The sequence below is a fragment of the Calidris pugnax genome, unplaced genomic scaffold, assembly GCF_001431845.1.
Source record: "Calidris pugnax isolate Ruff unplaced genomic scaffold, ASM143184v1 scaffold177, whole genome shotgun sequence".
Taxonomy (NCBI): Eukaryota; Metazoa; Chordata; class Aves; order Charadriiformes; family Scolopacidae; genus Calidris; species Calidris pugnax.
In genome coordinates this window covers 1,999,049-2,053,621 of record NW_015090909.1, presented here as the reverse complement: position 1 = coordinate 2,053,621, position 54,573 = coordinate 1,999,049, and the positions used below count along the sequence as shown (strand labels likewise).

General features: G+C 38.0%; 1 protein-coding gene across 2 annotated transcripts; it reads right to left on the bottom strand.

Moving 5' to 3' along the window:
* Positions 1 to 8,665: 8,665 nt before the first annotated feature.
* QSER1 (glutamine and serine rich 1) lies at positions 8,666 to 38,098 on the bottom strand. 2 transcript variants are annotated; one of them, XM_014949271.1, is made up of 12 exons: positions 37,990 to 38,098; positions 36,535 to 36,699; positions 29,480 to 33,181; positions 25,978 to 26,273; positions 24,413 to 24,529; positions 23,665 to 23,798; positions 21,180 to 21,391; positions 19,457 to 19,594; positions 18,019 to 18,116; positions 14,256 to 14,408; positions 13,421 to 13,516; positions 8,666 to 12,814 (listed from the first exon to the last, which is right to left on the bottom strand). In XM_014949271.1, exons 2-12 carry the CDS (start codon positions 36,671 to 36,673, stop codon positions 12,674 to 12,676), a joined length of 5,226 nt encoding a protein of 1,741 aa, XP_014804757.1. In that variant the 5' UTR covers positions 36,674 to 36,699; positions 37,990 to 38,098; the 3' UTR covers positions 8,666 to 12,673. The 2 variants fall into 2 exon arrangements, with proteins under 2 accessions (XP_014804757.1, XP_014804758.1); XM_014949272.1 differs by having other exon boundaries at positions 25,978 to 26,270.
* Positions 38,099 to 54,573: the final 16,475 nt, after the last annotated feature.

The following is a 54,573-nucleotide window of genomic DNA, read 5'->3' as shown; positions in this document are numbered from 1 at the left end:
CTTACAAAAATCAAACCCACCATCTCTATTTTTTAAGTTAACCTGAGAACAGACCTCATACGTGACCATGGATGAACAATTCAACCAACATTCTTGCTTGTTACTGGGACATATGGCTTTAACAACCACATCTGGTTGAAATTTCCCTATGATGTCTTATATGAGCTGTTTATTATAGCAGTAGGCATTTTTTCTTTATTGGAATGAAATAATAAATAAGCTTTCAGGGTAATAAAAATTTTTCCCTGCTGTCTGCAGGAAACAGCAGAGAGATCCAACATAATTCTCTACTAAGTAGGAAATATTTTGATGATTCTCACTCAACGATAGTGTATTAGGACAACATATTGAATTGAATTATTAGGACAAAATTGAATCGTTATTTTTTGACTGATTTCAATAAACGATAGTGTATTAGGACAACATATTGAATTATTAGGACAAAACTGAATCGTTATTTTTGGACTGATTTCAATAGGAGCAGACACAAAGGCAAACTGGCCTCCACGATACGCAAACTCAGTCCACATTAAAACCCAAATAATACAGGTATCACAAGTGACACAAAAGTTCATGTTGAGTTCTCAGATTATTGAACTGTTGGTGGTAGTTTTGCAAAACACACTCCTCTGTGAAACTGTAGCCTGTTCTACGAGTTCTATTCCAGCAGGTGTAAAGAGCAGGATGTCTGCTACCCACTGCAGTTCAAGTTAGCCTTCTTTTATCCGTATCTGTCACACGTGAAGGTAGGGCACTCTTCAGTTTGTTCATCGTATACAAATGAATAAACAATGGACTTCATTTTAGGCTGTGAAATATTGGTACAGGGAACTAGAAACCACAAACTTACGGCACACAAACATTTCTTCATGTTTCACTGACAAAAGCAGTAAAGTACTCAATAATGGAGTTCTAAGAGTGGAAGCTCTTGTTAAATTTTTCAGATAAGGAAGTCTTAAGTCTCTGGGCTTAATCTATTCAAACTGTAACAAAATGCTAGCCTTTGAAAGTTCATATTGTTGTTCAACAGTAGGAAGTGACAAACAGAGATTTCTTTCTTGGTGGAAGATGTTAAAAAAAAAAGGTAGTTCTGAGTCACAGGTGTCTGTTTTGACAGCTGCCTTTAAGAACCTAATAAAAAATATATAATGCATGGGTCAATGGGAATTTCCATGATACCTTTTAATAATTTATTCCCTACCTCTGGAATAGTTTGGTGCTAGACTTTTTTGATGCATTGCCAAAATACTTTAACTGCAAATCAGTAAATGTGTGAATTCATTTTTAAAAATAATTTATTTTTGCATGGTTGTTGAAACACAGTGACGCAGTCAATAATGCTGCAATGGTTCAACATAATCTTGAGAGAATTTACAACTGCAAACATTTTCCAATAGGAGGTGTACCAATCAGTTAACGAGAACATTAGACCTTCCATCTGAGAACAATTTGTCAAAATACTGCTTGCAGGGAACAGAGCGAGCCACGGCTAATGCACCGTGAGCTGCTAATAAGATTTTTATTCTTGCATTTTATTTCTAAGTGATAAACACTCTACCCTGGATCTCTGCCTTTCCCTCCACGTTTCCCTGTGGTGACCACAACCACAACACACCAGTTTCTCCATGGGCATGGGCATGTGGACTGTTGAACAGTATCTGGTATCAAAGGATGTTGAAAAATGCTATACAACTTTTAGTATTTCTTACAATAACATTATTATAAAACGCTTTCCTAAAGCACAGACATACTTTCACATAATTATTAATATACACACAATTAATTTATTTATACTTTTATACAGCAATCTCGTGTGGCCATTACAGTTGTTCTTAGCTGGTTTAATTCCTTAGACTGCAGGGGAAAGAGCTCAGGATGAGATTGCAAGACACCATATTCACCTTCCACAGTGTTTTCCCCGAATTAACCTCCACGAAGTTGAGCACAGGAGGCGTAAGAAAAATGCCAATTACAAAGACATAATTAACATAATTCATTCAGCAAAAAGACTTAGGACCAAGTGGCACTCCTACATGCACACGGAACAGTAACCTTGCTCCAAAAGCAGTTCTACTGAAAAATACAGGACAGATATTACTGGAGGTAAATGTATCAAAACCTGGTTCTGCAAGGTGTGCAGGGCTGCAGGGGAGATTATAAACAGCACCGATGAAGGAAGTCTGATGACACACAAAGCTTTACTGTTGGCTCCCTATCTAATAACGTGATGTGCAGTCACGCAGAAATCAGCTTTGCGACATAGTTATGGTGACTAAAATGTCTTTTTAACAAATTATGCAGCTTTGAAACTCTTATAAAGAACTTTTATAGCAAGGAACAGCAAAAGAAAAATATCTATTTTGATCCATTTCTAGGTGATCTAGAATGCTCCCACCAACTACAGCAGGATGGAGAGAATGGCCCTACTTCTTGGAAGAATTTACAAACTTAAGTTTTCAAGAATTTCTGTGAGTCTCCTGTAAGAACTGTAGGGTTTAATTAGAAGCATACAGCAGAAAGAGTATTTAAATTCAACAACCACAATTTCAGGCAAGTCTGCTGCTCAGGATCTGATTCACTTACTCATGCCAATTAAGTGTTTGCTTGAGGACAAAGACGATGATAAAGGATAACGTGGGCTGTTACCCACATTCAGGTCTCCTCTGATTATGGGGAGAGAGAAGGCAAAATGGAAACTTGTATCATAACAAAGTGAGAAACTGATGAATACCTTTATGTAAAGTGCTGTCTAGCTTTTTTCATAATGAACTTGGAAGCTGGACAGCCAACCAGTATTTGAATGCGAGAGCACCCGTAGTTTCCAGTTATTCTGGGCACAAATGAAGGGGATATAATTGAACACAAGACCTTAAAAAGTAAAAAAAAAAAAACAAAAACAAAAAAAACACCAAAGAAAAAAACCCCAATCGACCAAAAAAAACCCCCAAAACCAAAAAAAACCCCTGTGTGATGAAGCCTTTAAATATCATTACCAAAAAGACAAAAGTTGGAGGATGTGTTGCTTATAAAGATGGAGGCATATTAATTGAAAAGATGGGGTGCTGCTCTTTTCTCTACCGTAGATCAATGCTTGGTCAAGGGACTGAAAAATGATACGTGTTCCTGAAAGAAACAAAGGAAAAAAGCTGCTTCAATTTCAATTTTTTTTAGAAAAACTCAAAGGAGTCCAAACCTAGAAAATAAAATGTTCTAAACGCAAGAAATGTTTAATGTTCCAATTATTCTTCACATTTTAAGTGCTGATATAGGAAATAAAAATATTGATTTGTGACTCTATTTCATAGTCAATTTTCAGTGATTCTTACAGAATACTACTATCCAATTTCTTACTTTCAAAAGAATTTAGATCCCACTTTTCTAAAGGATTTAACAGACTCTCCATTCCAAATGCCAATTTTACATCTCAAACACATCAGACTACAGAAGGCTATCCTTTCATACCAAACTTTTTTTTTTTAAAAGATTTCAAATGCCTTCCCATAACAACATATGCTTTAAAGATTAAGTGTATGTCAACACAGCTTACATTTACATATACATACAATCTTATTGCTGTACTTGCAAGGGTCTATTGAACCCAATCTTTATGGCTGTTTCTGAAAAAGCATAGCAATTAATAATTACCATAAAAATTCAGAAAAATATTCCAGTTATTTAGAACAGTTACTCTTTTGTTTTTTCCCCACTTAAATGTCAACAATGCCTGTATTCATTGCAGTGCTGAAGTTGATGAAAAGAGAACATTTTAAACAGTAGCCCTTAAAATGTTGCTCCATTCCATTCACAAAGGATGAGACAAATGACATTTTGACATACAGTTCACTGTCACATAAAGATACTCACGTAAGGGAAAATCAACAGCTTCAGTCACAGAAATTACTATTTTTTAACTCACAGTTAAAACATTATCAATTCCCCTCTACTTCATTGCGTGAAGTTACAAAGTCCCGTATGTGTTTAACATGGAAACTGTCCTACAAAAATCAGAGAACTTTCTCTTCCACCTTTATTAATCTCAGATTTAAGAAAACGAGCAGCTGTTCAGACGCTATTGGATTGCAAAAGGCTTTCTGACACGCTAGACAGACATGAAGGAAGCTGAGAGGACTCCCACGGTGAATCTGCCTTATCACTAAGAAACGTGTTCTGCTATTTGTACTGAAGAGCAGGGGAGGTTTGCTCAGGGCTGGACTCCGTGGGCTAGAGAGGACTGACACTCTCCCTCATGACACCGAGCAGACTATTCCCAAATTTGCTCTGGTCAGTCTTAATTTCCCATCTTGCTCGGGCAAGACTACGATTGACTCCCCAAGGGCAAACTTCAGTATTTTCTACTGACGTGAAATCCATGAGGATTCCACCCTTGCATTTTTGAAGAGACTGGAACAAGTTCCCAGGACAGAAGCTTCTGGCCGACTGACTGAATGGACAAAGGGTGCATTGTTGAGGAGAGCAATCCTTCCATTCCTGGGCTGGAATACCAGTCTGTCGGCGGGACCAAGGCAAGCAGGGCAATGGCAAGTGAAGGGCAGGAGGACACGTGCCGAGCCTGTGCTGGTGCACAATGACCTCTGGTGGGACATCCCACACTCCGAGCAGGAATCCACGCACAGGGGCTGCAAAGGGAGCCAGGGACAGAATTCCTTGAGATGCCTTACCGTAAGGAAGTGTACAGGGGGCAAAGACTATTAGTGATGTCACCAAAAACACAGGGACGAGCCTCTGCTTCTCAGTCTTAATAAATATGAGAAAATTTTGTCTTAACTGGATTTTTTTAACCTTTCTTCTTGTGGACGTTTTCTGGGACTTTCAAGAATTATTATATATCAGAGATGGATCACAGCAGGCCTAACCGTGCGTGGGACAGCATGGTCCCAGCAACACTGTTTGGATAAAGGCTCCTCACAGAACAGTACAGACTCACCAGTCATCTACACACCAGAAACCTGTTCAACCAGAATGAGCAAGTACAATCAGACACAAATAATTGAAAGTTACCATCTCCCCAGCTGGGAATTAGCATTTCTCAGGTGAGCTGCAGTAACCGACCCAATGTGAACTCCTGTATATTGCAACACAAATTCACTGACTTGTGTTACTACTGAAAGTGGCTTTAGATAAGTTCACAGAGAATTAGGGGAGCAGCTCTCACCGGTTTATACATTGTGGAGAGCCTGTGGAGCTCCAGCTGAAGCATGGTGAGGTAGTAACTTGCAGTGGTCTATCAGGGACAAGTTTCATGTCTCTGCTCCCAAAGTAAGCAGCCACCAGTGGCACCAGCTTAATGGGACAGAAGGAGCTGATAGATAGAAGGGGAAAAAGTGAGAACTCTAAATGGATTTGCCAAGCATAACTGAATCCCTGATTTTGACCATTTGTTTTGACTTTGTTAGAAAACAGCCACATACCAATTATATTTACACTGAGTGTAAGGCTCGTGTTCCAGAGCAGAGGGTCAGGCTTATTATTTATGGATTCTACAAGCAGGAAACTGTAACTCACCTTTTATACAACTGTACAATGTGCTGGGGCCACCAAACTCAGTTATGCTGTGTTTTGCCAAGCCCACAGTTTAGGATAAGAAAACAGCCCTGGAAGCACCCTGCAGAGAGCCCTGCTACCCCAACTGAAACTGGAAGAGAACTTGCACAGTTCACATCAAAAAGAAAAGAACAATGCCTGGCCAAGCACTTCTTACTACCTTTTTCTTTTTTTTTTCACCAGCTGGTTCCAGAATTGCGACACTCCAATTCTCTCAGAACACGCAAGCTTTCTCTTCCACTCCTTCAGTGCAAAGTCCATCGACTGGTCAAACCACCTCTCTGGCTGTTTAAACAAAGTTGCTGGACCTTGCAGTGAAGCAAATAAAAAGCATTCACTTACTCTTTTCTGTCACCAAAGCTGTAGGGATAGTAATTTCTATGTGCTGACCAACCACAAATCTCCGGGAGAAACCACCAAAGCTGCTTTACTTACAGAACAGACCTTATTCTCCTAGAGCTTTGAACGAGTTACCAATTTGACCTAATCACATGATAAAACAACGGTGCTTCAGCTTTTATTCAATATCGTACCATTTACCTCCTGTTGCTGCAGAAAAACCGTGACACACAAATAATACACAGACAAATCACACTAGTGGCCAAGACAGAAGGGAGAGGATGATAAACAATGTCACTTTACTCAAAATGTCTTGCTGTCACAAGCCCTGAAAACCTTAGAAGGCTACAGCACATACTGTCAATGATACGCTTTAAGATCCAGTAATACATGTGAAATAAAGAGAGACTTAATTTAATCATAATTTGAACAAAAAACACCTATGAAAAGATAGTAACTGGAGCCAAGAGTGGCTGCTACCATCCATGACTGTTATCATACGCACAGGATCAGATACATAATTAAAATTCTCCTGTGTCTAAACATCCCAGCACGACTAGAAGAAAATAAATACTCTGATTTTGAAACTGTTATACAAACTATATGATTAATAGTTAGCTGCCCAGTATCTTCCATGAGGACTCAGTTATAATATTTTAAAGCTAATATATTAACTGTATACTGGATGGAAATGTTAGTTTACTGTTAGCGTTTCTCACATTTTCATATTACTCCCATTCTCACTAATGTGCACTTACTTAATGCCCCTCTTCTAATGGCTGTTTCAGTCTTATGTTTACCATACATCAAGGTAGAAGACCTGACTGGATTGACTAAATTAGCAACTTATTGCCAAAAAGATCCCCTTAGCTATGTCAGTGTCCCAATTTGCACAGGCCTGTAGCATTTTTTGCTTTTACTTGGAATGATCGTAATTCAAATACTCTACGCAGAGAGAAATCCATTCATACTATGACACAGTTTAAAAATAAGCAGATTTTTTAACCCTTCACGTGGACATCTGAAGAAAGGCGAGTGCCAAACTTTTAATGATAAACCTGCGTTTGCGAAGATAAAATTGAGATTCTTGTCTCAAGTGACCACAATACAAACACTTCTTGGAAGGGCTGTTGCTCTCCTCATACTTGTTGGAGCACGGACAATACAAGACAACCCCAGTAGGAACCATAGTTCATCAATAATACACACGCTCAAAAATGGATTATAGTAGGATGCACTGAAAACCCACTGCTTGTCTGCAGAGATATACTGGCATCGATCCCCATTTCTTACAGCAAAACAAAAGGCAGAATTAGACTGAAGTCCTCCCACAGCTGACTCATGTTTCCTCCAATTTCCCACCGCTCTTCTCCCTCAGATTCCTCCTCTATGAACCATCTTATACAGAGGAGCCCTCCCGCCTTATTCCATACCTGATTTTCCTACAAGGAAAGGCTTAACTGCTTCTTCAGTCTGGCTCACGGGCACTGCTGTTATTGCTACTTCCCTCTACCCTTTGTGCATCAGGTAATTAAAAAAAAAACCTAAAACAACAACAAAACCCAACCAAAACTAAACACACACACACAAAAGAAACAGCCCAGCGGAACTTTTAAAAGCAGAGATCTATGACATACCTGGGAAAAATGTCAAACTTTTGCAGGCCTGTACTCTTTGTCATTTTCCCTGACTCACTTTTTATTTTCCTCCTTTATAAATAGCTTGGTCTTGGTATTTATTGCTGTGTTCTTATAAGAGATCAAATTAAATGAATTTTAAGACCATTTTCTGTTCTTTAGTTTCTGGAAATGAAACAAAGATTTGTTAGGGTTTCTATAGGGGAGGCAAATACCTAATGTAGAAGAAGTTATTTATATTGCCTAAGATACTTACCAACAAACTGCTGATAGTAGGAGCTGTTGTTCTCCTTTAAAAAGCTGCATACATTCAGCTTCTTGCCTTTTTTCTTTTTTTTTTTTTTTTTTTAAAACCCCAACTTAATAAATTACAACCTGTATCTGGAATGCAGTATCTAAAGCTTCAGCCTCCACACTGCAATGGGACATTCTCTGTGCCTGTCTTCCTCCCAAAGCCTATTTTGGAGAAAACAACAGTCAAATCCATGGGCAAATGTCTCATTTTATACTCATCCTGGTTTGGGAAGCAGCTCTTAGACACAAGACCATTAAAAAATAAGTAAGAATTCCAACCCTTCCGATTCACTTTTTTCTGCAAGTGACTTGCAGAAGGCCTAACCTGCATCTTATGGCCAACATCCACATCACGGGACTTCTGCCCTCTGTGTGTGAGAATTTGTAAGAATATCTAGAGTAATTCATTATAACTGGGAAAAAAAAAAAAAGACTAAAACCCTTTCCAGCACCACTTCTTCCCATAGGTACACAGAGATGATGTCCTAGCTTAGCAAGAATGAGAACTGAAGAGAATAGCATAGCTAAAAAGTGTCTAAATCACAACAGTAGTCACTCTTACTTCAGTTATCTGGCTTCTCACTTATCACATCGAGATCAGATGTGGCAGATACATAGTGAAAACTCATTCAGAACATTTAGAATCCATAAATGTAAAAAAACAGATAAACCAGACATGCACAATCCATGGAATATAATGAAAGAAAACCCCCTAGAACTGTGTTTCTTCATACTGACATCAGAAAATCTAGTTTAAATTGCCAATTTTTTCTTCAACAATCTAGCTTTTCAAGACTTAATATTTTAATAATAAATGACTAAGCATTATGAAGTTTTTGTTTAAAAAGTGTTTTCACTTTAATGGGTTTAGTTAATAACATCATGAATGGTACAAAACCGTCCTTTTTCACATTTCCATACATTGTATTTACGGACCACCTGAAAATCTGGACTAAGAATGCATAAAGTGTCTCTTAATTAGCCCTAGCTTCATTTTTGCCATATGTAGAGGAGATATGCAGAAAAACATGCATCTGTTAACAATGACATGTTAATATTAGCTTGAACAGTAAGATATGGCAGAAGGTGCATTGTGTAATGCACAGAGACGTAACAGGGTAAGGGAGACCAAATGTCAAGTGTTGGCAACAAAACAAGAAATGGTTGATGACACACTGACATTTTGCGACCATAGTTTTAGCTTTTCTGTTTTAAATAGTAGTAAATATTTAAATAATATTTAAAATATATTTCCCTATGGAAATCATTTACTTGGAAGACAGTCTGTAAGATTTGACTTTTTAAAAAGTAGCATATCATTTCAACAATATATGAATACAATACGCGTCACAGAACTTCAAAGACCCTAAAGTCCTTAGCCATTTGCAGAAACAGTTTTTCAACCCAAATTTGTCTCTGATTTTTTGCTAGCAAAACTTTGGAAGTAGCATCTCAAAGAAAACCTGCCTTGAAGAGAAATACTGTATTTCAATAAAAAGAAACCTGATGTAAATGGGGACGCCATACTAAAGGAAAAAAAATAGTGGAATTAAAACCCAAATAATTCATCATGCAATTGTTTTAATTTCTGGTTTGCTAATTCATAGTCTAAGGAGGATTTTGCTCCTTCTTAGTGCATCTTCTCTTGCAGTCAAATGAGTGCTCAATTTCCACTGTCAGATGTTAAGGGATGAAGACCTCACTGTTAGTTCAAGAAAAAAAAAAAAGAAAAAAGATTGAGGTGTGGGTGCAGAATCAATTATCTAAAATGCAACAAAACAAAGCAAAGTATTTGTGCAAAAAAGTAACTTGTACATTGACTTTTTTCTAAGTTTGCTTCAGTATAAAAAAACCTCTTCAGTCCCACTAACAAAGCTTTATTTTGATTTATGATCCTCCAACACACTTGAGAGTTCCATGTTTTATGTATTCTAATTTGGTAAATTAATAATCCAGCCACCATTTTTGCAGCCCAAAACCAAGACGGAAGCTCCATTATATTAATCTTTAATAGTCTGGGGCAGTTATTTTTATTCAGGCCAGGTTTTCCCTGTCTTCTACAGGCACAGTGCTTGTTTAACTGGCCTTGGGAATAAACCAGCCAAAAAATAAGGCAGGTCACCTTCTATGGCAGTGCAGAGCATCCTGGCCAGTTGTTTGTTGTTTGGGTTTTTTTAAATAGTTGTTGCTAAAATTACCTTATTTTTAAATAGGGACAAGCTACTCCAAAAGCCTCTCATTTCTTTTTTCAGCTTCTAAGGACTTGGATTAAACCAAGTAACTTCCCAAAGCTACTTCTAGACTCAAAAATCTAGAGTAAGCATACAGTAGCAGTATAGCAATAACTTAGAAAGCACAGAGACCTCTCTCAATTAGTTGCTTCATAGTCATATTAGGAAGGAACACGAGACACACAGAGTCTGACGAGTTCTTTACTATACCATCAAGGAGCCAACTTTATTGTTCCTTCAGTCTGCATCCTAATAATTTTTAAAAGTACAGATTAGGAATTCCCAAACTGTGCTGCACACATCACCGTAATGCGACCACAGAACTCTGCCTGGGCACGTAAACACCCCTCGTGAACCTACACACACTGCCAACCACCCCCACCAGCAAGGGAATACACTAAGTAGACTTGGGAAGGCCCCACTACCCTTTAAAGAGTATACCAGGCACATTTCTACTGTATCTCCAGTGTGCATATTTAAATTAAAATAATCTTAGCTGATCGCTGCCGATGCTGGTAACTTTGTTTAGTTTCACCATATAAACTCCAGCTCCTACCAGATTCAACACAGTACGACTGAAACAGCAACAGCAACTCTTCAACCCTGTGCCTGCCCTTCCTTTCACTCTGAAAATCCATAAGCTTGATGATTGCTCCAAAATCTGCACGTTCTTCCTAAACTGAAACCCATCTTGCTCTCCATGATCATAGTAGACGTAGCAGTAGCACAATGCATCTATCGACACGATAAGTGACCTCCCTTTTTAAAGCAAAACTGCTCTGAAGAGGCTTTAAAAAAAAGGCAAGGACACGTATCCCCTTCTGTTCACTGTAGTCTGCATACCAATTAATTGCAACGGAGAATTATTGCTCTTAAAAGATGAAAAGCTTTGGAAATATGGTAAACATCCTACAAGGTTCTACAACTAATCAGCTACAATTCTGTACATACTTTAATATTCAAACATCTATTCGATTAGTCAAGATCAAATAATTTCATTTTCACATCTATTCATTAAACTCTTTATAGTTCTACAGTCTAATGAATATTTAACAACTAAATAGGATCAAAACAGGGAATGGGAAAAAGGGTCAAATGGCGATGAACATTATTTCATTTGGCCAATGAATAGTGAACCCTGCTTTCTTGGCTGAAATTAAGGCACTAAGTGGCAGTGAAAGGATAAAGGAATGAATTTTTTTTTTTCTGCATTATCTGAAAAAAGACCAACATGACTACTTTTTTAGGACGCCAGTAGAGTACATATCCACTCTGAATGACTCGGTAAGGCATTCCGTTGGCAAATTTAAGGAAAATGTTCTCCTGATTAGAGCCCATTACATTCATTGTCTGAGTGTGACTAGTGGCACTACTAACTGGTAACAAACTGGAGGGGAAAAAAAGCTACAAAGATGTCTGAAGACTTGAAAGGCACCAAAAAGAGAACAGCTCTGCAACTGCCAGTTCTACAAACAATTATGTAAGCTGTGTTTAACACTGCATATAGTCTATTCAATCATCAATCTTTGTTGACGAAGATAAAGTGTAGTAGCTCTTCATTTAAACTCTCAGTTAATCAAGTGCTAGTTTAGTAAGAAATTTATTTTCACGTATCAGAAAATAATTGCAGTGTCTAACACAACTACACTTAAAGCAAAACTAGTCTAGTATGCATTATTCTGGTTAACACTGAAGCAAACCTGTATAAACAAAAGGGTTACCTCGAGATACATAGTTTACAATATGAAATCAACATATAAATGAATAGGATTTACTGAAAACAATGGAAAGTGTATTACAAAGATACATGAAACAATTTTAACCACAATATTTTCTCTGTGAAAAATACAACTATTAGTGAGATAAAATGTACAATTGAATTTTTTTTTCCAAAAGAAAAAAAAAAACACAGTATAAAGGAAAATATTTTTTTTTCTTCAAAACAGGGAAAATAGTTAAGGTCATTGTCTTTCATTACAATATAATTTGACACAAAAAGCAGTCATAGGATTGCACCAACTCCATGTTCAGTCTCCTGAACATGACAATAGTAAAAGGAGTCCATAAAGCATAATGACATTTCTGGATTTTATGATGGCAACATACGTATGCAGAAGCTGATGTCACTCCGGCTCTGTTCACAAAATGTACAAATTCTAAATTTGGTGGCCAGACATGTAAAAATTAGTTCACCCCAACGCTGACTTTCCTGTTGCTTAGTCAGGGATGGAAAAATCTGTAGTATTTTATGTGTTGCTATCTTTTTAGCAATAAAGAAAAAAGTATGTGTAGTGCATGCTTTATCACTTGTCAAAAACATTTCTGAAAATAAAGCTAAGTTATCCAATAGTTTACAAAATAGAAAATAATTCTTCAGGTTAAAAATGTGGTTAGGTTTACATTTAGTTCCATCTCCAAAGGACTGATTTCCTTGGCAGCATCACTTTTCCTTAGCAAGAGCCAAGGCACAAAGTTCCATAAAGAGAAATAAAAATGGCTACGAACAAGAACGCAGTCTGGCATTGTAAAAGAAATCAGAGCCTCTCTCCGAGCCTTCTGTTCCATCAGGTTAGTGCTGTAGAAAAATGTGAGATTTGGGATACGTTTCTGTTATGAGCATTTCTGCTGAACACGATTCAAAAGTTCACCAAACTTTTCAAAAAGATCTTCCACCCATTTTATATTTTTCATGCACAGCTGCACAATCTCTTCCTGTCCTAGATCTGCACTCTTCTTCTGAACAGAAGAAATCTATTTAAAAAAGAGAAGGGGGGGAAAGAAAGAGAAAGATGCATACATATACACATTAGGCTGTCAGCATTTCAGAATTTTCATTTTTATAATATTCTGCGTTTAAGTAAGACCCTTCTTTGGAAGAAAACCTTTATGCTTAAAAACAAGGAAAAGTGCCCCCCCAAATACATTTCTTAGCACCAGAGCCACAGCTCAACTCTCATATTTCTGCTACCTGGAATATTTCCACCAAGGATTTGCAGAAAAAAATAAAGGAGCAGGCATTCTAAGACAAAAAGTAGCTCCTAGATTTGAGGAATTACACACACTGATAACATTTATTTAGTTAATTTTGGAACAGTGAAGAATGTTTGCCTATCCTGAGGGAAACTGATTTCCCACAGATCTTGTAAGCCTCAGCTCCGAATGTTCTGGGCAGCAGTGTCCTTTAGAGGCAACACACGTGCTCAGCATGGCCTTTTGTTTGACATAGAGAATTAATTAAAATAGGAGGCCACAATCCATACTCATTTACCAAGGAGAACAGTCCCTCTAGTTGGACTCAATTTCATCAATAAATTTTCTCAAGGAATGTAGAAGTATTTCAAAGAGAATAATGCTTACCTCTTCTTTACATGTTAGATATATGTGATATTTGTAATGATGGAGTGAGTGATACAAAGAATACAAATGTATTTTTTCTGGATCTACTGTAAACTCCTGCAGAAAGAACAGTTATTTTAGGTAAGTTCATGTGATTTTCCAAGACAGAGATATGATAGACATTTTATTCTAGAAACATATTCTTTTCCAACAATTCAGAAATGGAATACTTCATTCAAATAATTGCTTTGACATATTTTAGCACACTATAATTTATACGACAACATAATTATCTCCTATCTCCACTTCCCATCCTGCATTATTTTATCAAAACCAGGTTTAAGAATGCTCTCAATCCTCCTGAATGCACTGCGAGTCTAAAAGAGGCAAGACACCCCCATTCTCAAAAACTAATGCAAGAATTACCTAAGCTTAACTGTTTTTCTACCAGATCAATGGGTATCAGTGTGAAAAAGCACAGTTTGTGCTTAATAAAAGCTGACCTATACTTATCTAATGTCGCTTTGGAAAAGAACATGAGGGGGGTTATATTTACAGGTCATTTGTCCAGCCAGTATTTAGTGCTGGGAGGTAAGCCTATGTGAGCCAGTACCCAAAAAAACCTAGTCAGAGTGTTCACTCAGAATACTACAGAAATTAACCATGTGTACATCTCAAGCTTTACAATCTCACTTTTTAATGCCTTTTTTTTTTTTAAATTTAAGATACACAGCTTCATTCTGTCATTGATGTAATGAAATCTACTGAAAAACCCAATGCATGAAGCAGTATTGTATATAAACATGGTTACATTAGAACTCAGATGGTGGCGGCAATAAACCCTCTGAACACTCACCTGTGCTAATTTAGTGGTTGATTTAGAGGCCCTCAGTGTTTTCTTGTTGTAAGCTTTACCATTCATTTTGATCTTAGACACAGACGTTCCTCCACTTTTTGCCTTAGAATCCCGAGTGATCACTGTCAGTTCAGGAAAGTTTTCCAAAGCGTTCTTTAAACAGAGCATATAAAGAGAAAGGATTATGAAAAATTCAAGAACGGCCAGCCACCCAGCCTGCTGATAAATCGGCCATTTTTCTTTGAAAGGTTAGAGTGCAGCCCATTATAAAACAATTTATTCTTCCACAAAGACCTGATAAAAGGTCTTTATCAGATCAAGCAACCACATACAGTTTGAAAAGAATGACCACCAGTTCTTGACTGCTATAATTTTTCAAGAAAAGATTCTTCTATTGTATCTCAGATTATCATCTGTGATTGTTTCATTAGAAAGCAAAGAAAGGCTCCACTAGGCAATTTTTACCTTTTAAAATGCTTCCCATTCCATTTCTACCCAAGAACCTCTGTTGGGTAAGTACTTAATGCCTAGTTAGGAACTGGAAGAGGGACTGGATGCCTAAATATATTCATAGGTTTTGTCCTAGCTTTTGCAAAATACAAATTAGTTGCATCTTACCATATCTGTCAGGCAGAAAAGCTTATGCAGAGTGAAGTACATGGCTGGTTCAAAAAAGCACAAGTTTATAAGAGAAATTAACTCATGGGAGTGAACTGCATTTCTACCAGTTCAGTTCAACATTATTTGCATGAGTAAACTGGAATCCAACTTCGTTGTACAAATGCAGCATTACAGTAGCAGCTGCTTTGAAACAGTTCTGCTATGCTAATGATCTGATCCTGACAAAAAAATATTTTGAGTTAAATGCACATGTATTTCTTTGTATTATACTCCAGTATGGGGTGAGGGGGGGGGGGAATCAGGCACACAGAAAAATGAATCAATGGTGCACTAAAGCTTAAGGACCTAATTTGGACTGTTGTGTTAAAATATGAAGTTGACTAAATTTTTGTATTTTCTTTTAACATGAAATACTAGAATTCAACAACCTCCCCTGCCTATAATTTCTTAGTACTTTATATGCATCAGCTATTTTTCCCCTTACAAAAAAGAAGCCTCTCAGTATAAAGTTATTAAAGGTACTGCACAGAGAGCTGCACAGTGGTAGCAGTAACCTCGACTGGCTAACCTGGCCGTATACAATATTCATTGCAATGCTTTCAAACTGGAACAAGTTCAGCAGGTTTAAATTATTTAGTTTTTCTATCCACTGCAACAGCCTTCCTGAAGGTTTAACTTTGAGTATCAAGGGGCTTTGGCAACTTCTGCCTTCCTCTGAAGTATTTTTATTAACCAGAACAGTTTACGTGGCCGGACCACTGACCTAAAACAGACAAATCTGAATTGGAATGAAGAAGAAAATACTAGCAATTTCTGCAAATTTGAGAGCACAAAACATAAAACTGTGATAATTAATTATCCAAATTAATTCTACTCAATTCAGCTGAGACACTCATTTACCAAACTTCAAGTAAAGCAACAGTAATATTTTCTAATTTTGTTTATAAAAAAACTGTAACCCAAAGGATGTGATAAACTGTTAGATATATAAAGACTGTTTCAGGCAAAACTACTGAACTCTGACTTGGTGCTGACTTCCATGTCTGATTTGGTTTTTAATACAGTGCTAAAACATCCCATATTGATTCTATCCAGTGGGAAAAAAAAATACCTTAAATTCATCCATGCTTATCAACACAGAATAGTATAAATATTCAAACTGAATGACACTCATGAAAGCTAATGATATTTTTCACTTACTGCTTGCTTCAGTGCCCCATTCAGCTCTAATATCTGAACTAGTCATTTGATCAAAGCTGGAACAGAAGCAGGCTTTCCTGTATTAATCATCGGATTAACCTGAATCTTAGAGAGTATCAAACACATTTTCCTAACAAACACAAACACTTATGATGACAAACAGCCGTTTCATTTTTATCTGAAATATTGACCCAAGGATAGCACTAGTTGACACCTTCGTACCAGAAGGCAAACATAAAAGGGCTTTTATCTCACAGTTTACATCACAAGCAGATCCCTTCTTTATGTTTGTAACTCCATTAATTTCTTGCAGATCATACTATGAAATACAGGCTTTAGTTAACTTTAGAGATAGGATACATAATCTAAGTGAACAGACAGCAAAGCTATTGTATTAGTTATGAACTCCAACAGATAGCAGATGTAATTACATGTTAGTATTACAAAATATTATATTAGTGTTTTTCCCTTAAACTGGGGGGGGGTAAAAAGTAAGCTACCTCTCACATTGTGTGTATGTGAACGTAACCAGAATTCTACAAATTCATACAGAATCATAGAATCATCTGGGTTGGAAGAGACCTTCAAGGTCATCTAGTCCGACCTCCCCAGAGTCCTACCTTAAGATGGCCTATCTTCTCTGCAAAACTCTTACCATGAAGAAAACCAGAAATGGAGGGTTAATACACGCTACCTCTCTGAGTCTCTGTGTGCAGTCTGCAAGCACACAGCCCTCCCCAGGCCTTCCTGCCATAAGGAGGAAGCCACAAGAAATTCTGCTCAAGCAGGTACAAATTGTACAGCTGTCAGGAAAACAGTGTAACTAACAATAAAAAAGTCCAAGAATTATGTGAATTAAAGCTTCACTGGTTAATAATGTTCTCATCCCTGAAACAAAGTCACTTAGTGTCCCACAAGACGTACCAGGAATGCACTGTGGGGAAAAATGATCTTTTAAAGATTTCATGATGAAAAAGCAGAACTGTCAAGTCTGCCATCACGTCCCTCCTCACCTAGCTTTCAGAAATAAGCACACAGCTGTACAGAGGTAACTAATTCTCCATGTATCTCTGTACTGTGGACATAAGGGGACAGGAGAAAGACAGGCAAAAGAGCAAACTTGGTCTGATGGTGTTTAAAGACAGGTCTCCTTTACTGTTGCTTGTCTCAATACTGTTACAGGATGAAATAATCAGTCTGATTACAGATAATTGACAGCTAAGGGTGAAAATAACCCTAACTCACATTACCACACTTTCAAAATCTGTATTGCTGCTTGGAAGGTGGGAACAGTAAAAACTGCAGTGATTATCCCCCTGTTTACCTTCTCTATACCAAGATGGTATGGCTGCTCTCTCCCCTGTCCACATCCAGACCTGTTTTTCATTACTGTGTCAAAGCTGCTGTAATAACGGGCTTGTTATCCACACTTTTCCCAACCATCCATACTGAAGATGCACGAAAGAGCGCACAGAAGAGTTGTTCTTGAGTCCCTCTGTCCTGGTTTTAAACTATTCTGATCACGTTCTTTACTTCAAAGAAGTTCAGACACCTGCTCCACAGCATAGCTATTTCATGTAGAAGTTTATTAAGGCTTTTAGGCAATACAATCACAAGGTTTTTAGGCAATACAATCACTTAAGTTCTAGAATGACAGCAAACAGGTTTTCTTCTTAAAAGCTTAAAAGAAAAAATGCTTGAAAATGAACCAGAAAGCATGGGGAGTAAAACTAGAACTTTACCTTTGCAGTATAAACTCCTCCATCACAAAATGTTCTCCAAATGCCACATATAAGCATTGAATTTATAGCATCTCTTTCAAATCCATATTCACTTCTGTTACAAATTTGACTTCTGGGTTTTAAGTTGTGCCTGCATGGTATGCATCAAATGGCTTATTTATAATATTACTTTAAAAATCCTAGAATTTAGAGCAGAATACCTTGAAAGTATGATCCAAGCGTAATTTGGAAAGCAGCCTTTTCCTATTGTCGTTCAGCATACCATCAATTTTTCTCATGTGAGGCAAAAGTAGCTCATCTAAAAGACACATAAAAAACCCACAGCAGCTGATTATTAAGAGACACATAGTAATGAGATAGATACCTATTAAATCTATACCTCTTCCCATTAACATAAAACATGAAAGTAAAAAATAATCCAATTTGCACATAAACTAACTTCAAATGTGAGAAGAAAAAAAAAATATCTCTTTTTTTGGATCAGCCTGCTAAACTGGTCTACATATCATGCAGTTTAATTACTGATTGCAATCCTGCTCCTTCTCTGACTTTCCTTTGTTGAAAATAAAAAATTAAGATAGAGCAATATAGAACATAAATCTTAAGAGACAACATCAAACCATTTCCTAGATAATCCTCTTTTGTGCAATACAACTGGCAGTTTTATGAAGACAAGTATGTGTTTTTGACATTTGCCATTCCATATTACAAGAGATGACTTTGTTGCCATTTATAACAAAAGGAATTGAGGAAAGTGCTTACCGATAAAAGTTATCTGCTAAACCACTGTAAATTGCACAATATACATTTGAAAATAGGCACGTGGCCATGAACAAAAATTTACAGCTCAGTATGGAGACTTCTATTTATGAAGTCAATTTCTTTGCTTTTAGTGTGACCACTGACAGAATGCATGGGTATGAAACCCTAAGGTAAGTGTGCATTGATGGACAAACCAAGAAAGGACAGTCTAGAAAATATGTTTTTTAATATAAGCAAACAAAATATAAGATAACAATAACAATAATAACAACAGCCTGCAACTAAATAATACATGAAACGATTGCTTTTGGGGGACCTTTGTCTTTATACTTGAGTGTTTTGCTAAATTTTGAGAAACAGAACAGTTTTGACTTATATCCTGGAGTCCACTCTAGTAAATAAGTCCAGGCACTTTCTCCTCAAAGAAGAAGTAGAATACAATTGTCTTTGGTCAGAATTTTAAGATTTCAGAGCTCGAAATGCAGAATTTTTAATATTAGCAAGAATCAGAACTACTTATAAATGTATTTCTTCATAAGAAAGTAAACGGTCTCAAAACACTGTAATTGGAAAGAAATGTTTGCTAAGATTTTAAGAGATAGTAACGGCGGGAACAAAGAGCTCACTTCTGACAGTCACAGCACAAGCCTAATAAAACAAATCAGACTTCAGAATCAAATCAGAAGATTATTCAAAAAGATACTGCAAGTAGACATATAAATATACTCACACACATGTAAGTAATTTACGTAAAGTGCTCTTCAGATGTGGGTATGTAAAAAAAGTTTGTTTTTTTTTTAAAAAAAAAAACATTTGCTTTACTGATTAATAATCTTAAAATCTAATAATAACACACAAATGTTAAACATACTGTACCATTGCTCTTTTCCAAGGCTTGCATTGTGTCTGGATCCAAGGCAATGCTAACCAGCAACTCCATGTAGCTCTTAAAAGTCTCTTTCATAGCTCTTGTATTCAAAAAGCGAGTAACAAGGGGAGCTGGAGGTACAAGCTCTGAAAATCAATCAGAATATAGTGGTGATTTCTTTTCCCCTCACTATCCTGCAAATATTTGTGCGTTTTTTTAAAACTATAGCCTGTCTCTCTTAAAACACAAGTGACCTCTACTGGTATCCCAAGAGATTAAAAGTATACAATCGGGAATCATACTCGAACTACTTATATGCCAAAATCAGGTACAAACGGTACAATTTTTTCTAGAAACACAGCTACTTGTAACTATCAGCATTTAGATTATTGTATTTTCGGGATTTTAAACATTTTTCTATTATTGTACATGAAAGTCTAGAGAAAAGGGATAATGAGTAACTTCAGCCAAGCAGTGTCCTAACTGCAGGTTTCCCGTCCATGCAAGTACCTCCTAAAACCACAAACCTCAAAATCATCCAACAGAAAAACATTCAAAAGCATCCATGTCACTTAGGAGCCTGTGTATCAATCCCACCTAACTGTGCATCTCACAAAAAACACGTAGACCACATTTTGCCAGCAAAGCAAGCTAGGCTTATTTATATTTGTTCTGAGGAAGCTTTTATTTTCTCACAAACAGCAATTTTAAGCATGCACATGGAGTAGTCACCAGTATTAGCAAGCATTCCATAGACTCCATATATGATACCACTGTTTTGCAGTAATTTAGCTAGCAAGGCTGTTAAACTTTCTCAGAAATCCACATTTCTATGGGTGACTATCACCACCAGGTTACTTCTAATTTTCTTGTACATATAAAATGGTTATTCAGGTAAATTTGCTTGAAAAATGTTATTTGAAGGTACTGCCTTCAGCAGAGGCACTGCTCCAGTCCTCCAACCACAGCTTGTCTACAGTTAAAGTCACCACGGCCAACATGTTTTGGAAATAAAGCAATACAAAGCATGGGGACTACACAGTTTAACTTCAAACATATAGGAAATAAGGAAAAAACTGCAAAACACTTTACATCTGCTACCACAGGTAATTTCTATCAACACAGTAGACTTCAAAAATTCCTTTCTATTCCGGAGAATTTCTGCTAATGTCATATCTCAAGACATTCCAAGACTCCATGAATGTCTTAAGAGCAAATCTGCTCAGCAGGCTGCATTTGAAGAGCTGGCATTCAGACAAGCAGTGAAGCAGCCAAGAAGTCAACTGCTTTTTCTCCTTGGGTTTTGAAAAAACAACAGGAACATCTAATTCTGCCCACAACTGCATGCAGACAGGCATTGCAGGAATGTTATTTTAGACATGACACAGGGTCATAATGGAAAATTGAAGAATCCAATTTTTGAGACGTATTTGAAAATCGAATCAGCTCCTTCTCCTGCAATTTTACCCGCCTTAAAAAGCAAGTAGTAAAAATGTATTTATCGAATTGATTAACTACATTTGCGGTAACTTCAGTTGCACACATTCGCTCACACACAAACATGAAGTAAAAAGTTTTAAGAAATCAATTTTGTGTGGGACTGACAGATTTTATTTTTTTTCCCCTGAGGCTAGTAACGAACAATTTGCAAAATCAAGTAACATATTTTTATAATACTATTTTCAGTTAAGTTCAAATAGGCCTAAGTGCTAACAATAGCATCCTGCTCACCATCCTCATCGCTCTGGGCCTCAGGTGAAGAATCAGACTGGGAAGATGAAAACTCTTCTTTCCACTTTTTCCTTTTCTTTGGTGGTGGTTCAGCCTTTACCTTTGGCTGTTTCGCTTTGGGTTTCACAGAAGAGACTTTTGTTGCTGTTGGTTTTGGCGTCGGTGGATCAGGGGTTTTGTTGTTGCTACTACTAGGTTTGCAGTGAATAGTCCTGCAATATTACGAAGATGATCTTTATGAAAATAATTACCACAAAAGTTTTGGCATTAATAAAATGGCTAATCTTATTTAACGAGAAAATATTCCTCAAAGATTATATATATTTATTACATTGTTACATATAACTAGGAATTAGGTCATACACACTATAGTACTATATTTTTGATATAATGCTTAATAATTATTCTCAACTGCCAATGATTAAATAGTATTCCAATTTTATAACTAGATTGACAGGCACAGAAAGTTCAAATTGCCTGATGTCAATTTATGAGCTAAAGGAAAGTTGATTCTTTAATGGAAAAAAAAAAAAAATCAGATTTGACAGACTTAAGAAATACTAGTACTCAATGAAATTCACTGACAAAGTGAATTTGGGATATTGTATCCATAAAGAGATGGGACAGAATATCATCTGGGTAAAAATGCAGGAAATACATGGTCTTGAGGAATGGAATAAGAAACCAGACAACTCCTCTCCTTTCACTGTCCCACTCAAAACTGGAAAGCAAACAGGAAATTTAATATCATAAATGCAAAGTTATATACTTTAAGACTAATAATGCTCTACAGTTTTGAGAACATGGCAGGGAATACAATTCTGGGAAGTACCAGGCAAGACTTTTTTTTGTCCAAATGGGAAAGCAGTGAAACGTACAATAGAAACATTGTCAGTATCTTCTGGAACACTGAGAATAATTCCAGTCATCTGTCAGAGATGAAGATTTCAAACCAAAATGGATGGAGACAATAGATATTAGGGTGAGTGGAGGAATGGAAAGCCTGCCTTAGACGAGGAAGTTGAAAGACCTTGATTAATCCAGCTTAGTGAAATGAAGACAGAGGTGGAATCTGACTGCTCTCCAGAAGTACATCATGCAGTAAAAACACCAGGGAAAGACAGAAATAAAAGCCAAAAAAAGTACTGAGAAGAACATATGGATACAAGCTAATCACGATCATGCTTTGGCTAAAAGACAGGATTGTTTCAGAGCACTGGAGGAACAGGTTCTGGAACAGTCCTCTGTAGCCCAAGAAAAAGAGAGCATCAAAATGCTAGCCAGCTTTATAGTTTTAATTAGATCGTGATTATTTTATAAAATTGATTATGTGATGGCATTGCTTGATTTGAGAGCAAACTAGACTTAAAAACTCAGTTACTTCTTGAAGAACACTGAAATATTTTTCATTCTGGTTCACTACCATCTGATAAAGAAAACATATCTGCATTAAATTACACTTACTGAAAACCCATACAGAGAGAAAAAAACCTTCAGATATCATCTGAAGTTGTGAGAAGATAAAATAAGCTGATCATTAAAGCATGACAGAGTTTGCACAATACGGAATCTGCAATCCTTTCCAAAAGCACAATAGCAAAACCATTAGCAAGTGATTAACAGTGAAAACCTTATCAGAAGGAAGGTGACAGGAAATCTCAGAGACAGCCAAAGTATCTGTGTGAGAGATGCTTATGGTCATAACATTTTGCAGGACTAGCAGTTTGTTTACTACAATAATCAAAACCATCCCATGTTTTACCTGCGTTCTTTACATGGCTCTCCAGAGTGACAGATTTGTGTGGGTTTTATTTAGCCTTGCTGGTGGTTTAAAGGCACTACTACTGGAATTATTGATTTCAAAGCATGGAGAGAGGTTACATAGGATGACTTAAAGGTACAAAGCTTTTTGGGGTGAAGTGAGGGGGGTAGGTCAGGTGCAATAAGAGAAGTAAAACATCCTCAGTGTGCAAGGACATACAAAAGAAGGAAAAACATCCTTGCAACAACCAACTTCAACAATCAGCTTTTGTTTTTTAAATTAACTTTCCAGGATTAAGAAGAAAGCACAGTACTTCTAGTATACTGGGACAGGACGGTCATTAAAGCAATCTGGAAAAACATAACTCATTTGGCAAAGTCCACAGGTTAGGAGAAAACAACACACAAAAAATTTAAAATCATTACACCCGTAGGCTTCTGTCCTTAGGTGGAGTAACAGGGCAAAAGATGACAGAAAGAAATAGCGTGTGGAGCCCTAACAACTCTAACATGAAGGATTCTGCAATCCACAGATTCAAGGTAGGGGAGTCTTGATATGGCAGGAATTTATATCCCATTTCTTAAAGCAAAACACACAGTTCTCAGCGTCCAACTTAAGGCCAACTTAACATAAGCTTGAGTTATAATTTTTGTTTATTAAAATAGGTGTGTTCTTAATATGAAAACAATATGGCAAAACGAGAAACAAATTGAAATAAAATACCTTGCTGACTGTACAGGCTTGCTTCGTGGTTTTTTTGAACATACTCTGACATATTCCTTTTTGTTTGCATTTTCAATGAACTTCACATACACTCGTTTGTATTTTGTTTTTGCATCGCCGAAATACCCAAGATACTAAAAAAAATAATAAATAATTACACAAGTGTTTCTGTTAAGTAAAAATATTCAGTTTAATAATTTAAAAAAAATTAAATACTAAAGAAAAAAAGTAGGTTTAAAAACAACCTGCTTACATACAAATATTATAAGTATGTAGGATGGTTCATCTAAGAAAAATTCTTCAATGGATTTCCACATACTATTAAAAATAAGAAAATAAGGCAAGAGGTACTTTGGGCTTCATTTTTTCCCTTTATTTAATCCTCCCCATGTGTTATCTCAAAAGAATTATCTGCCTGGCAAAGGGCTGTCTGATGAAATTGTGTTCTATCTGTAACCTGCCCGTTGTACAAAGCAGTTGGTTCACAAGCCCGTTTCCACTAACTTTATTCTGGGTGAAAACTTGTTCCTTTACACAGCCTGAGTGATATCAAAGAACCCATGCTGGAAAGCCAAGAATCTGCCCGTGAATATATTTAGAGAGAATTTTAGAGTAGGAGGAAATCCAAGGATTCCCCCAAGGATGCTTGCTAAGAATGCATGTCAGAATCACATTTTATTTTGTTTCCTAGACTTCCATTAAGGAAATCAGTTCCCATGAGGCTTCAGAAAGAATTTTTAAGACTCACACTGTTAGTAGCAGCAAACTCTCTCTGTCCATCTCGCACTTCAGGAACAAACTTTTGCAATAAAGCCTTCTGTACTTTCCAAATAGCTGGAGGCTCTTTCCCTGTTTGCAAAGCAACCTGTAAGAATATAAAATTATTTGCTAAAAACGGTGCTTATTTTTCTCCCAGGAGTATGTTTGTGCATCATACTTTTTGAGCAAGTTACCCAGAAATAAAACGGAAATAAGTTATTCAAAATTCCAAACCCTTAGTCATTACACGTCATTTGCATCAAGACAGTATGACATGAATGACAATAAGTATAATGCAATCTATAAATTTTACTTTCACAGTGATGAAACCAGCTTTGCCTATGGTGTAATGTCTTAACCATGCAACTGGGCCACAGAACTTTATTTTCTAAAACAGTATAACATTTTCCCATTTTTATTCTTCTGCTCTGTGAAATATTTTTTAAAACAAAAACACAAGAATCACAATAAGAAGCAAAAAGCTTGCAGGTCCCTAGAGATTCTGTAGCAGAAGCCCAGGTACATTACAACATGATATTTGCACGAATGTGAAAAGAGATAGTTCAGTGTGAACCAGATTTTACACTTTCAATTCAACTTAACGATAAAAGAGTTTGAGTTTATACCCCTCTTAATGTAAACTATGTTAAAAAAATTGTAATTATTAACTCTAAGGAGAATTCTCTATAAATCCTACATGCAAACTAATTCTTCAAAAACTCTCTCTTTGGAAAACATAACATCAAGTACTGGCTCCTTTTTCATGACTGTTTAAATAACTAAAGAAATAAACACCACAAAGTTTGAAGTTATCTCATAACAAAAAAATCAGTTTTGTAAGTCACAAGGGAATATTTTAAAACTGGTAACACTGGTCTTATGTTACAAAGCTACATAAATTCATTTGAAACTTAAGCTCAAGAGGATGAACACATAGACAAGTAATCAAAAGTATTAGAAATTAATGGTAAGAATACTGCTGGCTATGATAGCAAAAAAGGGAAGGCAAACATGCAGAAGAACTTAAAAAGAAGTAAACAAAACTAAAACAAAACAAGAAATCAAAACCAAAGCACATTCCTGTAAACTCATGTGAAGAGCTGTCCTCGTTGCTTACCAAGTCAGTTCTTATTGGAATAGCAAGCAGAACCCCTTCCAAAAAAAAGACAATTCCACAATCTTTTGCAAAAGTCCAAAAGTAATTTCCTCAATACCTCACACTTGAAAGCCTACTACTATCTTTAAAAAAAGGAGAAAAAATTCTGCCTTTTAATATTAAAAAAAGGTAATTCCAAGTTCTAATAGAGGTTACCTGCACGTAGATTTACATTACTATGTATGTAGCATAAAATGGATTATGTACATACAAAACATATTCATGACCTGCACTAGAAAGACACCTTCAAGGCATCTTGGCAGCATTCAGGGAATATTAGAATAGAAACAGAAAACTGATCTACAGCCTTTCCCTTTTTGGTAGTTTGTTGAGGCTAAATTCATATGCAGGAGTTTTTGTGATTTTTTTCCACCCTCCCCAGCAAGTATTCAAATTACCTTTAGTGTCTCTATATCTTCAATCTTCACTACAAATTCATCACGTTCTCTGTACATGCCCTCTCCTCCACTGTCCGTGTTCTCCTCATCAGTACATCCTTCTATTGCAACAGTTGCCTGTATTTTTGCCAGTTGTTCTGAAGTCACAGCATCCTGTTGAGTTACTTTTAAGGCGTCAGCTGGATTCATTTTCTCCTGCACGTTGACCACAGGAGCAGTTGTCTGTGGAGATTCCTGCTTTATTACAGCAGTAGTGGCAGCAGCAGCAGCAGTAACAACTGCCATTTTGTCAGCTTCTGAAGAAAAAACCCAAATTTTACTTAAACAAATTACCAAGAATTAGCAACGTAAAATGGGAGCTAGATTTACTTTTTTTTCTTTCCTGTTACAAAATAAACACATCCATTCTAGAAAAAACACCTATTCCAGGAGTTAAAACAGAAGCATTACCTTGGCCACAGCTAAACCTTAAACAAAACCAAAATATTGTAGCTAGTATGTCTCTGTTTGTATTAAACTGCTGCACATATTAGGATCTAGAAATTACGAAGGTGAATGCTTTAGAAAACAATTTGATAGTTACAGACATAATCAACAGGAAATACTGTTGCACTTTGTGTGAATAAGCAACTATGACTGTAAAGGTAATAGGTAAAGTCTTTTTAAACTGGATTAAGGAAAGGGAAATACACATGAAATATGAAAATATTTGCTGTATGACTTTTGGGCATTTATAAATTATATCCTGTAATAACATAACTGGAATTTCCAGATTAAAACTTTGGCAATATCCTAATAATTTTTAATATTAGCAGAGGTGAACATGAGAACTGATTATTGAAACAAAGAAGGGAAAGAACATTCTTCTCCTCAATGTCCCAGAGCCAAAGGAAACTGCCACCTTTCAAAATTACTGTTCTTTCCCAACCGAAAAAAAAAATTAGAATCCTTTTTAGGTATTACTTTATACTCTCATACATATTAGGTTTAACACTTATTTACTATCTAAACAAAATCAAGTTATATTAGTAATTATGCTATAGCTAATATCACTTAGGAAACTAACTTCAAACTGGAGAAGATACGCATTTTACAGTTTTGTTACAATCACTGTTATTTGTTGTTTTTTACTTCTTGTTATTTGTTGACCTTTTAACTTGAAAAAAATAGAAAAAAGATAACTTGACATATTTTAACAAAATTATCCAAAACAAATTATTTAAATATTAAATTAATGTGTTGATACGAAAGCTATATGCCAGATACATGACAACTCATTAAATGAATTCAGCAAAATTGCTAAGCTATGAAATATGTTCTTCTGGCTATATCATATCCCATTATTGCAAATATGTTGTATTTCTTTGTTCCGTGAAAGCTATGACAGATGTACACATGGCATTATTAGTTCCCCACGTACATTTACACATTCTTCAGAACAGCAGGTAACTGTACACACATTACTTAATACTACCAACAAAAGACTGTGTTTTAGTATTTGTCTTTCCATACTTATGCACAAAAACAGACAGAAGAAGGAATTACTAGAAAAATATGCAAAATAACAGCAAGTAGGAAAGAAGTCATCTACCTCTAAGCATACTAAGCATCTCGTATGATGTGCACAAGTAGGAAAGAAGTCATCTACCTCTAAGCTCCTCGTATGATGTACCGCCTCATATACAACAGAACAGAAAGGTGAATTCAAGGAGTCATTGGTATAAATGTTTCAACCTTAGTAATATTAAAGAAGATACAATAATACTGTAAAATACATCACTGCAAATAAAACCTTAATGGAAATGCCCCTATATTAAAAAACTTCTGAAATATTTCTGTAGGAAGTTGTGCACAGAACGTGGCTTACTAAAGCCCAAAAACTTCAGCAAGAGGCTCAAACATGGCATTGTCCACATTTTGGCTTTCTGGGGGAAAAAAGGGTCACTGCTTTCTGGTTTAAAATACGTATTCAACTGAAAGAAACATGAGGAACTTCACCTTCTGTAAAAGACTTTCCAAATGCGTGAACTCAACAGAATTTAATAGAAATATCCACAGAAAAAAACAGAACAGTAATTAGGATGAGGTATTGTTTAGTATATCATGTATTCTATAACCTTTTTCTGGTATTTTAGGTCTGATTATTACAATTAAAGTTCAATTGTGCTATGTATTTTTCAGTAAATCATGTCACCTCTAAAGAAAAATATTCTCCCTCCCTCCTTCAATCTAAAAAGAAAAAAAATTATCTATTTTGTTAAGAACCAGCCTATAGTTCATGGGTCCTGAGAGAGTTTAAGAAATGTTTCATTTTCTCCCTGTGATTATTTTGGAAGGCAATCCTATTTCTCTTGAATTAGTACAGTTTTGTGATTGGCTGGAGAGGTTTTAATTGCTTACCAGAGAAAGCAAACTTTACTGAAAAGGTCCATCTAGGCAACAATATTGCTGTACAGTGAAAATACTTCAAAACAAAGCAGCAGCAGTTAAAAGCTATGAACACCGACATAAACCAAGGGAAAATTAAAAGTATGTGGAAAACTAATTGCTGCTCAGTGATGGGTGGTTGCTGCTTGCCCCTCCCTGCCCAAAACAATTCTGTTCCTTTGTTAACAGTGTATCAACATGAAGCTACAACACATACAAGCCATTACTCTTGGCTAACATGGCTGAAATCAAAGGCAAATGACTCCCATCTTGCCCAAGACCAGCCAAACCTGTGCACTGTTTAACAGTGAAAAAATTGTTTTCATTGACACATTCTGTGCAACTATCATTACAGAACGTGCACATTTAATTCCCCCTACGTTAACAGTGTATCAACATGAAGCTACAACACATACAAGCCATTACTCTTGGCTAACATGGCTGAAATCAAAGGCAAATGACTCCCATCTTGCCCAAGACCAGCCAAACCTGTGCACTGTTTAACAGTGAAAAAATTGTTTTCATAAACACATTCTGTGCAACTATCATCACAGAACGTGCACGTTTAACTCCACCTAGGAAGAACTTAACCTCTGTTGATGGCAATTATTAATATGTTCTCTTAATAAAATTTAAAAAAAAAAAAAAAAAAAAAAAGCTTTAAAACCTCTGACACGTCAAATCTTTTTAAAAAAAAAAAAAAAAAAAGCTTTACAACCTCTGACATAATGGTTTGTTGAGGTTTCCAGATGAAAAACACATTTAGCATTCTAAGCCAGAGAAGAGAGAACAGACACATTACTCCAATTCTGGGCTAAAATAACTTTTCAGCATTAGAAGAGTCCTAAGTAAGTAGCATGAAAAAGTTTATCTACATATTTTCCAACTGCGGAAAGCACTAGTTTCATTCATAGTCAACACACCTTTTGAAGAGAACTCTTAATTATGGCTGTGATTAAAACCAAAACCAATCAAAGCCTTTACCTGAACCGAAGACAGCTAAACCTATTTTTTATCTTTTTCCATCAGCTACACAAATCTCCTTCAACATATGCACTTGTAGTAACTGCTTTACCTGATTTGTTCTTTCTGTCAGATGTATCATCCAGGGCGGACAATGCAGTGGAGATGCTCTTCTGAAGATCATGGTTACCCCCCACAGAATCATCTTCATCAGAAGAAAACGAAGGCAACGTTTCTAAATTTTTCTTGAGTTCTTCATCAACTTTTTTGGTTGGACTTTCTCCACTAACCTCAGCAGCTACAGGTGCTGGTGCTGCTGCTGGCTGAGGCTTTGCAGAGGGCTGGAGGCAAGGGGCACGAACTATTTGGGTAACCGGTCGCCTAGTCCTGTTTGGCATCCGCACAGCCGGAGCTGAGAACTGTTGCCTAGGCCCAGACTTTAAAAAGTCTAAAAAAGATGCGATAAATCCTGTTTTGACTTCAGGTTGCTTTTCTTCAACTTCTTTAATTTTTTGCCTCATTCTTTCCTGATGCTGGTAAGTATCGTAACAACTTTCAGAAACAGGAGAAGAGTATGTCAAACATGAGTCATTTCCTCTTGAATTTTGTCGTTTACACTGCCCACTTCTTTTAACCTGTTTCTGAATTGCACTGTCATCTTCTGCAGCATTTTTGTTTTGGCTTTTTCCTTTGCTTTTTTTCTTCTGAGGGTTCCCTTGAGTTAAATCTTGGCATTCTTCTTCAGTCCTACTAATGGTTCCATCTCCACTTTGGGGCACAGACAGTGGCTGCAATGGACCCTTTGACTGGTTACCTGCTACTGTACCATCATCACCACCCATATTAAAATCATTCTCTGAAGCAGCACTTTCTTCACTTAGACTCTTACCGCTTGAAACAAACTCTGTGTCTCTTGCATTCAGTGTACCATCAGCAGCAACATCATTATCTTCTTCAGATTCATGACTAATGCTAGATTGTTTCTTAACTGGAACAGAACCTTGCTCTTGCTCCTCTTGACTAGGGCCAAGGGTGGGAGAGGTTATTCTCGTTGGTACATTTTGATCAGGTGTTTCAATGTGTTGTTGATCAAGGTTCACAGTTTTTGACTGTATTGTTGACACCGGTGTAAGATTTATAGTAATTTGGCCTCCATTCAGAGAAATATTACTTATGCTTGCTGGCTTTCCAACTACTGTAGGTGAGGCACTGAAACCAGAAGACACGTGTCTTACATCCATCGATCGGAACTGTGTTTTAGACTCCTCATTGTTTTCAACAGGCTGGATTTCCTCTTCGTTAGAAGCTGATTTGGCAAAGTCAGATGGTGCCACTCCACAGGCTGCTGCTGCTAAGATGTCATCTACGTTGGATAATATATTCCTTTCATCACTGAGAAGTATAGATTCTGGGAAACATATTGAACTAAGAGAAACAAACTGATTTTTTGAATCGTGTTGATTTGTCTGAGTAAAATGATCTTTTGTCAAATGTTGCTGTAGTGGCTTTGAGGGCTCAGAAATGTCCATCTTCATTACTTCTGAATTCTGAGTATGAAGCTGTTGCTGAGAATGACCCCCATTGCTTTGAATGATATGACCATCCATCTGGAGGAACGGATGTGTTACCTGTTGAGGACTCTGTATTCTTTGCACTTGCGGTGATGCTTTTGCTTGTCCCAAACCTGACTGCAGTATTGACTGATGAAGAATCTGCAAGTCGCAGGCCGACTCCAGAAGTACCTGTGCACTGGGCAAACACAGCTGATGACCATGTCTTAAAGCATGAGGTTGAACCTGCGATGGTGTACTAATGACTTGGCCTTGCTGTTCTTGAGCTTTACTTTCATGTACCTTATGCATAAGAGGATGTTGCTGGTTTAGTTCTTTAGCACTCACAGTTACTTGCGTCGTTTGCATTAAATTAGCTGTCTTTTTTATATCATGGCTTAGGCTAGTGATATGGCCGATATGTTGGGAAAGCTGTTCCACAGAATTGACCATTCTTTCATCTTTTTTTGTTCCTTGAAGAGTAAGTCCAACAACTTGATCTTCAAGACGAGAGTTACTTCTGATTACGCTTTGAGAGTATCTGTCATCTGCTTTTGAGACCCTGTAGGAGGCATCCTGAGCGTTGATCTCCTCATCGGTTAGCCTTTGAGTGGAAGATTCAAGAGTAGCTTGCTGTTGCAACGCCTGCATATCCTGCATCGACAATTCCTCCTCTTGTTTTGAGGAGGCATACAAATTGGAGTCAGACTTCCTTTTCACATACGACTTTGTTTCCGAGGGAGGCCTGTTGTTCTGCAGTGTCTGTGAATGAGCTGGTGATGCAAAAGGAGGAGACTGGACAGATGGCAAAAACTTTTGAGACTGCGGGGAGGAGGATTCTTGTGACTGAGAGTTCTGAGAAGAATGTAAAGAAATATAGCTCTGATTAGGACTCGAGGCTGGAAGAGTTTGTATCCGAGGAGAGGCATTAAAGGAAAGAGAAGGCGATGTTAATGGTAAAGACTGCCCTGAAGAATAGCTTTCTGAAGGACTAACAGCTGATAGAACTTGTGATTGAGATGAAAAACTAACTTGGGATTGGCTAACTGGAGATAAACCCTGAGAGTGACTAGAAGAATAGCTCTGAGATTGGCTGACTGAAGAATGTTCCCTCGTTTGCCCAGAGTAGTTCTCATTTGGAACCGAAGTCAATACCTGTTCCTCTGAGGAGTAACTTAAACTTTGACTATCAGAAGTAATAGTTTGCGATTGCCCAGAAAAAGTCAACGTTTTATACAGGGAGGGCAGCTTCTCAACCTTGCTGGAAGAGAAATCCTGTGAGTGACTGACAGGCGCCACGTTCTGAGCCTGGGACGAAACGTAGTTTTGGGATTGGCTGACCGACAAGAGGCTGGGGAGCTGTGCTGTAGAATAGATCTGTGCTTGGCCTGTAATGACAGAACTCTGGTTTTGTGCAGTTTTGGCATAGCTTTGTGTCTGCACAGTGGGAGCTACACTTTGAGGTTTGGGGGTCTTTGTTGACCTTGGAGGCTGCTTCACGGAGCAGTTTTTCACTTTTGCTGTAGAAGCAGATGGAAAACCAGGTGATGGAATTGCAGATGTGTACGACTGAGCGAGTTCCACTGTGACTTGAGAAGTCTTCTGCTGTGGTCCTCCATTGCTCACCTGAGTAACATCTCCAACCGGGCTGCAGGATAATGCTGAGTGCCTAGATGTATCCTGAAAATTAACTCCACTTGTACTCGTTAAATAGCTGTGTAAGGAATGCTGTGAAACAGTCAGTTGAGCCTGAACAGACTGAGTACTTGAAGGCCGCTGATGGTGTTTAATAACACTACATTCTCGCTGAAGTGCTCGATCGATAGAAGCGGTGGAACCAGTGAAGACAGATGTGCTATATGCCTGAGAAACCTGCTGAGCTCCTCCAAGGGTTGAAGGCAACAAACTAAACTGAGGTTGCAAAAGATGGGGTGCAGATTCTTGAGCAGAACGGTACGTTGATGACTGAGGTGGTATACTGGTACTTAAAACAGAACTGCCCAGACGTTCAAACGTCAAAGCAGTTGGAACAGTGCTTTGTGATGTTTTAATCTGTAGCAAAGGATCATGGGTACTTAAGAGACCGTTTGACGTAGCGCTGAAAGTAGTATCTTGAAGGGTAAGAGAAGGGGTAGTAGCAAAGTTTCTACTGCTGAAAGTGTTGGGATGCTGATATGCTGATAAAGCAGATGTTGGTGGAAATGTTCCAGAGGTTGGCAAAGCTCCAGTAACAAACAGTTCTGTGGCTGTTGAGGAATGCATACCTGGAAAAAACAAAAATAAAACAAGAAAGGAAAAAGAGAACAAGGGAGCTTTACAAGTCACAATACTCTGCATTTCTATAATTAATTTAAATTTAAGATCTTACAGCATTTACAAATACAACCTTCTTTAGAAGCACCACCACCCTTTTCAACAAAAACATAAAAAGGGAGGCACTTATCGTGGGTAATTTTCAAACTGGAAGTGCAGGTTTTTTTAAGAATTCCAAATTCTATATCTAAGTGAATTGCATAGGGAAAAAACTCATATCCTTAAGATATAAACTGTGGATAAAAAAATTGTACAATATTAGTTCTGTTTTGAAACTGAAGGTTCGTTATTGACTTTTTTATCAGTTTAAAAATAAGTTCATAGTAAAGGACAACTGATCAAAAGTCCAGGACACCTTTAATATACAGTAAAAAGGCAAAATTACACCATAGTGATTGTAATACATATACAGTTAAAGTAGCAATCCAATCTCCTGCATTTACCCTCACCAATACTTTTATAACTCACTTTATGTGAAACACTTCACAGCTGAACACTGAAATAGCTAATGGCCTATGCACTTTGTAATATGTTTTTAAAAGGAGGGCTTTGACTTTTAATACAAAGAATAAATGATTTGTATGCTTTCTAAAGTAAAATACTGGAGTCCCAAATACCCATAGACAGCACTACCTGCAGAGTGAAACAGCAACTCTCCAACTGAAAGGTATAATATTACTTATTTGCATCCAGATACTGGTATGACATCCTGGCTTAAACAAGATTTCTCAACAGAATATACCACTCCAACTGAAACAGGAGTGTGAAATTCCCTTGCAAGCTTTGGAGCTTACAGCAGTGATCCATATCATTCAGTGCTTTTCACCTTGTAACTTGTAGGTGCTGGTGACCTTTGTGTATTACTTCTAAAGTAGGAAGGAAAGTGAAACAAGCAAGTTTATTCTCAGAGAGGCTTAAATTTCTTGTAAAGGAACCTGCAAAGGAATCAATTTCCACTGGGAAATCTATAAGGGTATACAAATCAGAAAAAATTAAAATGACTGGTACAATTTGACCTTTTTCAGTTCTTGTCTGATAGTTGAACAGCTTAAGAATAAACAAAAAAACCCTCTCAGTAAATAAAGCTTGTTTTGAGACAAATACTTTAGTTTAAAAAAAAAATCCATTTTCTTTTTAAAATATATGAATCCTCTTAAACTGATTGCAACTTAATCACACAATTGCTTTGGAAGTTTCAGATGGAGCTGCAAAAGAAAGTCTTTGTTTCTCCCTTTCAGTTCAAGACAAACTGATATGAAGAGACGTGATACTGAGGGAATGCCAAGGTATTTTTCTGGAGTCAACAATAAGGTCTTTCTGAGTAAGAAAGCATAAGCAGTGTTTTAATGCTTTGGGTTTTTTCCTATTCTAAAAATCTGTAACATCATGTACAACTGGGTTCTCTTTTACTGATCCCTACCACTAACACAGAGGTAGGGGCATCCAGAAGCATCAAAGGAGGGCAAGAATTTATACCTATTTTAACTGCAGGTGTTCTTTTCTCATCTAATACGTGTTTTTCCCTTCTCTTCCATAAATTAAAGCCCTTCCTACTACACAGCTAATTTCTGAAATCAGACAAGAGCCACTCACAGAAGCACTACTGTGGCAGAACTGCTGTGGTTTATATTTTACTTTTGTAGAGGAGCAGACAAAAGGTATGGCAAAGGTAGTAAAAGTTGTGCACACTGACAGCCCTCACTACCCTAAGAAATTGGACCACTGAGAATACATCCCACTTATCAAAGGAAGACTTGGTAGGACAATATAACAAACACACTGCTCCTCTCCCCCGCCCCCTTTCCCAGTCAGCATTTGCATGGTTTAGAGAAACACCCAAAATATAAAAAAACCTTCTAAAGAAAATTCACCCTGAAGAGCAAAGGGCACTTGTTTTCCCTCATCAAAAAAGTCTGTAGAAGACAAAGCTCTCTAAAGACACTTGGGAGGATTGCGGGACACAGAAAAGCAGCAAAAGTATTAAAGGACAACAGAAAGCTCAGAGAACTGGTAATATTGAAAATGGGCTTACTGATGAGTTCTTAGTAATGAGTACTGAGAAGTCTCTCAATCACTGGTATCAACATCAAACCCGACCCACAGCATGTCTCCCCATTCTTCACAATTCACTGTTAGGCAGGCTGCAATGGAGAAAATGCTAGGACGAAGAGAAAAAAAGATTTCTTCCCAGCTGACAATCTGATGTGAGGATGGGTCAATCACAACTCTAAACACCACTGATTTATATTAAGATTTTTAACAGACTAGCAGTGTTTGTCTTCATCTGTGCTCCCACACATCTGCTTTTGTCCATGGTGTATAAAAAGCCACATTCTCTCCTAAACTTTTTGAGTAGCTCTTCACAGAATGCAGCTGCACCTCATACTTAACACACCAAATGCAAACTGTCAACAAAAGGACTGTTCACCTCTTCCTACCTTACGCCTCCTCCCCAAAATCAGAACCAGTGATCATACAGCTGCACAGATCATCTTGCTGATACAGTGGAAAAAACAATCCCACCAAAGGAAGAAAAAAAACCAAACCAACAAACCACCCAAACGTTTTCTGTCAGATCAGTGAATAGATCTGATTCACTGCACAGCTGCATAATCACCACAAATGATTTAGCACAACTTGAAGCTACCCTCGGATGCAGCAGCAACACTTCTCTTGGTGTGGCTGTCTACAGCAAGCTCAAAATATGCAAAGTTTCCCACTCTGCACAGACGGCTTGACAGATGGAGGAGGTTTATAGAAGGCAGTCAGTCTGCCAAAAAAGACAGCATGTTTGTTTATTTGTAAATAGATCACTTATTTTTATGTGACATGCACCTCAGACCCTCTTTTTGAGAACACCTTGCTCATTACTTTTCTGTACGAAGGGGCTAAAGTTATCTATAGACTTTTAGTAGAAATATCACAGAAGAAGAACTATGACAAGGAACAGAGTTTGAGAATGAAAGATCTGCTAGGGCATACAGGTAATCTACCTGAATATGCTTATGGTGTTAGTAAGACTAATTCCACACAAATTTGGAGAATAAATTTGACTCATTGGACAAAATCATATCCTATACATCTAAATTCCTTCTAAACAATTAGAACTTCTGCTTATTTAATTCTTCTCTAATACAATTCTTCTGCTAATGTAATTTCATTGATTTTGAGATTTTTAAATACTGAGACAGAAAAGAGGTAGAAGATACGTAGCCTTTTCAGCTGACAGGATATTTTTGTTTCAAATTCTCTCAAACATTCAATATAATCATGACAAAATTTTATTTTAAGATAAATTTTTCACCTGTCTGCCAGGAAGGAGCCCTGAATTGTGGTAAAAGGGTAGATCCTGAAGAGACTGCTTGAGCGGTACGAGACTCAATAGCAGAGAGAAAATTCATAACTGAAGAAGTTTCCTTAGTGTTGCTACCAGCACTGTGCATACAGGTATCAAATATTCCTGAAAGACCTAGATGAGGATGGGGGGAAATGAAACAAAACAAACAGACAATTCAGATGAACTTGTAAGAAGCTCAATCAAATCACAAGGATATACATTCACAGTTAACTAAAAATAACCTATGAAACATTAGTGATATTATTAAAGTACATTGATTTTTTCAGTGTTTAACTGTTTTAGTGTTGCAACTGTAAATTGGAACTTGAGTACACATTTTAAAATCTATTATTAAATTTATGTTAAACATGATGCTTACAAACAATATTTAAGTCAACTAATAAAATTCTCCCTTCATCTGAAGACTCGCTGTTCCACTCTTTACATGAACATTTATAATCCCTTCTTAAATGGGCTCAACTTCTCTGTATCAATCTTTTTCCACTTTGGGCAGCTTGTAGCAGTTTGGACTTTTCTGTAGGACTAGCACAAGAAAAGCTGTTTTGGCTGCATTCCCCGTTTCAACAAACACCCGCGTGCGTTCCCTGTTGCTCACACCTTTCAGTGGCTGAGGGAATGGGAATAGATGGGAACACTGGAGACATCCAGAGTTTTGAGTAACTGAGATTATGGCAAGACTGCAGGGTCTGCACCCTGAAATGTTCTCTGCAGCTCTGACCCTCCATCAGCCTGATTGAGGACCTGGCCATGAGACTGTAGATTCCAGCCAGCACATGAGCTCAAGTATTTTTCCTCAGAAACTGAGTTGCAAAGCAAGCATGAAGAGGTCATGCCCTGTCTTCTTCTGACATGGAAACAGGATAGCATCAGAATCACAGACAGATCCTGATGCAGATGTAACATCGCCAAACTCACTACTATATTTAAAATAATTTTTAACTTCCCCTAGCACTATGTCTTATTTTGCACATGTAAGTACCAGCAACAGGGTGTTCCAACTTGCATTAGTTTTTCTATTGGCTTTAGTCTAAAAGAATTGGCACGATTTCTGCAGCTGGCATTGAGGCATACCTAATGTTTGGCCCTTATGCATAGGCCAAACCTTGAAAAGCTGTATTTTAAAGAATAAATGCAGTTTCCTTAAGAACCAACAATAAGTTACTGAGCATAACCCCCCCTTATATTTTCCTTTTGACTTAAAACATTTTGATAAAAGCTAACAACTGCCTGTTAGCTTTCTACTACAAACTCAGCTTTTCTAATATGACAAGCTCCCTCTGAATTCATTATTATTCATGAATTATTCATTATAGAATTCATCAACTTGAATCTAAAATATGTAATAGTTTGGGGGTTTTTCTTTAGCTATTTAAGCTGTAATCTCACGACATGAACAGTTACCAGTAGGATGGTGTGTAGTAGAGTATCCAGAAAGCTGATGAGAAGCTGTGTATGTCTGTCTGTGAAGAAGATCTGTTTCTGAATGCGATGAATGTCCTCCTCCATAGCTTAAACTAAGGAAGAAATTAAACATTATTAACAAAAACATACAGCTATAGATACAAAGTACAACTATGAAATCTCAACCATAAGCTAAAAAGTTGGAGAAATATAAGAGAACATAAGCCCAAGATCTGACAGATGCGGTTGTGCTAGGAAATCACTAAAAATGTTAAGCAGACAAAAAAGTACTACAAAACCCAATGAGCCAAAGAGCAGGGGGGAACCTTACAAAAATCAAAGTTCATCATGAAAAAGTCTACAAAGGACTGGGTCAGAAAGACAGAGGTCTTCCTAGTTCAACTGTAAGAAATACTGGATGGACGCTTTTTGTAATGATTTACTGATGGGAAGTCTGCAAAGCAGATGACTACAAATACATGCCCGATTTAACAATTCAATTTCTGATTCCATTAAAACTTACAGGACCACATTTCATACTGGCATGATTAGGAAGCTGTGGGAAGCAATGGGGTTTTTTTAAGATTTTGCTAATTTTGGTACGATTCTAACAAAATTGACAGTGAGAGCACTAGCAAGTCATAAATCTCAGCCATCAGACGTCCTAGCACTAAATAGAAGCTAATGATCCAGAGTTTTTTATTTAATGTTTTGAAATGAATCATCTAAATTAACATGGTGTTTTAATCGGGCTTAATAGAAACTGAAAATAGACAGTGTCTGGGCCCATGCAAAAGCAATAATGCATAAAATAAAGAAATAAGATCTAAACATCAAGCAACATTGGGAATCTGCCCAAAGCGATAGTGATTTCCAACTTAAAAGGCAGAAAGAGGAGGAAGCAAAACAAAATCCCAAAGCTTTCAAACTTCCACAGATTCAGCTCTGTACAGCACCTGTCAATGTCAAATGAAAAAAAACAAAAGCCAGCATGACCGAGGAACCATTTATCTTCTTCTCTTCTTGCCTTTTGGATGTTAAGTTTATAGGTAGCTGCTACTTACTCCAACACACATGTGAGACTGCTTTAAGCTCAAAATTCAATTGTAAACAGATGCCAAAAAACCCGAAACGACGAAACCCACAGCCCTCCCTGCTGACTGTGTAAGGGAGACCTCCGTTACCCTCCTTCATCTCCTGGGATGAGGGGGCAGTCACTGCACAAGGGAAAAACTGAACACTTGATGCCAGCAATCATGACATCATGGGAAACTTTTACAGAAGTCACCAAATAATATAAACCATTGGCAACACTACTGGATTTGCTTCGTTTTCATTAAGACAAGAGGAGGCAGTGGAGATCTGATGAGCCTGGCAGAGCACTGTGAGCTCCACACATGATGAACCAGCAAGAGCCTGTCTTTAAGGGACACATTTTAACTTCTGTGCCCGAGAGGCACTAACGGGATATATTTTCCATTTCAGCTGCTTATAACATAGCACCAGCAGTGCTATAGGTTATAGCACAGCAATGCTCCTATAGTCAGCACAGACTAAGGCACAAGCCTAAAGATGACCTAAAATCCTTTGAAAAAGCAAAGAACCTCAGCTACTGCTTTTCACAGTTGCACTCACTGTCTAGCACTTTAATACTGTCCACAGCACTAATTACCTTTTAAAGACTCGCCAAACCACAATTCGGAGTCAGCACATCGACGTGCTTATGTGGGAGAGGATAGACCTTTGTGCAGTTCAACACTATGAATCAGCAACTGATTTCTATTACAAATCTAACGATTTGCATCATCACTACGGACAATTGGCAGCCTAACTGCATGACACTGTAGGTCATTTTTTGATTTACAGCATTAAAAAAAAAAGTAATAGTTCCAGACAAAAAAATTACAATAGCATTCTGCACATAAAACATTATGCATGTAATAAAGCAAATTTAAACACACATATTTTTACAAGACAAATTTTTAAGTTTAGTGGTTTGGTTTTTTTGAACAAATTGGTATTGCTATAAAAAAACACACCACCTTAGGACACATAATGTTTTCTTCATAGTTTTTAAAAATAAAAGTGTGCTACATGAGAAAGTATGTTTCTAACCAAGTCATTAGCAAGATCTTCATTGACACAAATGCTGATCCTGTGAAAACTTTTCATGTGTTTTGAGGAGAGACCTTATTGCTCTCTACAACTACCTGAAGGGAGGTTGCAGAGAGGCAGGGGGCAGTCTCTTCTCCCAAATCACAGGTGACAGGACTAGAGGAAACAGCCTCAAGTTGTACCAGAGGAGGGTCAGGTTGGATATTAGGAAAAATTTCTTCACTGAGAGGGTTATCAAGCATTGGAATGGGCTGCCCAGGGAAGTGGTTAAGGCACCATCCCTGGAGGTGTTCAAAAGACAGGCTGACAGGGTGCTTGGGGACATGGTTTAGTGATGTTTTTTTTTGTCAGAGTTAGGTTGATGGTTGGACTAGATGATCTTAAAGGTCCCTTCCAACCTACATGATTCTATGTAATAGGTTTTACTTAGTTTTACTTCCAAGTTTTTTTAAAGCATTTACCTACATATAGGTATGTGATGCTGACTTTGTTTTCATATACACTTAAAGGGCAAACTATGAAGTCATACCACACATGTCGCTCATTCAGTGGACACCTTTTTCTGCTTCAGGCATTTTCGGGCTGAGAGGCATGTCTGGCGTTGCAGTGGTGTTCCAGGAAAGCTGGACTACGCTTTGCAGCAACCATCCCATTTACCCCAGAAGCCTGAAGGAACTGGCTGATGTAGTTGCCAAGCCACTTTCCATGATATTTGAAAAGTCATGGAGGTCAGGTGAAGTCCCTGCAGACTGGAAGAAGGGGAACATCACACCCATTTTTAAAAAGGGTAGAAAGGAGGACCCTGGGAACTACCGACCTGTCACCCTCACCTCCGTGCCTGGGAAGATCATGGAACAGATCCTTCTAGATGCCATGCTTGGGCACATGAAGGACATGGAGATGATTCAAGATAGTCAGCATGGCTTTACTACGGGCAGGTCCTGCCTGACTAACCTAGTGGCCTCCTATGATAGAGTGACTAGGTCAGTAGATAAGGGACAACCTATGGATGTGATCTATCTGAACTTCAGTAAGGCCTTTGACATGGTCCCTCACAACATCCTGATTGCCAAATTGGAGTGATTTGGATTTGATGGGTGGACTGTTCAGTGGATAAGGAACTGGCTGGATGGTCACATCCAGAGGGTGGTATTCAATGGCTTGAAGTCCAGATGGAGAGCAGTGACAAGTGGTGTCCCTCAGGGGTCTGTGCTGGGACTGGTACTGTTTAACATTGTTATCAATGACACAGACAGAGGGATTGAGAACACCATCAACAAGTCTGCAGATGACACCAAGCTGTGTGGTGTTGTCGATACACCAGAGGGATGGGATGTCATTCAGAGGGACCTGGACAGGCTGGAGAGGTGGGCCCAGGTTAACCTCATGAGGTTCAAAAAAAAGCAAGTGCAGGGTTATGCACCTGGGCCGGAACAATCCTCGGCATCAACACAGACTAGCGGATGAGGTATTAGAAAGCAGCCCTGATGCTTTTTTTTTTTTTTTTAATACAAACTCCCAGGTCATAGTTAATGAACCAGCAACCTCAAAAATCAAAAATGAATCTGTCTTTCACTAAAAACATTGTATTTATTAGAACAGTTAATTGTTTATTGTATAATTACTAGTTGCTGGAATGTAGATTCTTATCTCAAAAAAACCTCTGCATATACGCCTTCAGTTTACATAAGCTTATCCTAAACATAAGCACAGCAATCTAAAAGAAGTTTACTGCCTTAGGGTTTCCTTGTATAACATTTAGCCTTGAAACAGATGAACTTGTACAGCATGTAATTCACATATCAAAAATACATTTAGCGTGGCAAATAACATTATGGCTACCTAGTCTTTCGCACTCTGATAGAGAAGTTTGTTAAAATTGCACGAGTTCTCACTTGTACTGAAATGTCAGATTAGTTAATGAAGAGATGCCTTCACATTACTTGGTACTTTGTTATTTGTTATCATTAGTTGCTACACAGCTTTTGGAAAGCACTTCCCCCTTATCACTGATAAATCACAGAGATTTCTCTCTTCTTCTGGCATGGCTAACTGCATAGGGGAGCATTACTGCCAGAAAGCAATGCTAATTTGACAGACAAATTTGAAAAATTTGTTCCCTCCAAAGTTATTTTTCATTGAAAAGGTCTATTCAATCTTAATTTTTAAGTGTCCTTTCAGAGATGTCCTATAAAGAGCCATCATTATTCGTCATTGCTGTAATGATGCAATCAAAAAATCCTTATGACAATGAAGTGAAGCAACTCAAATATTAATCTGTTTCATTCAGCTACATCAGTTGGGCCAATAGAAGATTATTGCCTCTCCAGTAAAATTTTTGGAAGAAAAATGTATAAATGTATTTTAGTAACAATTAAGTTCAATAACTCAACTTTCACTTACAAGTGCTTTTTGTTAGCCTCTATTGGCTTTCCTGAATCAACTTTCCATATATCTGCTGATACTGCTATTCTTAGGACAATTTATTTTCACAGCATTCTTCAGTCTAGTAGTTTCACATGAATTTAGGTCTCCAGCTGCAAAAAGTTTTTGGGTTACATTGTGCTCATCACCCTCCCCATCTGCCAAGACAATTCTCTGGTTTGCACTTTACAGAAGTGATAGACACATTTCTTAACTTCAAAGTCAAATGAAAGGACCACTTTTACAGGGAATAAAACTTAGTTGCAATAAGCACTGGACATAAAAGTAAGTCTTTATTTTTAATTCTCTTGTTTTCTTCAAATAAACTTGCTCTCCTAGGCATCCCCACAGAATGAAATACAGAACCAAAAGCACTTTAAGCCAGTATCATTACATGGAAAGGGGGCATTTTCATCTTTCTACTTAATTTCCTAGACCAATTTTCATTAGAGCTTGGCAATTTTTAAGATTTTTTTTTTTTTTTTAAGTTTAGTTAAAGCAATTATTCAAGCTCTAGGGAAACACATAATACCTACATTAAAAACAGACCTGGACTTTTAAGCAACAAAGGATAGTTCTGGATGCAATACCTTGTTCTTTTTTTCTTAGACACTTGCAACTTCTGCCTCCGATATAAAAGGAAAATGCTGGAAAACCACATTAAATCACAGAACAATTTCAAAGTATTCAAACGGTGCAGGCTGTGCTCGAAGTGAAACCAGGCACCTACAAGAGCAGTGGTTGCAGAGGAAACCCCAGAGTGGAGAAGAACTGGGGTGGCCGCTGGATGGGAAGCCCCAGCACCCCAACCTTGGGCTCTGGTGCTGGCCAACCAGCCTGAGATCCCAACCAGCCAAACCCAGCGACACACAAGGGAGCAACCCCACGCACAACATACAGGTCATCACATTTGAGGTGGACCAGGGAAGCATTTTGATCTCATTTTTGGGCAGCCTGTTCCGTTTTAAAACAAGAGGAGCTTCCTGTGAGAAGATGACTAGGCATACAGTCCACTTCTAAGTAAATCACCAGAAAGAAGATTAAAAACACAGTGATAGCCTCATAATGACAGGGAAAATACCTTAAAACTCATACTTTGCATTTTGTCTGACTTGAGATATATGTGAAACAGGAAAAATAGTACTCAATTGCCCCCTCAGCCCCAAGGCTCCATCGCTTGGCGAGTTCCAGTCAGAGGCCAGAAGCAACACCAAACACCACAGAAGTGACACATGCATCTCTGAATATTAAAAATACTGTTCTAAATATAAGCTATAGAAACTAATATGCAGCTTCCACCTCTTTTTGTCCACTATATTTTATTTCAAACATGTAAAATCCAGTTCCAGGCTGCATCACCTGCTTGCGTATTTACTATCGTTTTAACATTAAGAGACAATATTTAATATTCTGCTTAAATATTTATATTTGTTAATTTCCCTTTACTCACAGCATCCCATGGAGACAGAGTGGAAGAGCGTTACCTGGAAACATTACTTGAATTTAATACAGATAAAACTGAGGCCTTTTAGCCAGCATGTGCTTCAGCTGCCCATTCTAACCGCAGGAGAGCTCACCACCATTTGCCAAAGTCCAACTAGAACATCATTCAGCATCTACAGTTTATCTATCTGCAGCTCAGAATAAAATTAAAATTTAAAAGTAGTGTTATAGGTAGATATTTTTAATCCAAAAACGGGTTTCATCTTGTATTTTTAAAAAGCAATGACTCCAAGGAAGCAGAATCATAAAGGATGGAGGCATTTGCCCAGAAAGAAAGTTGCTACTTAAATGAGTTTAATACTGTTAATAACATCAAATCACTCCTGTCCAACAGACAAGCCAATGCACTGCTGGCAGCTTAAAAGCAAGTCCTTACAGACAACAGAAAATGTTGCAGAAATTAATTCCAATAACTCCAAAAGAAAAACAAACTCCTCCTCAGCCCAGAGACTCATTTCAGCGCAAAATATTTATTAAATGTATACAATATGTGTTTTTTCACCTCTATTTCCCAGCAGCTGACATACTGAAGGGAAAAAAAAGGGACACTGCAAGAACAAAGTTGGTTCAAAGCTTGCAAATGTTGGTAGGTTCAGGAAAAAAAAAAAAAAAAAGGAATCAGCCTACTCCCTACATCTAATTCCCCTGATCCTCTCATAAAATGTCACAAGTCAAAACAATCCTTAACATTTGAAGATTCAACCGACGTTTGCACAAAAAGAAAGAATATTTAATACTTTAGAACAGTTATGGTACCCACAAGACAAAAAGAAAAAGTCTGCTACTTGAAAAATAAAGTCCAACACTGAAAAATTAGAAGAAAAGCACCTCTAAAGTTAATACATCTTAAAAGGTATGTAGAGCCTTCCTTTGGGAATAACATATATCTTCAGCATTTGCCTGACTTGTTTTTGAATTATCACATAAAAATAAATAAAGTATTATTAACTATATAATAATAATATTCTTCAAGATAGAAGACAACTTTTAGAAAGACAGAAAATACAGAATCAGATGCCAGTACTATGGTACTTATGTCTTATTGACAATCTCAACTATTGGTTATATCACATTCTTCCTTCTTAATGCAATTATAGACTACATATTCAACGTAGAATATAACAAATTGTAACATACTAGGGGCAATCACCCTTCACTCTTTCAGTAAAGATGAAGTTCTAGTGTTAATTTCCCACTTCAATTCATAGGCAGAGCCACCAAGAGCATGGCTGAGACCACAGAGACTGCCTGGAGGTACTTGCAAGAGGAAACACTCATTGCTTCCTCGCTTTCTAGGAGCTGAGATATGGGACCTTCTAAGAAATAGATTTTTGAGGTCGAAAATTACGTGCCAGGAACTGCCTGAACGAGCAAAGTTCACGCTGTTCCTGTGATTCTCTACCTGGATACATGTTGTATCTTAAGAAGATAAAAAGATTTTATGGCAAATAGGTCCATCTCCCTTTTATTCCCATGTTAATGTGTCTGAGCTCTTTACGCTTGATCCTTTTAAAAATTAAAGACCCAAAACTGCTTCAGGAAAGCCAAAATAGTCTTACTGGTAATTCAATACCTGAGTGCAAGTGCTGGCTTGTCTGATTAAGTAACCTGTGGAGTTCTTAATAACAAAGACAATTATAATTCTGTTTTCATAAAAATCAGTTAAACATGTCTTGAAACTACATACTTGAAACTAATATTCAGATAGAAGTGAGCTATTCATAAACTTCAACTTCAGTTACTATGGAGGGACTCGACAAAGTACCTCATGTTTTCATTTTTTAACATATACAGTGTAAATTATTTTTTTGCTGAGGTTACCTATGTTTGAAATGCAGTACATTTAACAAAAAAATCTTTTTTTTTATTTTTTCTTTTTTGCAACTATCACTAACACAAAAAGGGGTGAAGGTACTTTAAATTTAGAATTAGAATTCTAGATATTAATTACTTCAAATTCCTTCAATGAGAAAGTCCAAAGCTTCCAGCCCACTTGCAGGAACCCAGAAGCCGGAGGAGCACCCACTCTGTCTGCTCTTTTCTACTGTAACGGGGCTATAGCCTGCCAAAATTATTCTATAATATTGCCAGTTTTGAGCTCCTGATTCATTTTTTATGGTTTCAAGGTCTGGAGAGGAGCTTCTCAGCATTTTCTGCTGTGAATACTGAAGCCTAACTTTGATGTCCTCATTAACTCAGTATCATCACTCCCCACATCTAAACAGACACTGATTTACCCACACTTACCACCCAATTTATATTATAATGCAGTGTCAGAAATAATCTTAAGGCATTTGTCTTCCCTGACAGCTTCTACTGTACTGCTCCCTGAAGAAAGACGAGTACCCATTATGGTATCCATTATAGGGTAGCTTACACTATGGAAAGAACTGCAGTTATCTTTTCTCACCTTTTGAGGCACTGGATTATTTTGTCACTACATTTATTTATCCTTTTCTCTTACCTTTTCCTCTATGAAAGAACTTTGTCTTTACCCAGCACGGAAATAATTTGCTGTGATTTCTAAAATTAGCAATACTTCTGTCCTACAGAGCTTCACTCACAATTTCAAAGATTTTTGTAACAGACAGTAATGGAAATCTAGCACTTTTTCTCAAATATATGATGCTATTCTGTTGTCAAAAGGGTACTTGCAGATATGTGAAACTCTACTCAAGATCATCACAGCATTAATGGTTGAGCACAGAGCATAATCCTCTACTACAGTTGGCCAAGATACACACAAAAAGATTTCATTACTTTTAATAATAAAATTTTATTTCAAAATATAAAAATCAGCAGAGCATTATCTCTAGATGCGGCTTAGCCACATCAGTGCATTATTAAAAATACAATTCATTTCAGCTATTGAAATGCTTCTCAACCTTTATCCTCCCACAGTGACATACGTTGTGGCAAGCTTGAGTATTACCTTTGGGATACTATAGGAATGCTTGATAGTTCACTTCTTAATAAGCTAATTATTTTCCAATTAAATGGAAAAGACAATGCTGAAGTTGAGATACTAATCACAAAAAAAAAAAGTAAGATGTGCAAATATATATGCCCTATCAACTGACAGGGCCACCTTAGGCAACACCTCTTTTCATTACCAAATCTCCTAGCACTTTGCAGTTCCATAACCCATGAAATATCTTCTTTTTCAAGCTAGGGAAACTAAGGCACAAACACTAACCCACTCAGATTTCCAAAAGACGTCAGCCCTCACAGACAGATTTCAAACACTACTGAAATAAGAGTTAGTCTCTCAAGGTTTCACAAAGTTAAAATTTCTAAGAGCTTAGTATGCAACATATTAAACTACTGTGAAGATCAGTGGCTTCACAGCTCACAGCCACAGAATTTGCAAAGAATCAACGCACCTACTCACTTCCTACACCTGAGACCACAAACCTTACCATCCTTGGTCATCCCTACAGCCTAGAATTCAAGGCCATTAAATACTCTCTAAACCTTCCAGCACACCTACAAATCCAGTACAGTGTTTTCCCCGTCCCAAAACACACTACAAGGACTAAGCAGCTCATATAAGCACCTTTAGATTCAATAAAGAGGCATCCCTATGACTAACACCTCTTCTGTCCCAATTTAGGAGGTGTGCCCAGGAAAGATCTAAGATATTAACAGTTCATCGTAAAACACAGCAGCAAGAGTCCTTTACATTAATTAAAGGAAACATCACAGGGTGTTACTCCCTACTCTTATAAGGAAAATCAGTACACACAAACTAAAAAAATCCCATAACTGGTGAGAACCCTGTATTTTCTTTTAAAGAGAGTAACAAAAGGGAGGTTTTTAGAGGGGAAAAGAAGAAAATCCCAGTTCTCTTCGGTGGCACTGAGCATCAGTAATCTCTAGGTCACCAGTTCCAGCAACAACTGAAGACAGTTAACATATGGTTGCTGTTGAGAGTCCTAACAAAGTTAAGTGTTCTAGGATCACTCTTTGTACAGCAAATGAGCAAATATTCACAATGAAGAAACACCTATTAGAAATCCTATCCTTGGCAGGCTCAGTAGAGAATAATGAAATGGGAGGAACATAGGAATGGAGGGATTATTTGCTTTCTAGCACTGGAATTTTTGACACGAAGAGGAGAGAAAGTAAACAGGATGTGGTGTGAAACACGAAGTTGCCGTATTTCTGAAAGGGATTTCCTGGTCAGAAAAAAAGTGCAACATGGGAACGTTGCAGCACACGCTGGTTCATTCAGCATCACCATGAAACACCAGCCCAACTGCACACACACCACGCAGGCACAGTGGTCATTTGTCTGGCATGTTCTGGACATCCCAAAGCATTCAGAACAATTTGCCAGACATCTGGAAATGCTAGACAAATGGCCACAGCCCTCAAACTCTTCTCACACAACACTGCCAGGTGAAAAAGAAGGTTATCTCCAAAGAAATCTAGATGTACGACAGCCCCAAGTATAATTCATACATGGTTATTAAGGAATAAATGTTGCTTAGTATCCTCCAATGTAAATACTATTATTCTAAGATAAGGATGCCTAAGGGTGTCTTCTTCCCGCTGAGTGTAATTGGTTACACTTATACAAGTCCTAAGCGAGCAACAGAAGCAGGCATGTAGAAGGAAGATGAAAAACAAGAAAAGCAATATGGGCAAATAAAAGCTTGCCTGAACATATGCAGGTTCTTGCTGAATTGTTCTCGAATAAGAAAGTCCAAGAGTGCAGGGATTCAAAAATAAAAGCTCCTTGCCCCTATCTATTGTAACCCATAGTCAGAGAGGTTCTGAGGATCCCCAACAGTCCCTTCAGAGGAATAAAACAAAGAAGCAATAACGTAAGAAGAGGTGACAGGAAGAGCAGCAGAAGTAAAACCAAGAACTGTGGAATCTGCCCAGTAAGGTAAGTAAATCCAATAAAAAAGTGCTCCATCTTCTCTGAGCATGTTATTTCTCTTTGCTTAAAAATTGTAAGAATTCTGCTTTCTCTGTCATTTGCATGGCACAAGAATTGCTGTGCTGGAAAGGCTGAACCGAGCATGGTGCTCAGTTATTTTTGTCACACTTAAGTCTGCTCAGGAAGGTCTGAAGTGACACTATTAACGTGCTGCCTTTTAACTGGTTTTTGTTTGGGTTTTTGTTTTGTTTCATTTTTCAACATACGGAATAAGCACTCTTATACAAAATAACTGTTTTGACAGGCAAATTTGTGAATGCTTTGACTAAATACAAGAAATAAAAAAATGCAAAGGAAATACATCCACTAGGAGCTCTAGTATTGTTTAGAATGAATATAATCCAGTCACGGGTGCCTCTATCCTGACAGGAACAAAGATTTTTCCAAAACCAAGCTCCTTCCTGTGACAGCATCACACCAGAATCAACAGCATCTCCAAGAAAAAATAAAAGGTGGGCAAAAGTACAGAAGAAATAAAGGGAAAAGGTTGTTCTCTGGCGGTACAAAGTAAGGGCCTACAACTAAAGCAAACAGGTGAGATACACAGATGGCACTGACAGACTTTTTGCGTAGGTGGAAGAATACGAAAACTCCTTCTTACAGAACAGCATATTCAATTACCTGTGTTGAAGTTGTTGGCTCCATGGGAGAGGGTTCACATCTGAAATATTCTAGGGGATCTCAAGAGAGATCAAACACTCAGTGAACGTGGACACTTACTACGTGCTCTGGTGGGGAAGCAGGCAGTACAATTTGCTTGGGACAACCATTGAAGACCGTGACATGGTAAGGCTGAGCCCACCTAAATGCTGCCCAGGATTGCAGCTCAGAGTCCTGCTGAGGCCACGCAGCTCATTCCTTACAGCTCTGCTCCCTGCTCGTCCCCAAGTGCCACCCCTGGATTCCTGTCTGACAGCACGGGGACGTCAGCACCGCTCTCCCGCTCAAGAGAAAGCTGCTCACCTCCGGGGTCAGGTTAGTTTTCTCATGGATTAACAAATCAGACCAGCTCCCTGTGCAGTTGCACAAACACCAGAGCCAACGCAAGGGAGGAGGAAGGGAGTCCTTTCAGCAGCAGCGAGCCTGAGCAGCGAGTTCAGCCATCTCACGTAACTGCACCCTCAGACTGAGTTTCAACTCCTTCCTTCTGCAGGGTGCTCTATGTCACCATCTCTCGCTGCCATCAAAGTGACAGAAAATGCTCCACACAAAGTTGTCTTTAAAAATCTTAGGCTTGTTTGGAATCACATGCCGCTTACCCGCCTATCTGGCTCACCTTGAAACTTTAGCAAAGGTTTTACAAGATGATCACACATCTGCATCTGTGAAAAGCTAAGGGGCACACAGCAAGAATGTGCTCAGCAGCCTCCCTGTTCAGTCAATCTTTGACCTTGTCACAGCTGTTATTCAGTGTGCACTGAATGCAGGTTAAAACAAGAAAGTTTAAAAAAAAGACTGACAAAAGCTAGCTGTAAGGTATCTGTGCTACACCACAGAGTATCTGTGTGTTATTCTGTGTGTATAAATGTTTTCGCTGTAAACTATGACAGAAAGTTTGAAAAGATTTTAAAATCACCTGCCTTTTTATATGTTTATAAAGTTTATTTAATCCTTCTGTGCCTTTTCTTTTAATAGCAAACGTTCTAAATATATTCACAGTTTATGAGCTCTACCTTTCAACATTTGAAACACTATGCCATAGGGAACTTTTTGGAGGAAATGTGTTTAACAACAAGCATTGCTTTTACCTCTCACAACAATTTCATTTGATGAAAGAAAATGTTGTATGCTTTTCTAAAACACACTGTCTGCACTTTTAGAGCTTCTACAGCTATGCAAAAATACATTAGAATTTAAAATTGATCCTTAGCTAAGTCACAATTATCATACAGTTGTTACAATAAGCATTAGTTTGACAGCTATGCAAAAATACAAATTAAAAAAATCATAACTGTTCACCATAAAAGTTTGTCTCTCGCTTATGTAACTTGGCATATGAACTATCACTGTAAACTCTTTGTATTAGATTAGCTGCTATAAACATAGGCCACACTAACCAAACGTCAGTGTTATCTACTGTAACAAGCCATCTTAAATCAAATTATATAAAAATCCGTATGTTTGGGTAGGGCAGAGATGGGCAAAGACTACCAGGCATGAATAATCATCAGAGACCAGCACAGTCACCATAAAATTTAAAACAACAAAATAATTGTGACTGACACTCAATCACATATAGCAGAAGATGTGGGTCTTAGGGCTGTGGTAAAAAACAAGTAAAAACAGTGAGCTCCCTCCCCTAGCAAAAATCCTTCTCTGAATGAAACTCTAGAAATATCCACAATTCAGACATATACTCAACCAGAAACCTCATCCATTATCACCTATCTTCATTTCTCTTCCCAAGCAATTATGATGGTATCATCTTAAACTACACATTTGCCAGTTTTCTGAAGACCACATTTTTCTCATGCAAGTAGCAAGCAAGCACGACCTAAGTTATCTGCTGTCCCATACAAGCTTTAGATTCTGTCACAAAAAGACAGGGTTTCAGCACAGAAGTAAGGTTTTTTAACAGCTACAGAAAGAGGCCAAAAGCAGCGGTGTGCCCATACGACCATCAGAAGTTCCTTCAAGATGCTGACAGCCTATGCAAGAAGCTGGGGCAGGAGGAGAAGGGGAAGGGGGACAACAGGAGCAGCTCTTTCGCCCCCCTGCTATAAGCCTGCCACCCCTGCATTGTTCAAGCACACTCTTGAGCAGAAGCCATCTCTGTTCAGTTAACGCAGTGATTCAAGTGATTTCATCAGCTCCCGTCCTGTTTCACCATCTTCTCCCATTCCATGGGAAAAGTTATGTCACAGCAGGCCTGGTAGCAATGTCCTTATAATACTTCACCACACGTTTCCTTTAAGTCAATAGGAATAGTGCCATTGCACAGACAAAACAGTGCCTGCAAGAAATAAGGAGCAGGATAAAAACCAGATGGCTGAAGTTAAGCGCAGGAAGACAGGAGCAATGCTTGTAGGGAGGAGAAATCATTTTGACGAGCTGAGACTGTGAACATGACTCTCCGTACAAAGGGAACACAGCCTGCCACGACACAGCCTGCAACAGCATAAATACGAAATGAAATTTGAATGAAATATTGTTATCTCTATCACCTAAAGGCTGAATTCTTTTCAAGCAAGCACCAGATGAACACGACACACATTTTTTTAATTTAACATCAGGCTAATGCAGCTTCGGCTGTTTAGATGACTACCTGTCAACCACAATCAAAAACACCATTTTGAAAAATGTGAAGTGATCTGTAACACAAGTGGAGAACACTGACAGCGTATTCCCTTACTGTACAGCTATACCTCCATGGTTTGCTTCCAGGCTGGTACAAGCCTTGGCAGTGATAGGCATGACTCTTATGTCTCAATTTCCCAGCAACTGGCTCCCAGTCCATACAAAGACAAACTGTTATCAGTGACAAAGGAACCAGAAACACCTATACAAGCCCAGACTGCATTTAACATGAAGCCAGTACAGGAGAACTAACTACAAGCACAAAATAGGACTCATAATATTTTCCCCGTCCTTGCTACAGTTAAAAAAGAAAAAAAAAAAGTTAAAAACTTTTCAGTCAACACATTTAAAATGCATCATTCACTGCCATCTACACAGCCTCCAGATAAAACTTTTAAGAAGTGATAGCTAGGTCTTCTTGATGTTGCTTCTTAAAGTATAGCATAAATATTATCACGTCAAGAATGGATTCAGTAATATTAATTTGATTTTTTTGATTAACAATTTGATTGGTAAAAGTAGCAGGCAATGATCCAATGAGTTTCCGCACAGTACTTGTCTTGGGACTGTTCTTCACGCCGTTTCAATTAAGGAATTCCCAAAATATACAATTAATACTGTATTAATATAGCAGCTATTAGAAAGATTAAAGTCAAGTTTTGAAACCAGGGGATTTTTTTTTTCAATAATCATCAAGCAGTTGTGTTTCTTCTAAGATCCCAGAGGGACCCACTCTTGCTCCTGTACTACATATTCCTAAATACCCTGGAAAATCCAAACCTTCCTCATGGAACAGATGGCACGATCCTCAATAGACTACAGAAAGGACGTGTTACTGACTTCCACTGAAAGCAACACAGCAACATGACCAAAAGTAGTTCAACAACTAGGAAGAACGGACGGCCAGAGACCTCACTTTGCCTTTTAGGCAACTCTGCAGAGAACTCGGCGAAAGATAGATTCATAGGGCAAGGTTTTGGCCAAGAAATCCTTGCAATTCTCTGTGAAACAAGGAATCTAGAGCCTCACACCCCAAGGAGGTCCTATTATCTTCATACTTAACATTGGCTTAATTGCTTCTAAAATGCAATGTCCACAATTCAGGAAGAGTGGCAATAAATTGGAGGAGATCCAAGAGAAAACTAAGAGACTAACTGAGGTAAAAAAAATAAAAAAAAGAATGTCTGGTAACAAGCTTCAGAAGATCACTTATTTTTCTTAATAAGAAGAACATCAAGCAAGAAATTAATCAAAATTCATAAGAATTCATACTTGGGAAAACATGAGTTAAATGGGATTTTCAGTGTTAGAGGCTGTAGCAAGATTCATTGGCTAAAAACAAAAACTAAAGGTAACCCTCTTCCGAAATGAAATACAAATCAGCCACTTCTATACTTTACCAAGAATTGTGGACAATTTTACCTCATTGGAAATTTTTTTAACCTCCTATCGCGTAAACTTTACTTACAAACTGATTGAAAGAGTGAAAAAAAAGGGGAGGTGGGGTGTGTTATGGCCTGCATTATGAAGAGGTCAGACTGGATGATTGCAACAGTCCTTCTGACTTGATAATCTATTAATCTTATCACAGATCAGAACATACTTCCAGGCCACTTCCAGGACCAAATGCGAAGTCATCTATAGGCGCACCTATTCTGAGGGGTTATTTTTAGCCTGACACTACTACCTTTTACCTTTAAGCGTCATCGAGATCCGAACCGCAGACACATCAGGCGGGCGATAACAAAAACCTAATCACGTCGAAAAGGCTCATTTTTCTGGCAGAGTTATACCATCAAAAGGCAATCCGAAGCCAATAAGATATCCTGTATTTTTTCCCGCACTTCCCGGAACTTTACAGAACTCTCCGTGGGACTGAATCGCTCCAAACAAGTTTAAACCCAGAGGAGGCTCCTCCGCACGCCCCAGGAGAGATGTTAACCGGCCTCAGCGGGGCGAAAAAACAACGAAGCGGGGAAATAAAAGGGCGAAAGCGGCGGGGAGGGGGGGGTTGGATGCTAGCGCGGCGTCTGCCGCCGGCCCGGGGACTGCCGCCGCGGGGTGAGGCGGCCCGACGGCCCGGCATTGTGCCCGCGGGCCCGGGCAAGGCGGAGCGCTCCCCCCCGCCGCCCCCGAGCCCCGCTTCCCTCCCGGAGAGCCGGGCCAGGGACGCGTGAACTCTTGAACCCGCGCCGCAGCCCAACGCCAGTCTCCGGGGCGGAGAGCGGCGGCGGCGCGCCCTGCGCGGGGAGACCGCCCGCCCCGGTGCCCGGGGGAGCGCCGCTCCGGCCGCCCTC

Coding starts and splice junctions, on each gene's coding strand:
- QSER1 (XM_014949271.1), bottom strand. CDS start 36,673: ATGCACAGTGCTGGTAGCAACACTAAGGAAACTTCTTCAGTTATGAAT. Junction 26,274..29,479: donor TGACAGAAAGAACAAATCAG/GTAAAGCAGTTA, acceptor TTTTTTCTTCAG/AAGCTGACAAAATGGCAGTT. Junction 14,409..18,018: donor GCTTGGATCATACTTTCAAG/GTATTCTGCTCT, acceptor CTCTGTTTAAAG/AACGCTTTGGAAAACTTTCC.